The 72089-nt window shown below is 42.8% G+C and overlaps 3 protein-coding genes across 4 annotated transcripts in view; 2 read left to right on the top strand and 1 right to left on the bottom strand.

Annotated features, from left to right (window-relative positions):
• LOC126997599 (echinoderm microtubule-associated protein-like CG42247) overlaps nucleotides 1-13580 on the top strand; it is a 14350-nt gene extending 770 nt beyond the window's left edge. The window contains exons 2-4 of the mRNA XM_050858778.1: nucleotides 8445-8636; nucleotides 11568-11684; nucleotides 13245-13580. Coding sequence (XP_050714735.1) covers nucleotides 8487-8636; nucleotides 11568-11684; nucleotides 13245-13454 — 477 coding nt within the window. The 5' untranslated portion in view covers nucleotides 8445-8486 and the 3' untranslated portion in view covers nucleotides 13455-13580. The remainder of the gene's footprint in view (nucleotides 1-8444; nucleotides 8637-11567; nucleotides 11685-13244) is intronic.
• A 20446-nt stretch (nucleotides 13581-34026) lies between these two features.
• On the top strand, nucleotides 34027-63943 carry LOC126997598 (echinoderm microtubule-associated protein-like CG42247). The gene is made up of 14 exons (XM_050858777.1): nucleotides 34027-34290; nucleotides 40420-40569; nucleotides 43496-43667; nucleotides 44091-44186; nucleotides 45107-45241; nucleotides 50060-50194; nucleotides 52453-52581; nucleotides 54595-54723; nucleotides 57167-57295; nucleotides 60132-60294; nucleotides 60982-61164; nucleotides 62193-62288; nucleotides 62865-62973; nucleotides 63366-63943. The coding sequence occupies exons 2-14, from the start codon at nucleotides 40511-40513 to the stop codon at nucleotides 63511-63513; spliced, it is 1683 nt and encodes a 560-aa protein (XP_050714734.1). The 5' UTR covers nucleotides 34027-34290; nucleotides 40420-40510; the 3' UTR covers nucleotides 63514-63943.
• Nucleotides 63944-69109: 5166 nt separating this feature from the next.
• LOC126997594 (pneumococcal serine-rich repeat protein-like) overlaps nucleotides 69110-72089 on the bottom strand; it is a 75390-nt gene continuing 72410 nt past the window's right edge. The window contains exons 11-12 of one of the 2 annotated variants that reach the window (XM_050858768.1): nucleotides 71226-71335; nucleotides 69110-70735 (exon numbers count right to left, since the gene is read on the bottom strand). In XM_050858768.1, the coding sequence (XP_050714725.1) occupies nucleotides 70322-70735; nucleotides 71226-71335 (524 nt within the window). In that variant the 3' untranslated portion in view covers nucleotides 69110-70321. The remainder of the gene's footprint in view (nucleotides 70736-71225; nucleotides 71336-72089) is intronic. The other variant, XM_050858769.1, reaches the window with a different exon arrangement.

Below are 72089 nucleotides of genomic sequence, written 5' to 3'. Positions count from 1 at the left end.
CCCTCTCCATCGCCCTTCCCTGCCCTCGCCAACAGCTAGTATTATCCTTCTATTCATCCACGTTCATCAGTTTTCATCCTTGTTTTGCCTCATTTTTCTAACAACTTCGATCAGCTACTGCTTTGCACTCTCCCACTGCTTCCCTTCCCTTCCCTTCACCTCCTGCAGTACCCATATCTCTCCATCTCCCTCTTTCTCTCTGCCTCATCGCCCGGGTGACCCCATAAGTTACACCATTATTCACCCACTAACAAGAACCTCCATCAAAGGCTTTATGTAAATTCGGGTAACGTGTGTCCCCTTCTGCTGCTACTTCTTGCTACACCAGTTTTTCCTTGCGCCAGTGTCTAGTGCGAGGGTTCACTACCGTCCACCCTGCTTGCTGCCGCCGGTCCTGCTGACGCCCACACGATCGGGTGAACGATGCCGAAGACTCAACACTGAGGCCAGGGTATCAGAGTCTAAAGCACATGAAACGCAACCTGCCAGCTAGACGCGACCAGTGGAGTTATCAGTCGGCCAAATCCTCAGCTAAATTTCTTGCCCAGGACCAGTAACGAGACTCACTATCGCTGCTGCTGCAAACATCACCCGCTCTGCTGATAAACTGTTCAGTCCACGTCGAATAAGACAAAAAACAAACAAGAAAATCCTTTGCAAGAATCGTAACTTGAATTTAGATATTGGTTTACTGAATGGTGATGCGAAATTATCTTGTTCTTTTTCCTGAAGGCAGACGAGCCCAACCACCGCCAGACTCAGCATCTCGCAGCCTCGCTGACGCACAACTGAAACTTGACGACTTAACAGACCAGCAATGTCTAGAGACGCAGCAACAAAAGCCGTTGGAATGTTGCAAGCAAGTGTGCACCTGACAAGGATATCCTTCATCGTTTGTATGAACACACTGCTGGGCACAGAGGGCGTGCTGACGTGTGTACGCTAATATAAGTGTCACTGTCACCTCGTCAAGATTCGCATTGTCGCTCAGTTCCGATAAACTTTTATTGATGCGGGACACCAAGTTCGCCTCGTCCGTCACACTTTTTTTGTGATTATCGCCGGGTATCTTCATTTCCAAGATGAATATTTATTTTTCATCACAAAACAAGTTTTATGCTGGATTACATAAACAAATATTACATTTCAAATAAACAGCAATACGGATGGAAAGCATTTTTTCTGCTTTGTTTGGTAGATAATTCCGTCCACTGGACTGCATGTCTGTGCACAGCTGCGGCTGAATGCCGATAACATGCCAAGTGGAGGGGCTGACGAGCGCTTGAAGGCTGTGGACGCCCGGACTCTTAGTAGCCTTGCTTGTGTAGAGCCAGCTATGTGTAGTACCTGTTGTTCCTTTGGTCCGCTAGTGGTTATCCATAGTTAATAATTTATCTCGGCTTTTAGTATTAGTGCTGCATCCTGCTAGCCTTGGTGGCACGTGTCAGTGTTGCCTGCCGCTGCAGACTAATGCTCCCTGACTGCTTGCTGTTACCACGAACATATCAAGTTACAGACCTTGCGGATTACTGTCACTGAATTCCTTTATCAAAAAGTCCTTCGCAGTTCTTTTAAGAACCCTTTCCTGCTAATGCCACTACCTACCACTACCACCTCCTTTCCCTGACACTCCCCTGCTATTACCTACGTACAGAATCCTAAACCCTTCTTCTCTCATCTGCTGCCTCTGTCTTCTACTGTTCACATAATACTCTTTGATCCTTCCGTCTTGACTTCTATTCTTTCTCCCGCTGCACACTACTATGCCTTTCCCTGAAGCTCTCCTAATGTACCCTTCCTTCTTTCTCCTGACATTTCCTTCTTCATATTCTCTACACACTGTCCTATAACTTTACCTCCTTGTCTTCACTTCCTCCTCCTCCTCCTCCTCCTTCTCCTCCTGCTCCTGCTGCTCACCCTGCTGTTCCCCTTCCCTGCCAGACCCTGCCCTACGGTCTGCTCTCAAAGAAGCCAGGCAGGTGGGGCTCGACGGACAGTTCCTCTCAGGCTGCTAACCAGGACGCTGAGGCATTGACGGTACTGTGGCTTGCTAGTGTGGCTTGTTCTGTTAGTGTGGCACGTTGGGTATTATTTTGTGCAAGGTCACCCCCACAAAAAAAAAAAAAAAATAAATAAAATAAAAAAAACGTTATATTTTTACGCTAACCGGCTCAAAAAAAAAAAAAGTGTATCCTAAGCTAATGAACGTGGGAAATACCCGTTACAAGCTTAGAGTAAAGGATATTAGACTGAAATTGATTGCAGGTTATTTAAAACACACACAAAAAAATATAAAAAAATAAAAAATGCTTCCAGGAAATTCGTGGGTGATCTTTGTTAAAAATATATATCGCTTTGTGTTTTAGTCATGTGGCTGATTAATGATGTGGCTTTTTGCTGATGTGGCTTTTTTGTGTTAATGTGGCTTTTGTTAGTGTGGCTGTGTGTGTTAGTGTGGCTGTTTGTGTTAGTGTGGCTGTTTGCGTTAGTGTGGCTGTTTGTGTTAGTGTGGCTGTTTGTGTTAGTGTGGCTGTCTGTGTTAGTGTGGCTGTGTGTGTGTTAGTGTGGATGTCTGTGTTAGTGTGGCTTGTTTGTGTTAGTGTGGCTGTCTGTGTTAGTGTGGCTGTGTGTGTTAGTGTGGCATGTTTGTGTTAGTGTGGCTTATTTGTTTTAGTGTGGCTTATTGGTGCGACCTTTGCTATAAAAAAAAACAGTGTGGCTTTTTGTGTTAGTGTAGCTTCTTGCTGATGTGGCTTTAAAGTGTGGCTTGTGAGCGTCTCTGTTTGAGTCTCAGAGTGGCTGCAATCACGACTTCTTGGTATTAGTATGGCTTGATGATGTGGCTTGGCTATGTGTGGCTGCTTGTATGGCCTAATAGTGTGGCTGGCCAAATTTGGGACTGTAGTTAGTTGGTATGGCTTCTTTGTGTGGCTTCATAAAGTATGTGGCTTCTGTGGGTTACTAATGTGACTCTATGGCTTTTATGGCTTACAAATATGTGGTTATTTGGCTTCATGGCTTACTAATATGTGGCTTTATGTGGTTTTATGGCTACTGATATGTGGCTGGCTGAGTGTGACAGTAGCCTTCAATCAATATAAGACCTATAGCTTTTTTTTTCATTTTTTTTACGTCTCCGCCTATTGCACCGGTAAGCTTGCTTGAAGGGCCTGGATGGTATTCGGCCCCAGCCCGTCACGGCGCAGGCAAGTGTTTACAGTGGCGCCATCTTCTCTTGAATACCTCTGCTTCTCACTCCCAAAAAAAGACAAAACGTTTCTCTTCTTCATTAATCAGATGTCAAAATAAAAGTTTCCACCATTAACAGCACCTCCTTAACTTCTTCCTCTTACCTTTCCTCAGCAATCTCTACTTTCCTCAACAGTCTCTTTCTCTTTCGTTATTGAGTGTATATTAGAAGCCAGTCCACAGCAAGCCACCCTCATCCTCTCTACTTCAGGCAACACGTGATTGGTGGATGCGGGGAAAACGCTAAATCTTGTTCGTGATTGGTAGCCTACGTGTGGGCGGGGCTAACTTACGATGTTAGTGTGGACGTCTCCCCAAAAAATGCTTCCCTTCCTTCCTCATTGTGGTAAAGAAGACTGATGGGGAGGTAGAGAGAGAGAAAAGGAGGTGAACAGAGAGAAGAGAGGAGAAATGGTTATGTGGAACAGTGAGGGAGGCAAGTGGAGGAAAGATGGAGAGCTTCACGTGGTTGGTGGATGCAGGAAAAAGCTACATCTTGCTCGTAATTGCTGGTCTAGATGTGGGCGGGGCTTGTTTACGGGGTTAGTGTGGGCAGTGTACACAGCTGCAATGTCTTACTTCCATCCTCCTCCTCCTCCTTATCACCATCTCTTCTCCTATGCTATACTATTACGCCTCATAGCAGAGCATCAAAACGTCCTCGTCTTCATAACTCTCCCTAACTATTATTATCTAAGTCTCAGGGAATATGATTTGATTCAACACAATACGGATATTTTTCAACTTTTTGTTTTGTTTTTTGTTTTCTCATCCTAATCGATATTCGCATCTCTCTTGATCTCCTTATTTCTTCTATCCACATTTATCTTTTTTCTACTATTACATCTTCCTCTTCTTCTACTACAATTACTACTATTACTACTACTACTACTGCTACTACTACTGCTCCTTAGTCTCCTTCCTTTCTTTCCTTCTCTTCAATCTTCTCTTTCCTCTTCTGTTTTCCCTTTTATCTCTTTCTTCTGGTTCCTTTTTCTCTCTTTCGTACTCGGTTTTTCCTTTATTTTTTTTATCCACAAACTCTTTTAGGATCTTTCTTTCCTACACTATTTTCCCACCTATAGTACTTTCTCTCACAACCTTATGCCACAACTCTGCTCTCTGCTCTCTCTCTCTCTCTTCATTAAAAAACAAGCTCGACCGCCACCTCCTTCAACTTGATATTCACTGAAGTCGAAAAGCAAGGTCCTGGTGGCATCAAACATTAAATTTAATAGGATTAGGACCACCTAGTCTGAACCGTGGGGTCTGTGTGGTCTGAATATCTATGTAAATCTATGTAAATCTCTCTCTTCCTTCCTACCCCAACGTCTTTCAACATGCAGAGGACTAACGAAACGGCTTGAAGGCAGAGATTGGGATGAATAATGTGTGTGTGTGTGTGTGTGTGAGAGAGAGAGAGAGAGAGAGAGAGAGAGAGAGAGAGAGAGAGAGAGAGAGAGAGAGAGAGAGAGAGAGAGAGAGAGAGAGAGAGAGCAATGTCCTCTCTCTCTCTCTCTCTCTCTCTCTCTTCATCTCTACACTACACAACACTACTTCTCTACACACACACACACACACACACACACACACACACACACACACACACACACACACACACACACACAGGTAGCTCTCTCTAATCACCTGTATCTATCTAGCACCTGCCTTCCCAGATAACGATGACAACACCTGGTCTCTCCACCTTGCCCCCCCCCCTCCCTCCCTCTCGGTCAGCCATCCAGGTAGCTTTTTTTAACCTACCTGTCCGCTCGGCCTTCGTTTGTTCACCTTGATTATCTATCTATCTATCTATCTCTTCTATTTTTTCTTCTTCATTACCTATTTTTGCTTCATTTTATTTACTTGCTTTCTTTTTTTTCTTGGTTTTCTTTTATAATTGTTTTTTGTTTGTCATTTTTTGCGTCTTTTTCTATTTTCTTCTCGTTAATTTTCTCTTCTTTTTTTTCTTTCTCATTTTCTTCCTGTTTTTCTTTCCCCTTTCCTCTCAATCCTCCTCCTCTTCCATGCCTCTCTTAACCCTCTTCCTCTAACCACCAACCATCTTTTTCTCTACCTCACTCTCTCGTGTCGCCTCGTCTTCTTTCTCCTCATCCTTCTCCTCCCCTTCTCTGCTTATCCTTCTTTTCTCTCTCTACCTTTCCTCCTCTCGTCATCGCACTCCACGCCCATCCACACACACGCACACGCCTCGCTCAACTAACAGCTCACGTCACCTAGACACCTGCGACCCTGCCAATGCTCGCCTGCCTATGCTCCTCTGCCTATCAACATCGCTTTGTAGTTCCTTGATCCGCTCTGCTCCTCGCCTCGTCATCTGGCCTTCTCTTCCTTCTCTCTCACTGTATTTCCCTTTCCTTCCCTTAACCTAACCTCCCTAACTCATATTTTTCATTATAGTTTACCATCGAATGCTTTCTTTCTCTCTGTCCATTGTCTGCTCTGCTTCTTTCCCTTTCCTTAACGTAACCTCCCTAACTCATATTTTTCATTATAGTTTACCATCGAATGCTTTCTTTCTCTCTGTCCATTGTCTGCTCTCCTCCCTTCCCTCTCCTTAACCTAACCTCACTAACTCACATTCTTCATCATTGCTTCCAACCATACGCTTCCTTTCTCACCCTCCTTCTCCGGCCTGCTTTTTTTTATTTACAACAAAGGAGACAGCTCAAGGGCACAAAAAAAAGGAAACAATAATAAAAAAAAAGCCCGCTACTCGCTGCTCCTACAAAAAATAATCAAAAGAGGTGGCCGAAAGAGAGGTCAATTTCGGGAGGAGAGGTGCTCACTAGGAAACGCTTCAACCTACCCTCTATTTAATGTACTCTCTACGTCTACCTAATCGACTCTCTACCTCTACTTAATCTACTCTAACCACCTTTTTCATTATAGCTTCCAAACGAACGCTTCCTCTCCCCCCGCTCTCCTTCCCTGCCCTACTCCCTCCTGTACACCTGAACTTGTTCTCTTGACTTAATTATTGCTCCTGACCTAATAATAAACGAGAGAGTGGGTCAAGGTGCCGCGTTCCCTGTGATATGTCTAGGATGGTACTCCGGCACGCACACATACATACATACATACGCGCATACACGCACACCCACCCACACACGCGAATTTTGTATCGACACGCGAATGGCAATCATGTGTGACCACCACTGCCCCTTCGTCTCTGTCTCTCTCTCTCTCTCTCTCTCTCACACACACACACACATTCCTATACGCCTTCCACGTCTCAATCTTCTCACCATGACCAAAACAAGACCAAAACACGACAATAACAAGACCACAACAACGAGTTTTTTTACGAGTCTGTCCACGAACGAGCATTATTAGGGTCAGTTTCTTCAACCTTTCGCCGCCCAAGTCCACACGTATGACAAGGCTTTCGTAGGGTTTGTGAGGCTTTCCATGGGTAGTTTTATGGCCCCGGTGGTATTTAGGAGCAGTAAGTATCGGGCTTTTCTTTTTCATTATTGTTTTTGTTTTTTTTACGCTCTTGAACTGTCTCCTCTGGTGTAAAAAAAAAAAAAGTGCGACCCTTCTTCTGTATAATGGACGTAAAGGAACTCTCATGGGGATCCGTTTAATCTCTCTTTTGGCTTTTAGAAATGATTGACTTTTTATATCTTGCTTTCCCTTCTGTCTCTCCCACTGCACTTCCCTTCCCTTCCCTTCCTACCCTTCTGTAACATCCCTTCTCGTCCCTTCCTTCCTTCTCTTCCGTGCGCCAGAGTGGAATTATAATCATCTTCATTTTTTACTTCTTCCTCCTTCTCTTCAAATGCAATCCCCTTTCCTCCTTTCGCCCCTTCCCTTTCCTTCCCTTCCCTTCCCTTCCCTTCCCTCCTTTCTCCTCTTCCGTGCACCAGAATGGAATAATAATCATCTTAATTTTTTACTTCTTTCTCCTTCTCTTCAAATGCAATCCCCTTTCCTCCTCTTCCCTTCCCTTCCCTTCCGTTATTTCCTCCTTTCCCTACCCCTCCCTTCCCCTCCTTCTCTCTCCTCTTCCGTGCGCCAGAGATGAACAGTAATCAACTTCATTTTAACCTCTCCTTCCTCCTTCTCTTCTATTCCGATCCATTCCTCTTTCCTCATGTCCATCCCTTACCTTCCTTGTCCTCCCTCTCCTTCCCACCCTCCTTCTACATCCACCCCCCTTCCCTTTGTCCTCCCTTACGCATTCTCTTCTTGCCTTCCCTTCCTTCTCTCCCATTGCAATCCCCTCTCTCCTCCTCTTCTCCCCTTCCTCTCCCACCCCCCCCGTTAACTCCCCCTTCCCTCTCCCCTTCGCGTGCGCCAGAGTGGAATTTTAATCGTTTTGTTCCGCTCACTCCCAGCTTGAACCGGTAATATGGCTGCTTCGTGTACCCATTCTATCCATCCATGGCAAGACGTACCCACCTTAGAAGTGACCCCCTATAATGAATTCCTCCCTTCAGTACTTAGATAACAGACACTTGAATTACACTCCAAAGCCCTTCCACCTCCTTAGCAGATCTCCACTTACTTCCTCTCCTTCAGAACTTGGACATGAGACTCTAAAATTACAATCTATAGCAATTTCATCTTTTAACAAACTTCAAATGACTTCCTCCCTTCAGAACCTGGATAAAAGACAGACACTATAATTACAATCTATAGCAATTTCATCTCTTAACAAACTTTAAATGACTTTCTATCTTTCAGAACTTGGATAACAGACACCACAATTACAATCTATAGCAATTTCATCTCTTTTAACAAACTTCAAATGACTTCCTCTCTTCCAGAACTTGGATAACAGACACCACAATTACAATCTAAAGCAATTTTATCTCTTTTAACAAACTTCAAATGACTTCCTCTCTTTCAGAACTTGGACAACAGACACTAAAATTACAATCTATACCAATTTTATCTCTTTTAACAAACTTCTAATAACTTCTTCCCTTCAGAACTGGATATACAGACACTATATTTACCCTCCATCTCCTTAGCAGACTCCCACTGACTTCCTCCCTTCAGAACTTGGATAACAGAGACTTAGATTACACTCCAAAGCCCTTCCACCTCTTAAACAGACCACCAGTGACTCCCTTCCCTTCAGAACACGGTGTTGAGACGCTCTAATGCACAGTTCACAGCCATCCTAACTCCTCAACAGACCCCCACTAACCTCCCCCCTTCAGAACCTGGCATACGGGCGACAGCGGCCAGACTGGAACCCCAACATGAGCGAGGGTGGGCGCGCGGGGTCGCCGGTGGTGCGTGAGGTGACGAAGAAGAGTTCGGCGGAGAGCAACAAGTCGGCCAGCAGCAAACCCGGCTCGAGGGAGGGGCGCACCATCAAGGTCATCAACAACCTCGACCACTCCCAGGAGGTGAGTAGAGGATGAATGGAGGGTACGAGGGCGAGAGGGAGGGAGGAAGGGAAGGGTGGACAGAGGGTAAGGTAGGGAAGTAGAGCTAGATGGAGGGAGAGAAAGGGAGGAAAGGAGGAAAAAATGGGAGAGAAAGAGGGAGGGAGAGAGGGAGGGAGGAAAGGATGAAGGGAAGAAGAAAGGGAGGAAAGGAGGAAAAAATGTGAGAAAGGAAGCAGAGAGGGAGAACTATATTGAGGGAGGGAGAGAAAATGAGGAAAGGAGGAGAAAATGAGTAGGAAAGAGGGAGGGAGGGAAGGAGGAGGAGGCAGAGCTAGATGGAGAGAGGAAGAGAAAGGGAAGAGAGGATGAAGGGAAAATGGGAGAAAGAGAAAGAAGGGAGGGAGGAAGAAAAGGAGGAAAAGCTAGATGAAGGGAAGAAAGGATGAAGGGAAAATGGGAGAGAGAGAGAAAAGGGAGGGAGGAAGGAAAGGAGGAAAAGCTAAATGGAGAGAGGAAGAGAAAGGGAAGAAAGAATGAAGGGAAAATGGGAGAGAGATAAAGAAGGGAGGGAGGAAGGAAGAGAAAGATGGAGGGTGGGAGGAAGGGAGAGAGAGGGAGTCGCGGATGAAAGGGAGAAGAGAGGAACGAAATATAAAGAAAGAGAATAAAGCAGAACAGTAAACAACGAATGGAGGAAACAGAGAGAAAGAAAGAAAGAAAGGGAGAGAAAGACAGACAAGGGAGAGCTATCACACAAAGTAATCTCATCATTCTTTCTATATATCAAATTAAGGACAACAATTACAAGAACATACCAAAAGGGAAAACAACAAACCGGGAAAACTGACGAACCAGGAAAGGGAAAGATGACTGAGTAGAAACATGATTAAAAAAAGACTAAGAAAAAAAGGCTTATAACAGCGATGACGAGGAGGAATAAGCGAGGGAGAGGAAAGAGTGACAAGAGAGGATAATAAAGCATAATTAGAAGGATGAAGAAAGGGGGAAGAAGATGACTAGAAGAATAACAACGAAAGAAGAAGTGAAGAAAAGGAAGAGAAGAGAAGAAGAAGAAATTTTGGAGAATAAGAAAAACTTGAGTAAAAGAAGGAAGAAGAAAGAAGAGTCACTAGAGAACGGAAGGAAGAGAGGACACTAAAGGAGGGAAGGAAGAGAGGAAGAGAAGAGAATAAAGAAGAAATTTAGGAGAATGAGGAACACCTGAGTAAAGGAAGGAAGGAGGAAGGAGAGTCACTAAAGGAGAGAAGGAAGAGAGGAAGAAAATATATACGAGAAGAAAAATGAAGGAAAGGAAAATGAGAAAGGAAAACAAAACATGAAAAGGAGGAAAGGAAAAACAGTAATTGATAAAGTTGATGACAAGACACACATGAGGATAAAGAAAGAGACATAGAGATAGAAAGATAGATAGACAAAGAGAGAGGGAGAGAGGGAGAAACGAAGAAAGGGAAAGAGGAAAAAAAAGAATGAAAATACGAAAATCAAATAATAAAACAAATATAATAGCGAAAAAAAGAAACAGAGGATGAAAATAATGAAAGAAAACGAGGAGCAGAAAAAGATAGGATACAATAACAAAGAAATCAAGAAAGAAGAGGAAGGAAAAGAATGCGAAAAAGAGAGATACGAATGAACAGAGAGAGAGAGAGAGAGAGAGAGAGAGAGAGAGAGAGAGAGAGAGAGAGAGAGAGAGAGAGAGAGAGAGAGAGAGAGAGCAAACCAGTAAGAAGGGTAATAAAACTAAATATATAAGTAGAACCTGTTTTTGCCAAGTGACGTGGATGTAGTAATTGAAATAAGAATCTGTAGTTTATCGATAGTTTGTTTAGCTAAATGGGAGACTTCAAGAAATAATCATCCCACCAATGTTTACTTTAGACGAGAGACAATTGAAAGGTATGTCAGTAGCTAGAAGGATAAATGAGAGGAGGAGGAAGAGGAAAAGGAGGAGGAGGAGGAGGAGGAGGAGGAAGAGGAGAAGGAGGAGAAAAAGAGAAGAAAGAAATTCGGATGCAGTAATGAGTTTAGTAACGAAAGAAGGAAGGAAGGAGGAAGATAGAAGAGTAGAAGAGGAAGGAAGGAAGGAAGGAAGGAAAAGAGGAAGTAAGGAAGCAAAAAGGGAAGGAAGGAAGGAAGGAAGGAAGGAAGGAAAATGGGAAGAAAAAAAGAGGGAAGCAAGAAGGGAAGGAAGGAGTAGAAAGGAAGAAAGAGTTGAGAAATGAATGAAAGAAGAAAGAAAAAAAAAGGAAAAGAGGAAGAGGATAAAAAAATAAGGGAAAAAAGCAAGCAAGAAAGAGAGAAAGAAAGGAAAGGAAGGAAAGGACGAAGGGACGAAAGGAAGGAAGTGACGGAAAAAATAAAGAAAGAAAGAAAGAAAAGAAAGAAGGAAACGAAGGAGGCAAAGAGGCAAAACGAAGTGGAGGAGGAAAAACAAAAAACAAAGAAAAAAAGAGTAGCAGAGAAGTCTACATTTGGAGCAAGAAAAAAAGAAAAAAAAAGAAAAATTACAAGGGAAGGAAATACCAACGAGAGAGAGAGAGAGAGAGAGAGAGAGGTTCAATTTCGCGACACGAGAATTTAGGTTAACACTAGAATATAAAAAAAGCTGCTCTCTCTCTCTCTCTCTCTCTCTCTCTCTTTTTTTTCCCCTATTTCTCTGTTTCTCTCTCTATTTCTCTCTCTCTCTCTCTCTCTCTCTCTCTCTCTCTCTCTCTCTCTCTCTCTTTCCTCCCTCTCTCCCTCCCTCTTTACCTACCTACCTTTCTATTTATCTAAGTAACTATCTATCTATACATGCATTTCTTTACATACTCCATCTACTTATTTCTCTACCTATCTATCAATCCACTTCCCTAACCATCCATCCAACCGTCCATCTATCTATCCATTATCTACCTTATCATCATCTATCTCATCTCACCCCTGCAGAGGACGGTGCTGGTGAACATGAAAACAATTAACCTGTGGGAGGAGGTGGTGAAGGACCTCGGGCGCATGTTCAAGCTTACTGGACAGCTACATCTCTTTACTACCTGGGGACAAGAGGTGAGTTGTTGGGTATTGTGATTCGCGTGAGTTGGAAGGTTGTGATTCGCGGGAGTTGAATGGTTGTGATTCGCGTGAGTTGAAAGGTTGTGATTCGCGTGAGTTGAAAGGTTGTGATTCGCGTGAGTTGAAAGGTTGTGATTCGCGTGAGTTGAATGGTTGTGATTCGCGTGAGTTGAAAGGTTGTGATTCGCGTGAGTTGAAAGGTTGTGATTCGCGTGAGTCTCTCTCTCTCTCTCTCTCTCTCTCTCTCTTGTTTAGCTCATTGTTAGGCGCTAGTATATATGGTATGATGATTTGTATGGTGGTAATATATATGTGATGTATGGTACCTGTATATATTAGTGTCTTACGTCATTTAGTTGTGTTGATATTTGTCTGTTATATTTGTCTTTTTTTATTTCTTCTATCGCCCGTTTTGTGTGTTTTTGTTTTGATTCGTTGCATTTCGTTTTTTATTCAACTTTCCTATTTCATTTTTTTTTTGTTTCTTTTTCTTTCACTGTTAGTACTCTTCCTCTTCCTCCTCCTCCTCCTCTGTCTTTATTTTTCTTTCACGTCTTCTTTTTCTTCTTTCTTTCTTCTTCTTCTTCTTCCGCCCGATTTTTTTTGTCGCACTTTACTTTTATTCAACTTTCCATTTTTCTCTTTTCTTTTCCCCTCCTCTGTCTTTTTTTTCTTCCACATCTTCTTTTTCTTCTTCCTTCTACTTCTTCTTTCGCCTGTTTTACTTTGTCACACCTTTCTTTTCTTCCTTTTCCTCTTTTTTTTTCTCCTTCTCCTCCTCCTTTGTCATTTTCTTCCACATCTTCTTTTTCTTCTTTCTTCTTCTTCTTCCGACTGTTTATCTTTGTCGCATCTTTCTTTTATTCAACATCCTTTTTCTCTCTTTTTCTTTTTCTCCTCCTCCTCCTCCACCTTCCCCCTCCCTCCCTCCCTACCCATCTCCATTAGAATCACACCGGCGTACCCATCATATAAATCATCGACCCTTTTAGCGGATCAAGCGGCTGGTCCAGGAGGGGATCATTTTTTTAGAGGCGCGGATAATGAGTCGTTTAGGGACGTAATTGCTATAGTAGGCAGGTAGGCCGGGGCGAGATGGATAGGGCCCAAAAAAATTAAGAGCCGGGTCCTGACGATATAGTTTAGCGGGTCGTGAAGGAATGCAAGGAGGTCCTCAGCGGGTCTATTAGGTATCATCTAGGTTAAGTGAGTAAGTAAGTTTTGTGGCTCGCTTATGGAAAGTGGCTGAGAGAGAGAGACCGCCAAAAGAGAGGGAGAGAGAGAGTTCCAAAATACAGGCCCATGTTGTTCCGAGAAGTCCAGTTAAGTGAGATTTCCTGATAAGGTGACGTCTCAATGAGAAGCGCGCACCCACACACACACACACCACTACAGCCAGTCATCTACACCACAGCCAAAACCATCACCTCAACCAGAACAGTCTCAAGGGTCAATGCAACGGAGGAGAGCACTGAGGCCACGCGCATCTACACCATATACTCCACTCCCAGCTAATACTATAACCACACTCCTCCTCCTTCCTTTCTTCCCCAGGTCAAGAGTTTCTCGCAATTCAAGAACGACTTCGCCAACGTGGACACCTTCTACGTGAGCCTCAACGACTCTGGCATGCCTCTCCGCCCGCCGCTTCCCATCCCCAACGGCGGCTCGGTCACCCCACGCGCCCCTGAGCCATCGGCAGGAGGGGGAGGAGTCAGGCGGCGCTCGCTCTCAGAGGAGGACGACAAGCGGGGACTAAGGTGAGGACATAGAAAGGTGCACTGCGCTAACCTGATACTTTTGACTCCCAGGGTGAAAGAGGATACTTTGGACTGGACTAATGGGAACTAAGGAGAAAGAAAAAGAGAGAGGACTATTGAGAAATATGAAGGAAAAAGAGAGGACAAGTGGGAAAATAAAGAAAAAAGAAAAACTAGTAGGAAATAAGAAGGGAAAAGCAAGGTAAAAGGGACAATAAGGTAAAAGAGGAAGAAATAGTCAGAAATATGAAGGAAAATGAGGGAGGACTAATTTGGATTACGAAGGATGGACGTCAATTTGGGGGGAAAAAAACATGGGGTAAAAAGTTAATTTCCTCTGGTTTTGTCGAAGTTGTCTGTCCAAATTCATAGAGTAGTGCGGGGTATGATAAAAACTGTCTGTCTGCATTTCAAACCATGGTATTGGGTTGTCACTATTAACTAGCTATATTAACGCTATAGGAGTAACGATGGGGACAGCAATCTTCTCTTCTCTCTCTCTCTCTCTCTCTCTCTCTCTCTCTCTCTCTCTCTCTCTCTCTCTCTCTCTCTCTCTCTCTCTCTCTCTCTCTCCATGTCGCAGGTATTATGTAATCCAATACAGGTTGGCGTTTTCACCTACCCGAAGCCTTATGTCTATACCCCTAAAAAGCAACGCCATCCGTTCTAACCTTGCTGGGGCGGTGTTGTGGCCTGTTAGCGGTTTGAGTTGTGGTTATCAAGGCGTGTTGGGGCGGGGCGGGGCGGGGCGGAGTGGGGCGGGGTGGAGCGCGTAACCTGGTTGAGAGCGAGACGTTTTTCAAGTGGCGTAGTGTGTCGTGTCGTGGAGTAGCGGGATTTCGTGTTACGGGATTTCGTGGCGTGCGATTTCGTGTGGCGCGGCGCTGACTGGCAATTTGTAAGCGTGCGTGATTGTCTTGTTCGTGTAACCTTTGTGCCCTGACTCATTGCCACTTGACAGGGAAAGGAGGAGAGGGCGAGGGTACGAAGGGGAGGAGAGTATAGAAGGGAGGGGAACATGTGAATGGAGAGGGAAGAGGAGAAGGAGGGATGTGGGAGGAAGGGAGAATGGGGGAGTTGGGGGAGAAAGGATGGCAAGTAAGGACAGGTGAAAGAGAAAGTGAGGGAATGAGAAAGGGAAAGGAGAGAGAATGACTAAGGAGGAAGAAACAGAAGATTGAGACAGGTATGGAAAGGGAAGGATATAAAAAGGGAGAGAAAAAGAGAAAAAAAGCGGAGGAGTAATAGAAAGAAAGGGTGGAAAGGGTAGGCGAGAAAGTAGGGGAAGAAAGAGGAAGAAACAGAAGGTTGAGAGATGTGTAGAAAGGAAAGAATAAAGTAAAGGGAGAGAAAAAGAGATAAAAAGAGGAGGGGAAATAGAAAGAAAGGGTTGAGAGGGTAGACGAGAAAGAAGGGGGCAAGAATAGAAGAAGGGAAGGAGAAGAAAAGGAAAGAAACAGAAGGTTGAAAGATGTGTGATAGAGGAAGGATAAAGAAAAGGGAGAGAAAAAGAGATAAAAAGAGGAGGGGAAATAGAAAGAAAGGGTGGAGAGGGTAGACGTGAAAGAAGGGGGCAAGAATAGAAGAAGGGAAGGGGGAGAAAGGGGAAAACACAGAAGGTAGAGAGATGTGTGGAAAGGGCGGGATAAAGAAAAGGGAGAGAAAAAGAAAGTGGAGGGGTATTTGAAAGAAAGGGTTGAGAGGGTAGGCGAGGAAGAAGGGGGGAAGAATAGAAGGAGACAAGAGGAAGAAAGGGAAAGACAGAGGAAAGAGAAAGGAGAAGGAAAATACAGGGTTAGGCAGGGGATTAAAAAAAATAAGAAAACTGCATTATATATTCTACGAAGCCAAACCATTCCCTCACTACTGTATGTGCGGAAGACGTGTTGACATAGCCATTATAGCGAAACTTTTACCGGCGAATATTACGAAAGCAGACCCTGAAAAAGAGCCTTACGTGTTCGGTGTATTTGCTCAGACGACGCACCAATTACCGAATGGAATATTGTAACAAAGGCAAACAGTTACACGACAAAGAAAAGAACGCAAAGAACGAAAAGAACAACGTAGGAGGGACGGAGTATAACAGACAATGCAGGTGTGTCCTTGTGTTGCTGTCAATTACGAACACACACACACACACACACACACACACACACACACACACACACACACACACACACACACACATACAAACACACACACACACACTCGGGGCCGCATCCCACGTGTAGTTGCTAGGTGATGACGGTGTTTTTGTTGTTGTTATTGTGAATCGACCCCCTGAGAGAGAGAGAGAGAGAGAGAGAGAGAGAGAGAGAGAGAGAATGCGTACTGACTTTTTTTCTACTACTATGACTTGGCTTCCTCCTCCTCCCCCTCACGCAGCTGACACGCATCATCGCTTGCTCAAGGTCATCTCTCTCTCTCTCTCTCTCTCTCTCTCTCTCTCTCTCTCTCTCTCTCTCTCTCTCTCTGTTATGCTTTGAGTCTGGCGGTTAAGGGGACAAACAGAGCACCATCTTACTATATAGTGTGTCTGTCTGTCTCTTCCTATAGGGCCACACTGTCCTCACCAATCTATAAGCACCATTCCTAAGCGACAGGTAGATATGGCTGATAGGTGGACAATAAATGATCAGTTAGGGAATGTGCGTTAAGACAAGGATCAAGGGATTAGATACACTGACCCAATCCTCATACTAATTCGCACTGCTTATTCAGGGGCGGCCAACCATAGAGAGAGAGAGAGAGAGAGAGAGAGAGAGAGAGAAAAAAAAGGAATATCGCAGAGCCAAGACTCATACTAATACGACTTGATCATATATACGAAACTCGATCAACCTTGTATAGGGACACACACACACACACACACACACACACACACACACACACATACACCCCCCCCCTCCCCATCCCCACACACTATACCTACCACCTCCCACACCAAAATCGATCACTGACGTAGATTAAAAAAAAAAAAATACACTTGACCTTCTTGACGAGGCCACGCCATTAACTTAACCTGTCATCACCTGTATAGATGGTTAATGAGATTGCTCGATGAATATAGAGGTATGTACATGTATACTCTGTCAATTCCTCGTGTGTGGGTGAGGGAAGGGGGGGGGAGAGGGATACAGATTTGATCAAAGGGCACACACACACACACACACACACACACACACACACACACACACACACACACACACACACACACAATACGCCCGCTCATTAATCACTATTCCTAAAGACAGACCCACAAATTACAGACGATAAATCAAGTACTCTACCTTTTTTTTCTTTTTTTTTCTTCTTATTTTCTTCCTCCTATCTCTTCTTTTCTCTCCTCTTCTCTCTTGCATCATCTATCTATCTATCTATCTATCTATCTATCTATCTATCTAATATGTCTACTCCTATACTTCAGAACGGAGAGTTTAGAGAGAGAGAGAGAGAGAGAGAGAGAGAGAGAGAGAGAGAGAGAGAGAGAGAGAGAGAGAGAGAGAGAGAGAGAGAGAGAGAGAGAGAGAGAGAGAGTGTGTGTGTGTGTGTGTGTGTTAATTATGTTTCTACCTATTTGTATTTCCACAGAATTGAGATAACCTCGTCATGTTTCGTATTTTCTCACATTTTATGCATTTATTATTCATATTTATACTCTAACTCAGTGGTTCCCAAACTTTTCTGGATGTGGCTCTAAACACACACAGTCTTGACCTGGCCTGGCGACCATAAACTAAGTGTATGAACATGTAGTATTTATTTCCAGTTATTTTAATGTTGCAAAAATTAAAAATGTTAAATCTTGAGTCGCTAGCATGATTTGGGATTGCCTGGGAATACGTCTTGTGGTCTCTTCAACGATTAGTAACTTCACGCCTTGGATGTATCGTGTGAGACTAAGATATTGAACAAAGGCACGAACGGTATTTATTTCCAGTTATTCTAATGTTGCAGAAGTTAAAGTCTCAGATCTTGAGTCGCTAGCATGATTTGGGATTGCCTGGGAATACGTCTTGTGGTCTCTTCAACGATTAGTAACTCCGCGCCTTGGATATATCGTGCAGGACTAAGATATTGAACAAAGGCACGAACGGTATTTATTTCCAGTTATTCTAATGTTACAGAAGTTAAAAGTCTAATATCTTGAGTCGCTAGCATGATTTGGGATTGCCTGGGAACGTCTTGTGGTCTCTTCGACGATTAGTAACTCCACGCCTTGGATGTATCGTGTAAGACTAAGATATTGAACAAAGGCACGAACGGTATTTATTTCCAGTTATTCTAATGTTACAGAAGTTAATAAATCCGCCTTGGTTATTATATTGAGTAGGACTAAGATACTAAACAAAGGTATTGCCTGGGAACGTCTTGTGGTCTCTTCAACGATTAGTAACTCCGCGCCTTGGTTATATTGTGTAGGATTAAGATACTGAACAAAGGTACGAAGAGTATTTGTTTTGAAGTGCCCTCCGGTAATAACTCTGTGCCTTGGTTATTATATTGTGTAGGACTAAGATACTAAACAAAGGTACGAACAGCTTATATTTTGAAGACCCTCCGGTAATGAATGAAGACGACATGTAGAAGAGGTTCAGATTCTTCGTCATTACTAAACACACATTTCGGGTGTTTTTTTTTTCACTAGACTATTTTTTTCTCATTTTCCTTTTACTTTAACTCTTAACTTGAGTACATTTTTTTTCTTTTTATGCATCATTGTACTTTTTCCTTTACTTCGCCCTTGCCTTATTTTTTTTAGTGGTATCATTTGGCCTCTTGCAGTCTCCCTATGTTATTATGTTCTTATGTTCTTATTTGCTAACACTAACTACCTTTTATTATTATTATTATTATTATTATTATTATTATTTGTTGCTGAGCTCTCAATGTCCTACGGCTATTTACACGTTCCTCGGAGTGCATTAACCCCTACGCCCAGGTATATCGCTGGGTACACCTGCCCGTACATTTCACAGCACATGTTTGATAACTGATTTTTCGGTTTTCTTCTAAAGTTCAAATATTTGGCGTTGTTTGATTTAAGTGGCATATTCTATTCCCGCGTCTAATTCTTCGAGAGCGAGAGCGAAATGATCACACACACACACACACACACACACACACACACACACACACACACACACAACCCGCTCTCCCTTGCCAGGCTTAATCAGTTGGTCGCTCACACACACACACACACACACACAAACAACATTTTCTTCATTTAATTAACACATCATCGCTCAACGGACCTAAGACAATTGATCTCCTTCACCTATTACGACACTCTCCCCGCCCCCCCCCTCCCCTCGCCGTGACGTCATCAAGCGGTCGACCTATGAGAGAGGAGAATGGGGATGACGTCACTGATTGTCCGTTTCTAGGCTACGGGTGTCTGTTTGGTCTTATTTTTTTATTGATATGGTCTCTCTCTCTCTCTCTCTCTCTCTCTCTGTTATTAATTACGTTTTTTTTTCCGTAATACTTTTTGTCGTTTCTTGCTATTAACTTTTTTTTCAGCGCTCCAGTTTATTTCCTCTTATTTTTCATTCATAGATATTTTTTTACCAGTAGACGCATCATCCTTTTTTCCATTAATTTTGTTACGGGATTTTTTTTTTCTATTTTTTTCATTCATAAATATTGTTCTTGTTTTTGTTTTCACTAGATGCATCATTATATTGTTTTTTTTCTCGTTTTTTTTTCTTTAATTATGCTAAATGATCATATATATTTTATTGGACGCATCATCTACCTTTTCATTTACTTCGTTCAATCTTTTTTTTCAGAGGTATCATTTATTTGCTAAAACTGCCTATTACCATTCACAATTATCTTACCGTCACTGTAGTCCTTTTTTTTTATTTCATCCTCTCGCCAATACCACAATAATAATCCTTTATAACCAATCGCTTTTAATTCCTTCCACATGCGATTGATTTTAATTTTAATTCGTTCATTTTTCATTTTCATTTTAATTCCTTTATTTTTCACTTTCATTTCAATTCCTTCATTTCCTTTCAGTTCATATTACTTCATTTTAAATCCTTCACTTTTCGATTGACTTTGCATTTTATTTTAATTCCTTCATTCTAATTCCTTCATTTTTCAGTTCATTTTTCATTTTAATTCCATCCACATGCGATTCCTTCCACATTACCTAATTCCTTTTACATTCAATTCCTTCCACATTCAATTCCTTCCACATTCAAATCCTTCCACATTCAACCCTTCCCTCATTAAATTCCTTCCACATTGAAATCCTTCCACATTCAATCCTTCCCTCATTAAATTCCTTCCACATTCAAATCCGTCCACATTAATTTCCTTCCACATTCAATCCTTACCTCATTCAATTCCTTCCATATTCAATTCCTTCCACATTCAAATCCGTCCACATGCAATCACTTCCACATTCAATTATTTTCCCCCTCATTGGTTTCTGGGTTTCGGGTAAAGGCGTCAATTTAAGATAATAAGCTCTCTCCCATAATCGATAACCTTGCCCACAGCTACAGTTTCTAATTAACTCTTCATTAATTACGTAACAAACCTCCGTCACACTTATAAGGCAATGGAAATTAACTAACCTTCGTGCTATGTGATCGTTTCCTACAGTTCTACCTTTTAATTATCCGGTCACGTTTTCTGTCATTTAATCAGGAGCAGAAATAATAGTACCCCTTTTTTTCTATTTAGGGGGTTATTACATTCCGTTTTCTTTCATAATTCACTTCCACGGTACTCCAAGATTGCTTTTTTTTTTTTTTCAATAATTGAGCAATAGCAAGAAGAGGAGAAATAAGAGTAATACTTTTTTTTCTTGTTTTTGGTCATTAATTAACTTTTTCTTCTTCTGTTTTAGTTTCTACACTCCGTTTTCTTTCATAATTCACTTCCACGGTACTCCAAGATTGCTTTATTTTTTTTTTCTACAACTGAGCAATGGCAGTAATACCTTTTTTTCTCGTTTTTGTTCATTAATTAACTTGTTCTTCTTCTGTTTTAGTTTCTACATTCCGTTTTCGCTCATAATTCACTGATTGCTTTATTTTTTTTTTCTACAACTGAGCAATGGCAGTAATACCTTTTTTTCTCGTTTTTGTTCATTAATTAACTTGTTCTTCTTCTGTTTTAGTTTCTACATTCCGTTTTCGCTCATAATTTACTAATACATAACTCTAAGATGTTCATTTTCTACAACCGAGAACCACAAGAAAAGGCAACAGAAATAACGTCCTTCTTCTTGTTTTATTGCTTATTACTCCTTTTCCAACGATAATTCACGCCCACATTGCTGTAAGATTGTATTTATTTTCTTTTTATTTTCTACAACCGAATAACAAAGGGAAGAAAACCAAAAGTAATACCATTTCTCTCTTGTTTTCTGGTTATTACACTCCATTATTTATTGCAATCCACGCCCACATTACTCTAAGATTGTTTTTATTTTATTTTTAATTTTATACACCCGAGGAACAGCAAGAGGAAAGAGCAACAGCAACACTTATTTTCTTGTTTTTCTTCTTGTTTTGGTTATTACAGTCCATTTCCTACTACAATTCACTCCCACATTGCTCTATGATTGACTTTTTTTCTATCTTTTTAATTTTAAGTACCCGAGAAACACAAGGCGAACCAGGAGCGACACTTTTTTTTTCTTTGTTTTCTTTTTGTTTTTGGTTATTACAGTCCATTTCCTACCATAATTCACTACCACATTACTCTATGATTATTTTATTTATTTATTTATTTATTTATTTGTTTATTCATTTTTTTTAAGCGGTGGGCCTTCTTGAGGGGCCTCTTAGACGACCCCAGCCCGGTAGTGACGCAGGCGAATTTTTTTTTTATAGTAGCTGCCGTGATGGATGACTTGCCTATCCCTATCTTCTTATTTCCTATACCCGAGTAACAGAGGGAAGAGGAATAGCAGGAATACCTTTTTTTTTATATTTTCTCTGGTTATTACATTCCACTTCCTACCATAATTCACTGCTACATTCCTCTAAGATTGCTTTTTTTCATTATTTCCGGTCTTATTTTCTCCACCCGAGCAATATATGGAAGAGGAGAAGCAGAAACGATACTTTTTTTTCTGTTTTTGGTCATTACATCTCGTTTTTCATCATATTTCACCGGCACATTGTTCTAAGAGTCTGTTTTTTATCATTTTCGGTTCTATTTTTTTTTCCACCCGAGCAATATATGGAAGAGGAGAAGCAGAAACGATACTTTTTTTCCTGTTTTTGGTCATTACATCTCGTTTTCCATCATATTTCACCGGCACATTGTTCTAAGAGTCATTTTTTACCATTTTCGTTCTTATTTCCTACACCCCGTTTGCTGCTTTACGCTATTAACGGGAGGCCGGAAGACAAGGCAAGGTTACGTGACTGAGGAGCATAAATATATCTGGTATTACGGTTTAATCCAGTTCGTGAAATTATTCGCTGCCGTTGTAAACTATACGTTCTGCTTTCTTCTTCGTGTTTTCCGTTCGAGGAAGATATAATTCACTGTCTTTATCTATTACTACTGTCTGTCACATCGGCGCCATAAGCTACACGGAAAAATAATATATATAAATTGTGTTTCCTCAGTAATGTGACTTTTTGCTATTAGAAAGCTTCACATCAGACGAGTAATCCCTGTTGAATCATATACATTTAGTTTCATTTTAAAGTCGTATTCCGTACAGAAACGTTTGATATTAGATTCATATTCCGCACTGGAACGTTTCGTACTAAACTTGGATTCTCTTCTTTAAAAGTTTCATGCCACACTCGTTTCATCCTCGATACTTGCAGGTAAAAACGTAATTAATCTCTCTCTCTCTCTCTCTCTCTCTCTCTCTCTCTCTCTCTCTCTCTCTCTCTCTCTCTCTCTCTCTCTCTCTCTCTCTCTCTCTCTCTCTTCCAGATTAGTTCTCTTTCGTTTTTTTTCATATTTTTGACTAGTTCTTCCTCTTTTGTTCTTATTTTCCCACTTCTCTTCACTATATCCATCATATTTCTCGATAGTCCTCTCTCTCTCTCTCTCTCTCTCTCTCTCTCTCTCTCTCTCTCTCTCTCTCTCTCTCATTATCGTCCAAGTTCACTATGAGTCACGCTGTTTGCTCGCACGATAATTAAAAGGGTAAACAGTGGGAGAAATGGAAGGAATTAACGCGTCAGACTGGAGACAATAATGAGTTGATGGAAATATTCTGATGGGTCCGATGCACGCCGCCCTCCGCCCGCCACCGCCGCCGCTCCCTATTTCTAACGCCATCTGGTGGAGCCGCGCGCGTCTGAGTTTTGTTTTCTTCCTCTTGCTATATTTCCTTTTTTTCGTATTTTGTTTTTTGTTTTGGTTTCTCTGTTGTAGTTGTTGTTGTTTTGGTTCAATTTCATCGTGTTCTTTTTTTTCTTTTGTTCTTTTCTTTTATTAGTTTTCATATTTCATCTTCTCGTTTTCTTTTTGTTTTGTTATTTTCTCCTCTTCCGCCTCCTTCCTTTTTGCTTTTATCTCTTTCTTCCGGACAGTTTTTCTTCTTCCTCCTCCTCTTATATATGCTGCTCCTCGTCTTTTCATCTTTTTCTTCAAATTCTTCTTCAGGCTCTTCCTCTTGGTCTTCCCTCTCACTCCCTCTCCACCTTCTCTTCTTTTCCTTTCCCTCCCATTCCTTCTTTTCTTGAGGCAAATTCTTCAATCAAATTTATATTCCTTCCGTCAGTCAAGGATCTTATCAATACTTTTACGTCTTCGGGAAAAAAAAAAAAATCTTACTTGGTCTTTCCTTGACACGCACACACGGACACACGCACCACCACCACCAACAACAACAAAAACAACAACAACAACAACAACCTCTATTGACCCACTCTCTTCTCTCCATTATTTTCACTACCTCCTCAGTATTTCTTTTTTATTATTCCCGAGAGAACACGAACACTACAATCTGCGTCACGTCGTATACATGTCACGTTCCTGTTGTCCTTCCCTTTCGTACCTTATTTCACTTTCCTTCTCTTTCATCGCCTGGCATGAATGACTTTGTTTATTTGTTTTGTTTTGTGTCTTGGATTTGAGAAACGTGGATCAGATTATTTCCTTGTTATGTATCGTTTTATTTCCTCTATTATCATCATCTTGCTATTGTTATTATTGTTCTTCTTTTTCCTTTTCTTATTTCTATTCTTGTTTTTGTTCATATTATTAGTTTTATTTTTAGGTTTTTGAGTGTATGTTTTTTTGATTTTCCCTCCTCCTCCTCCTCCTCCTCCTCCTCCTTCCCCCCTCTCTCCCTCCTTCCACGAATTCATCAAGAGAGTACACCCACACCCACCCACATACACACACGCACACCAAAACAAACTAAATGAATCAACAACACAAAAACTACATCGTGAAATCTTCCTCCTCCTCCTCCTCCTCTTTAATTTCCCTTCCTTTCTTCCTTTACTCTCATCCCTCACTCTATCTTATCGCCAAACTTCCCCTGAGATACCACTCGTCACGTACAGGAATTTCCATGTCTGCGTTGTGTTACTGATCTGCACCTCTTGACCTCCGCCCCTCCCCCCGCAGAGTTCCCCGTCATCCCAGGTGAGTGTCCACATCTCCATCATGCCCCCGATCACCCCCTCCATCGGTACCAGGTGATCCTTTTCAGGTGTGACCGCTTCGCCCTCCTCACCTGCCCCTTATCTCAGCCTCACCTCTCCTTCCCTATCTCTCCTGTTCCTTCGTCTTCCTCCCAATTCGCGGTGTTTGATTTTAAATACTTTCTGTCTATCCTATTTCCTCTTCGTCCTTTCTTCCTCGTCCTCTTCCTCGTCCTTCTCCTCGTCCTTCTTCGCCCTCCTATGTCTTCCACCCCAATAGCGGGCATATGGTTTTAAATACTTTCTGTCTATCCCATTTCCTCTTCGTCCTTTCTTCCTCGTCCTCTTCCTCGTCCTTCTCCTCGTCCTTCTTCGCCCTCATTTGTCTTCCATCCCCAATAGCGAGCATATGGTTGTCAGCACTTTCTGTCTATCCTACTTCGTCTTCATCCTTTCTTTCTCGTCCTTGTCCACATTCTCCTCGTCTTCTTCCTTCTCCTTCTCCTCTTCCTCCTCCTCTAGTTCTCAATCTTCAACACTACACCTTCCCACATCCTGCGGTCTTCTACCTCTTCTCTCTTATCTATGAGCCCGCAAATGCCCAATCAAATACCCTTTCTGCCCCTTCCCTCTCCCCTTCGCATCCTGACCCTCTCTCCACTTACCCAAGCCTTGTAAATACCCCTCTCTACTCTACTCTCCATTTCCCCCATCCTCATCCTCCCTGCCTCCCTGTCTACACCATTACGCCGGGGAGACACAGAGGCACTTTTTCCAGGAAGTTTTATATATCACTCTCTCTCTCTCTCTCTCTCTCTCTCCCTCTCCTTAGTCGATGTCCCTATTTGGAAAGTCATTTGTAGCTTGGATTTATACCTCCTCCCCATCCGGTTTTTCTGCGACTTTTTTCTCTAGCGTTGCATAATTTTTCCCTCCAACTTTTCTCCCTTGATTATTTTAGCGGTAAATTCCACTTTGATTGCCCGCTTAATTTGTGGTCACGACTTTTTTTGTTGTCTTCATCCCGTGTGGTACAGTGCATAGATAAGAACCTTTTCTGATTTTCTTGAGTACACATTTAAAGATATCAAGAAAGATTTACCCATATTTATTTTATGTCCCTCTTAATGGTCCACACATGATCTTGAGTCTCTTATGCCATTCAATTCCCTTTTATAAATGTTTAAACTCTTCCCAAACTCGTAAGTCAACCCACACACCTCCTCCCTTATACCTGCACACCTTCAAGTCATCCCCCAACTCTTAAATCCTTCCTCGGTGATACACAAGCACAACAAAAAAATAATTATCTTACCTGAGAGTACTTTTAAATCACTGGCCCCTTCATTCCTTACCACCCCAACGCTGGTATTAAAGAGGAACAGTACAAATAGGGGTGAAGTAAATATACGGAGCCTTACCTGGGACTACCTGTGAATTACTTGCCACTCTCCTCAAACACCGTAAGAGGGAGAGCGGAAGAGGGAAAGTGAATAGGAGGTATGATGAAGGAGGTAACAGAGGGAAAGTGAATGGGAGGGATGATGAAGGAGGTAACAGAGGGAAAGTGAATGGGAGGGATGATGAAGGAGGTAACAGAGGGAAAGTGAATGGGAGGTATGATGATGGAGGTAACATTAGTAAACTTAACTGAAGGTATACATATCGCTAACTGACCTCCTCTATACTCAAACACACTCACGATTATAGAAGAATGTAAGGAAGGCGTGCAACGGGATAGGTTACAGCATCGATAAGTTACTAAGGAGGTGTTATTTGCAAACCTAACTGGCAATACCTATCAACCACTCCACTCCTCCTCCTCCTTCTCCACTCCTCTGCAATACCTATCAACCACTCCACTCCTCGTCCTCCTTCTCCACTCCTCTGCAATACCTATCAACCACTCCACTCCTCCTCTGCAATACCTATCAACCACTCCACTCCTCCTCCTCCTTCTCCACTCCTATAACTCTTTTTAGGAGCAGTGACTAGCGGACTTTTTTTCATATTTGTTTCCTTTTTTTTATGCCCTTGAACTGACTCCTTTGCTGTAAATAAAAGACAATGTTTTCTTCTGTACCTAAACACACGAATGATTATAATTGGAAGTAAGAGAGATAGGCAAGAAGGTGAAGTACAGCAAAGATAAGTTAGTAAGGACCATCGACCAAGTTAAACAAAGGAGGTAACATATATAAAACTAGACTAGAAAAAGGACTACTAATCACTGACTCCTTCCATACCCAAACACACTAAAGGTTATAATGGAAAGTAAAGGAGAAAAAAAACATCTATCAACGGGTCAAGAAAGTCAAATCACCCACATTATTGATAGTGAAGACTTATACGACGTTAAAAAGAAAGGAGCCGTAAGAGGGATGTTGTGGATTAACTGCCTGAGTGTGTTTCCCCGGCGTTCTTGCACCTGTCCTTTTCTCCTCTACCTGGACTAATGGGACGTTATCTGCTGTATTACCCCTGCCCTTCCATCCATCCATTGTACAGTGTGACGCAGCTTAGAGTACCAGCCCTTATTATTAGAAGTGTGCTCTATTATGTAAGCTGTATAGTACCTCATTTTCATTTGACGTTCTACCATACATAGTGACTAACGTGAGGTGTTGTGTTGTCATTTTTTATTCTTTCCTTCAAACCCAAATGTAAATACAGAGGCACGTATTCTCAAATGCTCTCCCCTCTTACAACAACTATTTTCAAAGGCCGCAAAGGAGATTAGTCGGGTCCTCATGAGTGATTTTCAGATTCACGGTGCAGAAGCCTTGTCAGTCTATCACTAGGCTCATATAACAACCCATGGAAGTACCCAAAACTAACAGAAAAGCCTTATCAAATGAATGCGTATAACTCCCTCATATGTTTGGGCCTCAGAGCAAAGCAGTTTAGTGGATTCGCCAAGATGTCAACTCTGTACCTCATTTTTCTTCCTTTTGTGAACATTATATCAAGGCTTTTTATGAATAATGTACTCTATGACGTAATCTATGTACTAATTTGTTGTGGGAAGTTTACTGCATGCCGTGTAAGTTATGGATGCGAGTTTATTTTAGTTTTATCTTTGTATATTTTCATCGCTTTTTAGACACTGGGCAAGAACAATTTAAGGAAGGTAACAGGTATTTTCAAACGCAGTGCAAAACATTAATAGATTTCGTGAACTTACAGGAAGATACAAACAACAAAATATACACTTTGTTCATTGTATACTTTCATGGACTTTTAAACATTAGGTAAAAAAAAAAAAGAAAGGAACGTAACAAGTGTTTTTAAATGAATCGTGAAATATCAATAGACTTTGCGAACGTCCACAGGAAGGACACAAACCACAAGATAGCTACATTTCCTTCACTCATGCCAATAATACAATACAAAACGCGGGAACATCAAAACGTCTTACTATACAAAAACAAACACACGCACACACACACGCGTCATTATCTCCCTCCCTTTACGAATTTACCGCGCTGGGGTGTAAGAAGTAAGTTATTTTCGCCATAAATTTAACTTCTACAACGCGGGCTTCACTAACGACACCACACACCCACCCACACACACACACACACGCACACAGGGACCATAACTTTTTTCTCCCCCTTTGAAACAATAAATAAACAATAGCGAGGCACATAAGAAACGACGTCTGTGTATCATGGACTTGAGGTTAAAGGAAACAAAACACAAACGAAATGGCTGCTCGTCTCCTCCTCCTCTTCGTAAACCACTCGTCCCTTCTCCTCCTTCCCCTTCTTCCCTCCTTCCTCCCTTTATTTTTTTTTTACTAATCACAGCATTCTTGTTTACTTTCGTTCTTCTGTCTTTTCTTTCCTTTCTTCTTCATTTTCTTCTTCTACGTCCCTTCTTTTTATCTTTATTTCCTTCTTCTTTCCATTTTTTTCTTTCAATTATACTTCTTTTTTATTGTTATCCTTCATTATCCTTCTGTATCGTGTTTCTTTCTCATCTTCTTCATTATCTTCTTCTTCTACGTCTCTTCCCTTCTTCTTCTTCCCTTTTTTTCTTTTAACTAAACCTCCTTTTTTTGCCATCTTTCTTAATATCCTTCTTCTGTTTCTTCTCTCTTTTCCTTTTCCTTTTTTTCTTCTTCTGTGTCTCTTTCGTCTCCCTTTATTCCCTTCTTCTTTTTCCCTTTTTTTAATACTGACTGTACCTCGTTTTTATCATTCTTCTTACTATCCTTCTTCTGTTTCTTCTTTCTTTTCTTCTTCATCATCGGCATTTTCTTCTTCTTTTACGTCCCTTCTCCTTCCTTTTATTATCTTATTCTTCCTTCTTTTTTTAATATTCACTTTGCCTCCTTTTTTTGCCATTCTTCTTACTATCCTTCTTCTGTTTCGTCTTTCTTTTCTTTCTTCATCATCGTCATTATTTTTCTTCCTTCTTCGTCTCTTTCGTCTCCCTTTATTCCCTTCTTCTTCTTCTCTTTTTTTCTGTTAACTATATCTCCTTCTTTATTCTTCTTCTTACTATCCTTTTCTTTTTCATTATGGTCAATTTCTTTTCTTCTTCTACGTCTCCTTCGTCTCCCTTCTTCCCTCCTTCTTCCCTCTTTCTGTTAACTATACCTCATTCTTTATTCTTATTATTATTATCCTTCTTTTCTTTTTCATTTTCGTCAATTTCTTTTCTTCTTCTACGTCATTATCGTCAATTTCTTTTCTTCTTCTACGTCTCCTTCGTCTCCCTTCTTCCCTCCATCTTCCCTTTTTCTATTAATCACACCCCTCCCTCCTCCCTTCCTTTCCCCTCCATCTCTCTTCACCAACTCACCAACCAAGACTAACTGGTAGGCCTTGCACCAACACACCGAGTCTCCCTTCTTCTACCCCGCCCCCCCACCCCCCAACAGCCTCATCACGCACCCTAAGCATGTCAGAGGAATGAGGAAGAACAAGGTTGTAAATTGGACTGAGAAACAAGGCGAGTAACCAATACGGGCAGGGAGTATAATGAGGCTTGTAACTATCCCTCCGTCCTATGCTTTATATGGGTGACGGGAGCTGGACTGAACAGAGAGAGAGAGAGAGGAAGGAGGGTGATGGTGGCAGGTAGGTGACGGAAAAAGTGCAAATGAGACGGTTGTGAGCGCCACTGATTGATGACTCCGCATTGATAAGAGGGATGTTTTGTGCTCCTAAAAATGAGGATGTTAGGAAATAGAAATCTGATATAAGGATGATACTGAAGATGAGATTGATGTTAATGGAAAGTAATAATATGGTAAAATGCGTAAGTTTCAAGGTATATAGTCTACGCATACAACATAATGGTTTGAGTGGCTAAAAAACAATAAATAAATAAAATAAGAAACATAGAAAAGTGAAAATTGAAAGATAGGTTTGTAAGTGAATCAGGAAAGAGAGATAAACAGAAGAAATAAGGCGAATGATAAGGGAAGTAAATGGAAGATTGATATGGAAGAGAAGAGAATAGAAAGGAAAAGATAATTGAGAGAAGAGAAGGAAATGAAAGAGAAGCACAGGGCAAGGCAGGGCAGAGGAGATAAAGAGAAGTAAAGAGAGGAGAAAAGAAGAGACGAAAAAGGATGGAAAGAAAAGAAAAGGAAAGAGAAGGGAATGAAATGGTAAGACTCAGAACGGAAGAATACGAATCGGATTGAAAAAGAAAAAAGAAAAGAAATGAAAAGGGAAAAAATAAAAAGAGGAGAAGAGAAGAATGAAATGAAAAGGGCAAGAGATGGAAAGAAGGAAAAGGAACAAATGGAAAGTCAAAAAAGGGAAAGGAAGAGAGAAAAATAGGAGAATGAAATGAAAAGGACGGGAGATGCAGAGAAGGAAAAGGAACAAGCGGAAAGTCAAAATTTGATATCCATTCGAAATACCCAAAAAAGTTCAGCATTTTGTACCCAACCAGATCCTTATCACATTGCTTATTCCTGTTGTCCATCACCTAATCTGACAGCCCGCCTAATCCTTCTCTCTCTCTCTCTCTCTCTCTCTCTCTCTCTCTCTCTCTCTCTCTCTCTCCTCTTCTCTCCTCTCCTCTCCTCTCCTCTCTTGTCTTGTCTTGTCTTCTTTTCTCTTCTCTTCTCTTCTCTTCTCTTCTCTACTCTTATCTTCTCTTTCTAATTCTCAGGGGGGGGGCGACTCACCCATCTACATAGTCATCAAAACTTCACTGTATACTTGACTCGCTCCTAACTTCACTGTTACATGGTATCTTCGACTCTGTGCGTAGTGTTTATGTTGGTCTAATTCGCTATATACACTAATTTACTTTTTACATATTGTTGTTTCCATTATTATAAACGTTTACATAAATTTCCGATAATCTAAAACTCACACCTGCACGTTAATGAGTTTCACAAAGGCATGAGAGTAATTGCTCGCTACTCTATTTAAATATGTTTACTCTTATCAATAAACGCACTCACCACCTGTTGAATTCATTAAAAACTGTTCTTTTATTTGATTTGACTCGTTTTCTGTACCCTTCTTTTTTTTTTGGGGGGAGCAGTGGTTTGTGTTTTAATATCTAGTTTAGTTTGCCCTTGGTCTATTTTCCCTATCTCCACTCACAGGCAAAAGAGAAAGAAAAAAGAAAAACGCTCACACACAGACACTTCACAGCACGAATCACACACTCATACACTTTTTCAATCACTCTTCTCTCACACACACACATACATACACAATTCACACTTTTCAATCACTCTTCGCACAACACAGATACACACACATCACATGCACGATTCACACTCAAAACACATTTCCTATCATTCTTCGCCTACATACAAATACACATCACAGCACTACCCACCCTTTAACTCCTTTACAATAACTTTTTCACCCTCACACACTGGTACACGCACACATCACAGACACGAATCAAACTTTTCCAATTAGTTTTTGCACACACACACACACACACACAAATACTCACACATCTAAGCTCCATTCACTAACTAAACCCTTGATCAACTATTCTTCACACACACCCACACCCACGCACACACACACAGATGCCCACATTTCACAACCCGATTCAACGTTAAACTCCTCTTCAACAATTATTTTCGCGCCACACAAACGTTCCTCCTTGATGTCAACCCCACGCTGACTCCTCGCTGATGGCTCTGCACGCAACACCTTTTCGGGCTATCCACGTGTCCAGTTAATTCGTACTCACTTTCTTGTTCCTATCCTCTAAAACTCCACTCAACGTCTGCCTTGCCTTCAGAGTGACATACATATCCACCTCTTAAGTATTTTTCTTGATATTTGATTTTGTGATATTTGGTTCAGTTTCTCTCTGTCTCTCTCTCTCTCTGTCTATCTCTCTCTGTCTATCTATCTCATGGACATAATCGTTAACTCACTTACTCATTCCCTAGGTCACTCACTTGTATGTTTGCTTGCTTCCTCATTTACTCACTCACTCACTAACCCAGTCACTCATTCACTAGTCTGCTTACTCACGGAATAGCTATCTTACTCACTCCCTCCCTAATGCACTTGCTTGGTAACGCATTCACTCATTCGCTAGCTTACTCACTTCCTCAGCCTCTTGCTTGGTTACTCATACACTCACCCACTCACTCACTCGCTTGCTTGGTTACTTACTCACTCACTCACTCACTCACGCACTCACCCCAATTGCTTGTCACTTGCTTGGTTACTCATATATTCACTCACTCTCTCACTCCACTTGCTTGTCACTCGCTTGGTTCCTCACTCACTCACTCACGCACTCCCTCACACTCGGTACACCTGGCTTGCTAATCGTCACACCTGCACGTTCACTCTGTTAATTAGTCTTGACGCACCTTGATGTACACACCTGAGTTTTGCACCTGTATGTAAAAAACTAACCCGTAGAAAAGTAAAGACAGAGATACATAAATAAGTAGACAAATATATATAGTCAGTTATTTAATCAGTCAATAAATAATCTACGCCCTCTAATTTATTGGCACCTGTATGTAGAAGAATTAACAGGTAGATAAAGTAAAGATAACTAAAGATAGGGAGATAAATAGATAGATAAATAAGATGATAAATAGATAAATAAATAAAGTTAGTAATGCAATAAACTTCACTTTATTACGTTGCCTTACCAAGTTTGTTAAGGTAATTTTTTTTATATATATTTTTGTAGTTTGTGAAGGAGTTAAAAAGTGAACGATACAAAATGCCTCCTCTCCTTTCTCCTTCTAGTCCTCCTCTTCCTCCTCCTTCTCCTTCTTCTTCTCTTCCTCCTCCTCTTCCTCCAGCTCCTCCCTCTTCCCCTACACTGACCTTGCCCCTTCATATGACCCCAAAACACTCATAAATATAGTGAGTCGCGTTTCCCTGATAAGACTCGACCCTACCTCACCACCACCACCACCACCACCACCTTCACCATCACCACAACCACCACCACCATCACCACCACCAGACACTCATAACGACACCCCATAATCAGGTTTCATATTCCGTACTTCCTGAATACGTCTAGTTCTTATTTCTTCTATATTAGTCACTGTTTTTTGTTTTGTTTTTTTGTTTAAGGGTATAGTGAGGATGTGGGTTAGTTGGGATGGTATAGTGAAAGGGAAATGGTGGTATGGTGAATTATGGTGAATGGTATAGGGATGTTGTTTTTCCTTCTTCTAATATTTTTCTTCATTTTTTCTCTTTTATTTTTATTTTTCTGTTCCATCTTTTCTCTTCTTTTTTTTTCTCTTTCTACTTCTTTCATCTCGTATTTCTCTCTATTTTCTTTTTCTTACTTCCTGTACACTATTTTTTTTCTTGTCTCTTCTTTCTCTTTCCTTCCTTTTCTTTCTCTATATTTTTTTTTCGCTTCCTTCTTTAATTTTAGGTGGTATGTCTCTTCTTCGTTCTCCTTCATCTTCATAATAATATTCGTCATTTCGTAATCATTATATTTCTTCATCTTCTTTATGGGATTTTTCTCATTCCTCTCATTTTCATATTTATCTCTCTTCTTCCTCTTCTTCTTCTCCCTTTTCTTCTTCTTCTCCCTTTTCTTCTTCTTCTTCTTCTTCAACTTCTTCTTCTTCTTCTTCTTTTCTTTCTATATTCATTCATCTTTCTCCTCCTCCGCGTTATCGTGATTCATTCTCTGTTGTCTTTTATTTTATCCTTTTCTTGCCCTCTCAGAAACCCCAAATCCACATATCCATCTCTCTCTCTCTCTCTCTCTCTCTCTCTCTCTCTCTCTCTCTCTCTCTCTCTCTCTCTCTCTCTCTCTCTCTCTCTCTCTCTCTCTCTCTCTCTCTCTCTCTCTCTCTCTCTCTCTCTCTCTCTCTCTCTCTCTCTCTCTCTCTCTTCCTCCTCCTCCGTCAACCACAGTGACTCGGTTCTTACCCTATCCGGCCCACGTGACCCCTCCCCCCCTCCTTCCCCCCTCCCCCTTCCTTTCCCCCCTTCATCTTACCCACGAAGAACACCCATTCCTCTGTAACCTTCAAGAGACTTCCATATAGGCTTCTTTTTTTCTGTTTTTAGACCTATGCTTTTCTTCTCTTTCTTTCTCTTCACATGTAGCCCACTTGCTCTTTTTTTTCAGCCCAAAACTTATTTTTATATGATTACAATTTTATTCTTTTCCTAAATCCATCCACGTTCCCTTTTTTTCCCGTTTCTTACTTCTCTTCATATTCCTCACAACCCTTCTGGCCCACTTGCAATTTCAACTGGGTTTCTCTTACTAAATATATACTCGTCGAACTTACTTTCTTTCTTTCTGTACTCTTGTAAATCCGTCTAAGTTAAATTGGTTTCCAACTTGCACTTTTCTTTCTTTTCCCATACCACTGTAAACACACACACACACACACACACACACACACACACACACACACACACACACACACACACACACACACACACACTTCTTCCCATTCGCTCGTCAACCACACACATTTCACACCCACTTCACAGCACTTTTACGCTCCTCATCCCTTCTCCCACCTTCTTAACGCACCCTTCACTCATTCATTCCTGCCCTTCTTACCCCCTCCCCCCACACCGGCACCCTTTACCCACTTAAAAACCCTTCACCCTTCGTCTTCCCGTACCCAGAAGCGGCCGAGGAGAGTGACGACGCGGAGGAGGTGAGCGATGGGCGGGTGGCGGTGGTGACGATCAAAGGACAGCGGCGAACACTCTACGCCCCGAGGAACCCTGTCAGCTACGTGCCCTCGCCGCCCCGCTCAAGACTGACGCTCGACTGGGTGTATCCTTTTACAGCGGGTGGAAATGGTTGTTGTGAGAGTGTATAGGGAGGAGGAGAAGGTTGTTGGGAGGGTGTAGGAGAAACAGAGGGATGAAGAGAGAGCTGTCGGGAGGATGTGCGAAGGAAAAGAAGACTGTTTAGAGGGTGTAGGGAGGTAGAGAGGGGTGTTTAGAGGGTGGGAGGAGAAGGTTCTTGGGAGGGTGGAGGAGGAACAGAGAGATGAAGAGAGAGCTGTCGGGAGGATGTGGAAAGGAAAAGAAGACTGTTTAGAGGGTGTAGGGAGGTAGAAAGGGCTGTTTAGAGGGTGTAAGGAGGAAGAAGGGTAAGTTTGCAGGGTGTAGGGAGGAAAAAGAAGGTTGTTGTGAAAATGTAAAGAAGAAGTAGGTCTGGATGTATATAGAGGGATGTTTAGTGATGTACTGATGCTTATTATCTACTTTGAGGTGTTTCGAGGTGTCCAAAAGAAGTAGGAGGTTCATGGAGGCCTGTGTAGAAATTTGAAGATGTGATTATGCATAAATCTGCTTAGTAAAGAGAAAAGGTACTTGATTCGAGCTCAGATAAGGTCCCCAAGGAAAACTATCGTATGCCTAACGATGTATGTAAGTTCTTAGAGACATTAAACTATCCTAAGGTATTTGATTCGATTTTAGACAAGGTGCCCAAGGAAAACTATCGTATGCCTAGCGATGTATGTAAGTTCTTAGAGACATTAAACTATCCTAAGGTATTTAATCCGAGCTTCGATAAGGTGCCTGAGTAAAACTATCGTATGTCTAGCTGTGTCTGCAAGTTCTTGGAGCCATCAAACTATCCTCACAGCACGGAAAGACCTGTTCGTCCCTAAAAGTTCATGCATACGTATGATAAGACTTCTAAGCTTACCAAGAGGGGAGGGTGATCAGCCGTGCGCGTGTCAGTGTGGTATGTCAAGGTCTCACACCCTTACCGCGATCCACACTACACCTCAAAGGTTTATTCTTAGCCTGGCTCCTTCACGGCCTTGCTCGCCCTTGTGTAATGGTGGGCAGGTGCGTGTGTGTGTGTGTGTGTGTGTGTGTGTGTGTGTGTGTGTGTGTGTGTGTGTGTGTGTGTGTGTGTGTGTGTGAGGTGTTTGCGTGGATGGAAAGTACATGAGGAGCTGCTAATACCACTTCAAAGGACACTGCTTGGAGGTTATGAGGTAGTGTGTATAAGGGAGTGCTAATTAAACCTAACCTAACCTATCCTACCGTTACCTTACCTTACCTTACCTAACATAATATCAACCTAACCTATCCTACCCTTACCTTACCTTGCCTTACCTGACATAATAACAACCTAACCTATCCTACCCTTACCTTACCTTACCTTACCTAACATAATATCAACCTAACCTATCCTACCCTTACCTTACCTTACCTGACATAATAACAACCTAACCTATCCTACCCTTACCTTACCTTACCTTACCTGACATAATAACAACCTAACCTATCCTACCCTTACCTTACCTTGCCTTACCTGACATAATAACAACCTAACCTATCCTACCTTTACCTTGCCTAACTTAACCTAACCTAACCTATCCTACCCTTACCTTACCTTGCCTTACCTAACATAATAACAACCTAACCTATCCTACCCTTACCTTACCTTACCTTACCTGACATAATAACAACCTAACCTATCCTACCCTTACCTTACCTTACCTTACCTAACATAATATCAACCTAACCTATCCTACCCTTACCTTACCTTACCTTACCTAACATAATAACAACCTAACCTATCCTACCCTTACCTTACCTTACCTTACCTGACATAATAACAACCTAACCTATCCTACCCTTACCTTACCTTACCTTACCTAACATAATAACAACCTAACCTATCCTACCTTTACCTTGCCTAACTTAACCTAACCTAACCTATCCTACCCTTACCTTACCTTAACTTACCTTACCTGACATAATAACAACCTAACCTATCCTACCTTTACCTTACCTTACCTTACCTAACATAATAACAACCTAACCTATCCTACCCTTACCTTACCTTACCTTACCTAACATAATAACAACCTAACCTATCCTACCCTTACCTTACCTTACCTTACCTAACATAATAACAACCTAACCTATCCTACCTTTACCTTGCCTAACTTAACCTAACCTAACCTATCCTACCCTTACCTTACCTTACCTTACCTGACATAATAACAACCTAACCTATCCTACCCTTACCTTACCTTACCTTACCTGACATAATAACAACCTAACCTATCCTATCCTTACCTTACCTTACCTGACATAATAACAACCTAACCTGTCCTACCCTTACCTTACCTTGCCTTACCTAACATAATAACAACCTAACCTATCCTACCCTTACCTTACCTTGCCTTACCTAACATAATAACAACCTAACCTATCCTACCCTTACCTTACCTTACCTTACCTTACCTGACATAATAACAACCTAACCTATCCTACCCTTACCTTACCTTACCTTACCTAACATAATATCAACCTAACCTATCCTACCTTTACCTTGCCTAACTTAACCTAACCTAACCTATCCTACCCTTACCTTACCTTACCTTACCTTACCTGACATAATAACAACCTAACCTATCCTACCCTTACCTTACCTTACCTTACCTGACATAATATCAACCTAACCTATCCTACCCTTACCTTGCCTTATCTTACCTGACATAATAACAACCTAACCTATCCTACCCTTACCTTACCTTACCTTACCTAACATAATAACAACCTAACCTATCCTACCTTTACCTTACCTTACCTTACCTAACATAATAACAACCTAACCTGTCCTACCCTTACCTTACCTGACCTTACCTGACATAATAACAACCTAACCTATCCTACCTTTACCATGCCTAACTTAACCTAACCTAACCTATCCTACCCTTACCTTACCTTACCTTACCTAACATAATATCAACCTAGCCTATCCTACCCTTACCTTACCTTACCTTACCTAACATAATATCAACCTAACCTCTCCTACCCTTACCTTACCTTACCTTACCTGACATAATAACAACCTAACCTATCCTACCCTTACCTTACCTTACCTTACCTGACATAATATCAACCTAACCTATCCTACCCTTACCTTACCTTACCTTGCCTTACCTGACATAATAACAACCTAACCTATCCTACCCTTACCTTACCTTACCTTACCTGACATAATAACAACCTAACCTATCCTACCCTTACCTTACCTTACCTTACCTGACATAATAACAACCTAACCTATCCTACCCTTACCTTACCTTACCTTACCTGACATAATAACAACCTAACCTGTCCTACCCTTACCTTACCTTACCTTACCTGACATAATATCAACCTAACCTATCCTACCCTTACCTTACCTTACCTTACCTAACATAATATCAACCTAACCTAACCTAGCCTAACCTTACATACCCTTACCTGACCTAATAAACTAACCCTACCTAACAACCTAATTTAACCTTACCTAACATTACTTACCCTAACCTAACCTATCCTAACAGCTAACCAGACCTAACCTAGCCGAAATCAAAGAGTGCCTAAGACCACAAGAGTATGAGAGACAGACTGATAGATAGAAAGATAGTACTTATCAACCTAACCCTAACCTTACCTAACCTATCCTACCCTTACCTTACCTTACCTAACATAATAAGTTAACCTGACCTCACCTAACCTAACCTTACATACCCTTACCTGACCTAATGTCCTAACTTAACCAAACAACCTAATTTAACCTTACCTAACATTACCCTAACTTAACCTAACCTTGCCTAACCTTACCTTACCTTACCTTACCTAACATAATAAGTTAACCTAATCTCACCTAACCTAACCTTACATACCCTTACCTGACCTAATAACCTAGCCCAACCCAACAACCTAATTTAAACTTACCTAACATAACCCTAACTTAACCTAACCTTGCCTAACCTTACCTTACCTTACCTAACATAATAAGTTAACCTAACTTCACCTAACCTAACCTTACATACCCTTACCTGACCTAATAACCTAACCCAACCTAACAACCTAATTCAACCTTACCTAACCTAACCTAACCTAACCTAACCTACCCTAACCTAACCTACCCTAACTTAACCTAACATAACCAATATATAAAAGAACCTAAGACCACAGAGCATGAGAGATAGACTGATAGATAGATAGATATGGAGATAGACTGATAGATAGAGAGAGAAAGAAGAGGGGGGTAAGGGCAAATACCAAATACCGGAAATAGTTGTCATCAATAAGGTAGAAAAGTTAACAGGTCGGTACAACGCCATGATCTAATTACCTGACCTTGTGATAGTGTTAGTTGGGGGAAGGGGGGGCGGGGGAGAGAGGGACGTGCGTGACAGTGACTCATTGTGTGCGTGTGAGTGTGTCTGTGCGAGGGGGGGACTGAGTAAGACCACTAAATAAAAAAAGTCCGTCCTGAGGTTGAAGGGATTACGTGAAGAAGCGATGCAGTGACTTAATCCAATTTCCCCAAAGGCCCTTACTCAGAGGACTGGCGCCGCATGGGTTCGAGAGGGTGAGAGTGCCTTTTCTTCCCTTCGTGGCTTGAGATAATCCGTGAGAGTGCGGCGGCGGGGAGTGTTTTCCATAATACCGCCGGGCGTCACGTATGGGGGTCAAGGCTGCAGCGCTATATCTATTTCTGCATCTGAACGCTAAAATTTTGTGTTCTTAGACGCTTCCACTTCTCATATCAACTATTTCCAAAGGCCAAAACAGGGGTCAGTCGGGTTCTAATGAGTGTTTTTTTAGGCTCAAGTTACAGAAGAAGCGTTAAACTACTACCAGGGTCTCAAGACTACCCCTGGAAATGCTCAAAACACATCCAAATGCCTTGTCAAATATGAGCTTAAGAAACGCCAAGTTCTTCTGAAGGCAAAAACAGGGTTCAGTCGGGTTCTAGTGAGTGTTATTTTAAGCTCAAGGTGCAGAGGAAGGGTTAAACTACCAGAAGGGTCATAAAACTACCCTCGGAAATGCTCAAAACACAAACGAATGCCTTGTCAAATGTGTGAACTTGGGAGCCTAAGAAACATCAACTATTTCTAATGTTCAAAACGGAGCTCCATTGTTATAATGAGTGTTTTCTAGATTCAAGTTACAGAAGAAGCGTTAAACTACCAGAAGAGTCACAAAACTACCCCAGGAAACGCTCAAAACGCACACGAATACCTTGCCAAAAATGTGAGCTTCGACGCCGATAGGTTTATGAGCCTAAGAAACGCCATCGTCCTCGCCTCTCAGCCCGCCTGGACGTTATGCAAGGCTCTGCGGCCCCTCGGGAGGTTGTCACGCGTTACACAGACACCCGCCGCCACGCAGGAGCTCGTCACTGGCGCATTAGGGCGGTCTGATTTATGGCATTCCCAAGGGCCTCGACTTATGAGAGTGTGACACGATTTCGTTTTTCTTAATTCCAACTTCTTTTTTCCTATCTCTCTCTCTCTCTCTCTCTCTCTCTCTCTCTCTCTCTCTCTCTCTCTCTCTCTCTCTCTCTCTCTCTCTCTCTCTCTCTCTCTCTCTCTCTCTCTGTATCTATCTGTTAATCTTGTTCATTCTTGTTATTTTCTCCTGTTTTCCGTTCATTTCCTCTTATTCATTTTCTATTTCTCCCTTTGTCTGTCTCTTTATCTGTTACTTTGTTCCTCGCTTCAGATAATCTTCTTCCTAACTGATCCAATCCTTCTTATCCTCACACCCTGATACTGTAATTGCTGGCTGTTTCTGTAGCTTGTCCTTCCCTTCAAACAACCTTCCAAAGTGATCCAATCCTTCTCACCCTCGCGTCAGACAATCTTCTTCCTAACTGACCCAATCCTTCTCATCCTCACACCTTGATACTGTTATTACTGCTATTACTGTTGCTCTTCCTTCCCTTCAAGCAATCCTTCTAACTGACCCAATCCTCATCCTTACACCCTGATACTGATATCCCCCCTCTCTCTGGTAGCTTGTCCTCCTCTTCAAACAATATTCTTCCGTACTGATCCAATTCTTCTCCTTCTTACTCCTTATTACTGTTCTTGGTACAATCATTATATCCTCGCGCTGCTTTCCTTAGCCTCCCCTTCAGCTACGGGTACCGAGGCAGCGACACCCGGCGGAACCTGTGGGTGCTGCCGTCGGGGGAGCTGCTGTACTACGTGGCCGCCGTGGCTATCATTATGGACCGCGAGGACGATGTTCAGCGCCACTACACCGAGCACACGGAGGACATCCAGTGGTAAGACGCAGCGGGGGAGACAGGGCGGGGAGGGGCGAAGGTTATGAGGTAGTGTGTGTAAGGGGTGCAAATCTAACCTAACCTAACCTAACCTAACCTAACCTAACCTAACCTAACCTAACCTAACCTAACTTTACCTAACCTAACCTAACCTAACCTAACCTAACCTAACCTAACTTTACCTAACCTAACCTAACCTAACCTAACCTAACCTAACCTAACCTAACTTTACCTAACCTAACCTAACCTAACCTAACCTAACCTACCCCAACTTTACCTAACCTAACCTAACCTAAGTAAGTCAGGTGTGTTTTATATCAAGGGAAGGATGAGATAATGAGTGGGTTGAAAGGTGTGTGGGTTTGTGTATTAGAGGTTAGATGCCGTATAAAGGGGGCAGGTGAGGTAAGGTAGGAGTAGAAGGAAGAAAAACACATAGTAACTCAGGTGTGTTTTATATCAAAGGAAAGGATGATATAATAGGTGGGCTGAAAGGTGTGCGGGTTTGGGTACTAGAGGATAGATGCCGTATAAAGGGGGCAGGTAAGGTAAGGTAAGAAGGCAGGTAAGATAAGGGAAGAAAAAAAAAAGCATAGTACGTGAGGTGTGTTTTATATTAAGGGCAAGGGATGAAAAAATAGGTGGGCTGTAAGATGTGTGGGTTCGGACATTACAGGTTGTCGAAGGCGTGAACAGGTAGCTGGAGGCGAGGATATGAGGGATGGAGAGGGAGGGGCTGTTGATTGAGGGAGGGGAGAGACAATAAGTATGGGACTAATTGAAAGAATAAATAAAAATGAAAAAAAGACATGTAGTTAGTAGAGCAGTGGGATCCGTGTATGTGTGTGTGTGTGTATGTGTGGGTGGGTGGGTATGTATATATGTGTGTACGTGTGAAGGAAGGTGTGTGTTGTTTTGAAGATATACGCAGCAAACAACAAGAATTTCACATACCTCGGGTCATCTTAATAGTAAAGAATGCAGAGAAAAAAATGAATAAAGATAATGAAAAATAAAATGAATAAAATAAATAAGTAAAAAAAAAATAAAAAGCTAAAAAGAGAGTGAAGACGTAGAATACCAAAAGAATGATTGATCGCATACTTCCCTGAGCGCTGGAATTCCCTTTTTGGCTTCTGGAATGAGACTCAGAATATATGATACTTCTCCTGAAATTGACCTCTCTTTTTGGCCACTCCTCTGTACTCTATTCAGGAGCAGTAAGTAGCGGGCTTTTTTTCTTTAATATTGTTTTTTTTACGCCCTTGAACTGTCTCCTTTGCTGTAAAAAAAAATATGAAGTGAAGGAATGCACTCTGATCCCAATATAATTTTACAGACCTCTACGTTCTCTCTCTCCTTTTCCACCTCTCTCTATATCTATCTACGTATCTATCTGTTAATCTGGTTTACTCTCGTTATTTTTTCCTACTGTTTTCCGTTCATTTCCTCTTATTTACTCCTTACTTGCATTTACCGTCATTTTTACTCGTTATATATATACTTAAATTCTCAAACGCCTTTACGTCATTCAGTTTCATAATATAGTAAGCAAAAAATAAGTCAAATTAACGAAAGAAAACGAATGAAAAAAGTATACATTTAAGATCTTTAAAATTATTTCGCTATTCTTTTTTTCTTTATCGTGTGTGAATGTGTGTGTGTGTGTGTGTGTGTGTGTGTGTGTGTGTGTGTGTGTGTGTGTGTGTGTGTGTGTGTGTGCTAGTAGTAGTAGCAGTAGTAGTAGTAGTAGTAGACGTGAGTGGATGGGAAGGTAGGTAGCTAGGTAGGTATTAAAACAAGCAGAAAGCCTCACAGAACAAAGGAAATCACTCGACAGGGAAGCAGGAAAACAGAAAGGCAGAGCAAAAGACATACAGCATAGACAGGGAAGAATGTAGGTCAATATATAGTTAAGGTAAGGCAAGGTAAGGTAAGGTAAGGTACATAGGTAGCGGTTTAATTAATACGCAGGTAACACTAAATACACTCCTGCCAGCAACCGAATACAAATAGACAATGAAAACAACAGACCACAAGAATATAGACTAGTATGCATTTGTCCGTATAGGTAAGTACAGGTGGAGATTGTAGAGTATGCAGGAGGTACTGAATATAGTCCTGTCCATAGTGATTAATCCAGGTGACCAAAAGAAGAGAAGAAATTAATGATGTAGTGGAAGAAGGTGTTTATCCCTGATAGTTAGTGTTAGAATCCTAGTCATTGGGTCTCTTGCGATTGATCATTGGCACGTTATCGCTAATCTCAACTCCAAAGTCTATAGTTTTTTTTAGTTTTCTTAATGTTGTTTGGATGTTGATAGAGTGGAGAACCTGAACACACATACACACACAAACACACACACACAAGCCCCCCCCCCTCTCCCCCCCCCCCCCACAAACACATACACACATACATACATACATACATACCTCGTTTTAAGTGGTAGAAAATATACTAACAAATCAAAGCCCAGCACAGACACACGCACGAATTTGTAAAACGGAGCATTGTCTTAATTTCTCAACTTTTACCTTTCTACTCATTTTTTTCCACTCGTCAAAGCTCCTCTCCCATTCGTCTGATGCTGTCATAACTAATACCTTATAACAGTTTCATATTCCTTCTACTTCCACTGCGAACCAAACTTTTTTTTTTTTTACAGCGGAGGAGACAGGCAAGGGCGTAAAAAAAAACAATGATGAAAAAAAAAAAGCCCGCTACTTACTGCTCCTAAAGCCCGCTACTTACTGCTCCTAAAGCCCGCTACTTACTGCTCCTATAATCCCTTCTTATTCATTAAAGTTCCTCTCATTCGTAATTCATTCACATAATCCATAACTCTTTATAACCTAACATTCATTCTATTCCCATTACGACATATACTCACTTCAACTTCCTTTCCCCCCCTTCCCCCCCTCCCAGCATGGCCCTCCACCCGTCACGTGACCTTGTGGCGTCTGGTCAGCGTGCCTCCAGGGGCCGCCGCGCCACCGCCCACGTGAGGGTGTGGCACGCGCGCTCCCTCACGACCCTACACGTGCTGGGCCGCAAGGAGCTGGGTGCGGGCATCCTGGCGGTGGCTTTCTCGCTGAGGGTAAGTGTGTGTGTGGGAAGGAGCGGGGGAGGAGGGGTTGTGTGGGATCAACACCGGGCCTAAGTTGACATTTGCCTCCTCTTAAGTCTTAACACCTCATCCCTACCATAGCTGCCTCCTCTATCCCTTTTCTCTCCCTTCCTTCTTTCCCTTCTTTCCTACCCCTGCCCAGTGTTAACCCCTTCCCTCCTCCCGAAACTCACCCCATCTATCAATGCTTCACCCCTGACCTCCTCACCACCTGCCTCACCCGTATCTCTTCCCACCCCTAACATTCACTACATAAGATTACCTACATATTTTGACCCTTGCCTCTAAAACCTCACCTCTACCTTCTTTGCCCTTTGCTGACCTATCTATCAGTGTTACATCCCCGACCTCTTGACCCCTGCCTCACCCCTGTCTCTTACCGCTCCTGCACAGAACAACGGGGACTTCCTACTGGCGGTGGACGCGGACAAGGAGCATCTTCTATCAGTGTGGACGTGGAATAACGATAAGGTGTTCGGTAAAGTGGCGGTAAGTCGAGATAGCGGGTGAATGAAGAGTTGTAGTCTATCTCTCTGTCTGTCTGTCTGTGTCTATCTCTGTGTGTCTCTGTGTATGCCTTTCTGTGTCTGTCTCTCTGTGTCTCTCTCTCTCTCTCTCTCTCTCTCTCTCTCTCTCTCTCTCTCTCTCTCTCTCTCTCTCTCTCTCAGGTAGGCCGTGTTGAGAGATGGCCGCTCAGGTGTGTCCGTAGGTGTGACTGATCGGGGCGAGTGTCGGAGGGAGAATGGGCAAGAAATATATGGCTCGTAAATGTCCGTTTTTTCAGCCTGACGATCCACGGGGTTTGGGATTTAATGGTTGTGGTTTTTGGATGGTCCTGATGTTAGTCGCGGTTTGAATAGGGATTTGTTGTTTGTTATTGCGCTACTGTAGTTTTATTGTTATTCTTTTTTTATGTAGAGAAGTGTTTGGTTTTCACTTTAACCCATCGACTGGTTTGTGTGTGTGTGTGTGTGTGTGTGTGTGTGTGTGTGTGTGTGTGTGTGTGTGTGTGTGTCCCCGGTAACGTAGAACTTCACACCACTTTAATCTGAGTTCGAGTAATAAAAATAAAATGTATCTATTGAGGAAGGTATATACAAGAATGCTTACTACTAACTGCTCAATAAGACACCCACACCTATATTTTCCTTTCCTCTTTTCCTTTAATGTTTTCCTTTTCGTTTTCCTTCACTTCACTTGTTTTCCACCACTGTTCCCAATCCAATCCCTGATACACCCGCTCCACTTACCATTCCCTGTTTTTTTCCCACATTACACCCCCCCAACCCCCACCCACACCCACTCCGCTTCCCACTCCCCATTTCTTCCACCCAAGTCATCAACGACCCCAAGACCCAATCCAATAACTAACACACCCACTCCAATCCCCTCTTCCTCTCCCTTCACAGACCCATCAGGACCACGTGTACGGTGCCGCCTTCCACCCCCTCGACAACAACCTGATCATCACTTACGGCAAGGGCCTCCTCTCGCTCTGGGCCCGCAGGAAGGACGGCATCTTCACCCGGTCCGATCTCATACAGGTGAGGGAGGTGGCGGGATGATAGGGAATGGGAGGGCGGGAAGACGGGAAGGAGGGAGAGAGGGAGGGAGGGAGGAGGAAGGGAGAAAATGAAGGAGATAAGGAGGAGAAGGAAAACGGAGGAGAGAACAGAAGAGAGGAGAAAGTATGGGAGGAGGGAGGAAAAGAGGAGAAAGGGAGAAAGGAAAGGAGAAAATGAGGGAGATAAGTAAGACGGGAAGGAGGGAGAGAGGGAGGGAGGGAGGAGGAAGGGAGAAAATGAAGGAGATAAGGAGGAGAAGGAAAACGGAGGAGAGAACAGAAGAGAGGAGAAAGTAGGGGAGGAGGGAGGAAAAGAGGAGAAAGGGAGAGAGGAAAGGAGGAAATGAGGGAGATAAGTAAGACGGGAAAGAGGGAGAGAGGGATGGAGGGAGGAGGAAAGAAGAAAATGAAGGAGATAAGGAGGAGAAGGAAAACGGAGGAGAGAACAGAAGAGAGGAGGCAGTAGGGCAGAAGGGAGGAAAAGAGGAGAAAGGGAGAGAGGAAAGGAGGAAATGAGGGAGATAAGTAAGTGGGGGAGATGAAGGGAAGGACAGGAGAGGGAGAGAGAGCGAGGGAAACACACCCATCTCAACCCTGACACCTTTTGGGGAGGCTGAGGACCAGTTCCACCCAATCAGGCTCAACAAACAGGAACCGCCCACATCGAGTAAGCCGGGTAGCCTCACACACAACGGGTCGGGTCGCAGCGAGGGGTGAATACAAATAAGTCTGCCAGGGGTAACTCCAAGGCTCCCAACACACCAGGGATTACGGAGGTCCAGCGGTGGAAGGCTCAATGTATAACCTCCACCGCCTCAGTGACTCCTACAAGACTTTTCCATATCCTCGGCAGCACGGCAAAAAATAGCACTAGTTTCAGCGATGCGGATCCCCGGATGGCAAAAAATGGCCGTCAGGAAAGAGGGGGATAACTAGGCCGGTTGAGATGCCCTCTTGAGCCCCGCCACAGAGGTGAGGTAATACCGTCAGAGGACTTCAAAGGGCGGCACAGACCCAGACAGCATGATGGAAGGCAGGAGACCGGAGGAAGAAGGAGAAGAAAGGAGACCGGGAAGAGAAGGAAAGAGGAGAAGGAAGAAGAAGGAAGGAAGATCGGAAAGAGAAGGAAGGAGAAGGAAGGGGACCAAAAAGAAAGGAAGAAGAAGGTGGAAGGAGGACCGAAGGACAGGCCAATTAAGTAAAAAGGGGTAAAACTAAGTAAAAGAAGATAGAAAAGGTATTATGAAGGGAGGAAAGAAGAAAGGGAGGTAGAAGCGGAGGGAAGGATTGAGGGGAAAAAAACGGGAGGGAGGGATGAAAGGAACAGAACAAATAAAACACGAAAAAAAAAAGCAAATAAGGGATAAAACAAGGGAAGAAAAACACTCAAGATTATCAAAAGTGGAAAAGAGGAACATAAAAAAAACAACAAAGAAAGAAAAACGAAAAGAAGCAAGATAGGATAAAACAAGGAATAGGAAGGACGAAGACACTCAAGATCATCAAGAACCAATCAAGAAATACCGTTATCACACGTTCCTCGACCTTACGAAGAAACAGACCCAGACAGACAAACAGAACAGGCAAGAATAGAAGAGGCAGGGTACACGGCAGAGGTGCAGGAACTAACGAAAGACTGTTATTAGCATCATGTAAATCACCAATGGTTATCTAAGAAACAAAAAGGTATGCGTGTGTTTGCGAAGGAGTGGATGAGAGGTTACGTGATTTCTACTTATGGGAGTCGTGTATAAGAAACGCCCCAAACTGTACCGTCCTTACTAATGTTAAGTTGGGTTCTAATGGGTTGTTTAGGTTCAAGGTACAGTAGGTCGTGTATCAGAGACGCCCGAACTGTACCTTTCCCTATTAATCCACTTCCTCATCTCCCCTTCACCCATGATTTGAAAGCCTTGAACTGTACATTCCTTACTAACGCTCATTCGGGTTCTAATGAGGTTTTAAGGTTCAAGGTACAGTAGGTCGTGTATCAGAGACGCCCGAACTGTACCTTTCCCTATTAATCCACTTCCTCATCTCCCCTTCACCCATGATTTGAAAGCCTTGAACTGTACATTCCTTACTAACGCTCATTCGGGTTCTAATGAGGTTTTAAGGTTCAAGGTACAGTAGGTCGTGTATCAGAGACGCCCCAATCTGTACCTTTCCCTACAAATGCACTTCCTCATCTCCCTTCACCCATGATTAAAAACACACCTAGGCAATATAAGCAATGACCGTGCAATCAAGAACCTGACAGGCTATTTAGTATGACATGTAGCAGGTAAACACGAAGGTAAAATTCAGGTTCAGGAGGATGGGTAAAAAATAGCTCATGATTAGGGTATTGTAGGATTGGAACAAATAGACCAGACACTTGTGTAGTTGATTTTAACGCGATTGCGAGTAGATAGGTCAAAATGGGTAAATAAGTAATAGATCACGATAAATTCAGGTTAAAGGAGATGGGTAAAAATAGTTAATGAATGAAATAGAAGGAGTTAAAGGAAAAGAAAGACAGAAAAGATATTGTGAAGGGAGGAAGAAAGGAAGGCAGAAACGAAGGGAGAGATTGAGGGAAAACGAGAGAGAGGAAGGGAAATAAGAGAAAGGGGTAGAAACGAAGGAAGGGATTGAGGGAAAACGAGAGAGAGGAAGGGAAATAAGAGAAAGGGGTAGAAACGAAGGGAGGGATTGAGGGAAAAAGAGAGAGAGGAAGGGAAAAAAGAGAAAGGGGTAGAAACGAAGGGAGGGATTGAGGGAAAAAGAGAGAGAGGAAGGGAAAAAAAAGGGAAAGGGGTAGAAACGAAGGGAGAGATTGAGGGAAAAAGAGAGAGGAAGGGAAAAAAAGAGAAAAGGGTAAAAACGGAGGGAGAGATTGAGGGAAAAAGAACGAGAGGGAGGGAAAAAAAAGGGAAAGAACAAAGAAAAGAACGAACAGAAGTAAAAAAATGGAAAAAAAGGTAAAAACAGGATAAAATGAGGTTCAAGGAGATGGATAAAAAAAACTACGTTACGAATTGGGTAGAAGAGGATCGATACCAAGTAAACCAAACACGTGTATAGAGGATCCAAACCCACCCGAAATTGACCTCTCTTTGGGCCACTCCTTACTTTTGTCTGTTGTGGGAGCGGTGACTAGCGGGCTTTTTTTCTACACTCTTTTGGTTGGCCCTTGAGCTGTCTCCTTTGTTGTAAAAAAAGAAACACACACACACACACACACACACACACACACACACACACACACACACACACACACACACACACACACATACGCGATTGAAACCCTTAAATGTAGGTTCGATAGATTTATGGATGTGAAGGAAATTTTGGATACATAACTCATTCAGACCTGCCATGTGTCTCGCCTCTCGTGGTCTCCCTGTATCCTTATGTGTCCTTATGTGTTGTAGGTTCAGCGAATGTGTAATTATGAACCATCAATTAAGTCTTCTCTTCTGTACCTGTCAATGATTCACACCTTTTTTTTTTTCATCTCTCTCTCTCTCTCTCTGATTAGTTTTCTTTCATTTTCCTTCATATTTCTGACTAAATTTTCCTCTTTTTCCATATTTTCCAGCTTATTTTCTCCTTTTCCTTCATATTTCACTATAGTCTCTCTCTCTTTCTCTCTATCTATCTAACCATTTATCTATTTATTTAACTATTTATTTAACTATTTATCTATTTATTTAACTATTTATCTATTTATATAACTATTTATTTAACTATTTATCTATTTATTTAACTATTTATTTAACTATTTATCTATTCATTTAACTATTTATCTATTTATTTAACTATTTATTTAACTATTTATCTATTTATTTAACTATTTATCTATTTATTTAACTATTTATCTATTTATTTATCTATTTATTTAATTATTTATCTATTTATTTATCTATTTATTTAACTATTTATCTATCTAATTTATTTATCTAACTATCTATCTATTTATCGGTAAGGTAATTCTGTCTTCGTTTTCCTTGTTTTTACGTCGCTTCCCTCACAAAGAAACATCCTTCAGAACTCGCTCTTTTTTCCCCTCAAACGAAATCATTAAGCCACATTCCGGAGGGGCCAGTGTCTCTCTGTTCCATTGACCCCCTTCATTATTTATTTTTTTGTCACACTATTCGTCTCAGTTTGCTCCTTTTCTTCCATTCAGCTCCTTTTATTAACTCTCTTTATTAACTCTTTTTATTGACCTCTCTTTCGGCCACCTCTTTTGATTCTTTTTTTTAGGAGCAGCGAGTAGCGGGCTTTTTTTTATTATTGTTTCCTTTTTTGTGTGTCCTTGAGCTGTCTCCTTTGTTGTAAAAAAAAACAAAATAAAAACGTATGCTCATTTTTCCTCTACTCAGCTACTCTATTTTATTCTACCAATCTTCGTATGTTACTTTTCCTCCAACAAGTTACTCTGTTTCACTACTTCATCCCTTCCTACAACGTTTTCTTTCCCTCCATCCAAAAGAGATACCCGTTTTCCTTATCATCCTTTTCACTCTATTTCTTTTTTTACAACAAAGGAGACAGCTCAAGGGCACACAAAAAGGAAACAATAATAAAAAAAAGCCCGCTACTCACTGCTCCTAAAAAGAATCCAAAGAGGTGGCCGAAAGAGGGGTCAATTTTGGGAGGAGAGGTGTCCTGATACCCTCCTCCTCCTCCTCCTCCTCCTCCTCCTCCTCCCTCATGCATATCCTCCCTCATACCACATACCTAATCATCCCTCTCAGCACTATATACTCTTCTCTTCCTTCTGTTCAACCATGTTCTCTCATCCCTTCAGGAGAGCACCGGCCGCACCATCACCGCCCTAGAGTTCACGCAAGACGGGGACCTCATCACGGGGGACATGGAGGGCGTGGTGACCGTGTGGAGCGTGGACGAGGACGGAGAGTACTACGTCAAGAAGGAGTTCCAGGTGAGAGTGTGGCGGCGAAGGTAAACAAACGGACAGGTAGACTCAGGTGACCAACGCGGTTTGAAGTAAAATGACCCACCGTGAGAAATTGGAGATGCAAAAGCAATTCGAGATACCTACAATAACGCAAGCTTAAGGAAAGACAAACGCGGTAGGAAGAGAAATAAGGCACCTCCGGAAAATAAGAAAATAAAAGCAATTCGAGACACCTACTATAACGCAAGCTTAAAAATAGACAAACGCGCTAGTTAACAAAATAAGGCACTAAAAGAAAATACGAAAAACAAAAGCAATTCAAAATACGTACACTAACGCAAGCTGAAAATAACTCATACAATGCACAAGAAACACATACAACAAAACATGTATATAAAGAAAAAATAACAGCAACACTCACGGTCCGACGAAGGAGCTAGTAATGTCTTCAGGAGGTCATAGAGGTCGAGGGAGCCTGTGTTGAGAGAGAGAGGAAAAAGAGGACGTTTTATTGATATACACAAATACATTGACAGATATACATAAATACAGTGTTATTATGATTGCCTTTCCTTACTTAAAATTCTTCTCTAATCGATATATATTTACTGGTTATTCAAATTTAACACCGATACATTTAAGACCGAGAGAATTAAGAACAAATGTAACCCTTTTCAGCTTTGTTTTTTATCAGTGAAAGGAATTAGATTTTTTGTTTCCTTTCCTCGTTATCTTTTATTATCTTTCACGTTGACAGCATGAACCACAAACCTATGATTCTGTAAGTAAAAGAATATGTTTAAAACCCGACCGTTCTCTATTTTTTTAGTCACATTTCTACTCACTCTTATTCTTTTCCATATTTTTCACTCTTTCGACCCAAATGCTTTTTTTCCAGTTTCTACCATCCTCCATTAACCTCCTTTTCCTCCAAATTGGACTGTCACCTTATTCCCAGCCTCTTCCTATTCCTCCTACACCCATCTCTCTATCTCCCCTATCTCCAGCATCAACACCCTATTCTCACACAATCTCCCTTTCTTCAACGGTAACACCCCAATCTCACACCATAACATTCGATACACCTCCTTCACCTCCTCTTAAATTACTAGCTTTCTCTCCTCCTTTTACGGACACCTCTTTGTATATTATCACTTTCTCCATCAATAACGTGTCTTTTTCTCATTTACTTCCCTTCATCCTGCACTAACCGCCTCCTGATCCCTTTGCCTCCGACTTTCTCTCATTCGTCCGTCACGCTCTACTTATTTTTACCACGCTCTCTGTCTCTCTCTCCCCTATAAACTTACCCTATTCTACCCTTCCTTTTCTTCCTCCCTTTTACTCCCTATCACCACCTGGTCTTCCCCTTCCTCCCTCTACTATTACTATCCTCTATCTTCCCGTATCCTCTTTTATAACGCCCATCATATACGGTCCCTTTCCCCTTCCCTTTCTTTTCCATCCCATTCTTTTCTTTCAATCTTTTACTTCCCCATCCCAACCTCCTATTACTATCTATCTTTCTTTAGCCTCTCTTATACCTCCCATCACATACGGTCCCTTCCCCCTTCCCTTTTCTTTTTCCTCCTCGTTACGGAAGACTTGCACTGACATTTTATAGTCACAAACGTTTCGGAGCTTTCACACACCCACGTTTGATAAGGCTTTCGTGGAGGTGGTTGCAGGTGTTTCTCTGTGTGGTTTTATGAGCCTGGTGATGGTCTGATAAGGCTTCTGCAGCCCCGTATTCCCTTTAACTTTTCTACTATATACCTTGTACTCATCCTTTCCTTTATTAAACTCTCTTCCTTGTCCTCCTTAAGCACATTCACTACCCAATTCCTCCTCCTTCTCCTCCTCGTTCATCATATTCACTACTGTCGCTTCTTCTCCTTTTTATTCATTCACTCCTTCACTCCGCCTTCCTTTCCCTCAACTCGTCTGTTTCTCTTCCTCCTCCTCTTTCACATCCATCCTATTCACTGCTCTCCCTCATCTTTATTCTTTTAGCTACACACTCCCTTATTTCACCTTCCCTTTTCTCCACCTAACCTTCCCTATATTCACTACATGTTGTCCCTCCCTCCCATTATTCCTTCAACTACACTCCTTCATTTCGCCTTCCTTTCTTTCTCTCATTACTCAAACTCTCCTTCTAATCCTCCTCCTCCTTAACCCCATTGTCAGCTGTATCTCCTCTTCCTTTTTCCTTCAGCTATAGCAACACATTCCTTCTCATCGCTCCTCTCTCTACTAATCCTCCTTCTAATCCTTCCCAGGCCCACACGAGCGCCATTAATGCACTGCAGATGCTAAGCGAGGGCACCGTGCTGTCAGGAGGGGACAAGGACCGTAAGGTTATCGCCTGGGACTGTGAGGAAGACTTTGAGAAGATCACGGAGACTCGGGTAAGTGTGTGTGTGTGTGTGTGTGTGTGTGTGTGTGTGTGTGTGTGTGTGTGTGTGTGTGTGTGTGTGTGTGTGTGTGTGTGTGTAAAAAGTAGCATCATTTTTCTCTTCAATACATTCTTATCGTATCATCAAGGTCACAAACTCGTTATGTTCTCTCTCTCTCTCTCTCTCTCTCTCTCTCTCTCTCTCTCTCTCTCTCTCTCTCTCTCTCTCTCTCTCTCTCTCTCTCTCTCTCTCTTCACCCTACAGTAATTCAAGGTAAAGAAAAATATGGCATTAAAGAAAAAAAAAAAAAACTTCACCTCCATCTTTTTTTCCCGGACCACAGGCGATGAAGGGTTTTGTGTCCTGAGTCTTTACCGAGTGGCTTTGCGAGGTCCTAATACGGTCAAGACTAGTCCTTTAGGGGTCCATGTGTCGCCTGTTACCTGCTACCTGTTACCTGTTACCTGTGTTCCAGTTCGTCTCTCTCCTTCCTTTATTGAAGAATGGGAACAATAGACTGTGACCTGCGAATTTTGGGGGCATTTACGAACTGACTCTCTCTCTCTCTCTCTCTCTCTCTCTCTCTCTCTCTCTCTCTCTCTCTCTCTCTCTCTCTCTCTCTCTCTCTCTCTCTCTCTCAAACCCCATATTCACGAGCTTTTAGGACTATAGGCACCATTTTTTTTTTTTTTGAGAGAGAGAGAGAGAGAGATCCGTGTGCTTGTGTTTTGGTCCGCCGCGTTTATGGACCGTCGACTTTGTAGTAAATATAAACTTATTGACCATAAAGTCCGTCAGGCCACCCACCCCCCTCTCTCTCTCTCTCTCTCTCTCTCTCTCTCTCTCTCTCTCTCTCTCTCTCTCTCTCTCTCTCTCTTTTTGTAGTGACTTCTTATCTAGTCTTCTTCTTTTTTTTCTTTTTTTTCCTACTTTCTCTTCCCTTTCTCTTTTTTTTCCTTTTTCCCTTTACCTGTTCTCCTCTTTTTCCTCCTCGTCCTCTTCCTCCTTCTCCTCTTCCTCTTCCTCTTTCTTTTCCACTTCTTCTTTCTGTTTCTTCTCCTTCTCTTTCTCTTTCTTTTCCACTTCCTCTCTCTCTTTCTCTTCCTCTTCCTCCTCCTCCTCGTCCGCCTCCTGAATCAGACCTTTCTTTCCTCTTGTATACAATTCCTCTACCCCTGACCTCTATAAACCTCTTCCTCTCTATCTTCGTCCTCTTAAACTGTCTCCTTCTCCTCCTCACTCCCCAGGCCTCAAAGTTATCGATTTTTATCTCTTCCTTTAGGCCTACCCTCATTTTATATCCTTTTCGTTTTTCTTTTATCTTTCAGTAAATGTCCAATATTTCCTTTTTATTTTTTCCTTTCCCGTATATCATTTCTTCATTTCCTTCTCTTCACTCTCTTGTAACTCTTTTTCCTCTCTCATCAATCTTCCATATATTTTTTTTTCACATCTATTCTCTCTTCCTTTCATCCCACCATCCCTTCTTTCAGCAAATGTCCAATATTTCCTTTTTATTTTTTCCTTTTCCGTTTATCATTTCTTCATTTCCTTCTCTTCACTCTCCTGTATCTCTTTTTCCTCTCTCATCAATCTTCCATATATTTTTTTTCACATCTATTCTCTCTTCCTTTCATCCCACCTTCCCTTCCTTCAGCAAACGTCTAATATTTCCTTTTATGTTTCCTTTCCTGTTTTTTTTATTTTTTTATTTCTTCATTTCCTTCTCTTCCCTCTCTTGTAACTCTTTTTCGTCTCTCATCAATCTTCCATATATTTTTTTTCACATCTATTCTCTCTTCCTTTAATCCCACCTTCTCTTCTGTAACACCCATTCCTCCTTCCCTTTAGTTCTCCTCTCCTCCTCTTATTATTTTTTTTGCAACAAAGGAGACTGCTCAAGGCACACAAAAAAGGAAACAATAATAAAAAAAAGCCCGCTACTCGCTGCTCCTGTATTTAACACCTCACAGCCTCCCATCACTCCTCCACTAACTCCTATCCCGTTCCCCGCGCCCCCCACAGCTTCCGGAGCAGGCTGGGGGCGTGCGGTCCATCTACCCACAACGACCGGGGCACAACGACGGGAATGTCTACGTTGGAACCACCAGGAACATGATACTCGAAGGCTCCCTACAGCGACGATTCAACCAGGTGAGGAAGGGAGCAGGTGAGGGAACAACTAGATGAGGAAGGGAGAAGATGAGGAAGGGTGGGGAAGGACGGGAGAGGGAAGAGGCAGGTCGAGGGGATGTTACTGGCCTGCTATGGGGTTGTAGCAAGGTGAAGGGAGGCAGGTAGAGGAAGAGGAATGGTACTTAAGAGGAGGTAAAGGAGACGTTACTGGATGTTTAGTGTCTCTCTCATAGATGGAAGTAGGGCGCGGGGATGTTACTGGCCTGGTGATGGGTTGTTGCAAGGTGAAGGAAGGCAGGTAGAGGTAGAGGAATGGTACTTAAGAGGAGTTAAAGGAGACACTACTGGATGTTTAGTGTCTCTCTGATAGATGGAGATAGGACACGCATGAGATTCTGGTAGGCGGTGGCTCAGTGGTTAGCGTGCTGGGCTAACATTCACCACGCCATGGACAACGTCGGCTCGAATCCCCACGCTACCACCTGGGATTTTTCAGTCACCGCCGAGTGGCCTAAGACTACCATGCTGTCCAGAAGACCACCCATCAACCCGGACTCTAGAAGAAACCGTCCAGTGAATCAAGAAAGAGTTCCGGGGGCAGCATGAGCCAAGCATAACTGGCGCCATTATAAAAAAATCGCCTGCGCCATGACGGGTTAGGGCTGACCATCTGGCCCCTGAAGAAAGCCTACAGGCGCTATAGGCGGCGACGCTACCCAGCATTCCAATTTGCACTCTTACCTAAAACAATGATTACTCTGGGGATCTGAGACTTGGGTATGAACATAAACTATTGCCGGAGTACTGTTCAATATTCTTCCGTAGACAACGTTTAATTTTCACATCTCTTACCCAAAACAATGATTACTCTGGGGATCTGAGACTTGGGTATGAACTTAAACTATTGCCGAGGTATACTGTTCAATATTCTTCTGTAGACAACGTTTAATTTTCACATCTCTTACCCAAAACAATGATTACTCTGGGGATCTGAGACTTGGGTATGAACATAAACTATTGCCGAAGTACTGTTCAATATTCTTCCGTAGACAACGTTTAATTTTCACATCTCTTACCCAAAACAATGATTACTCTGGAGGACTGAGACTGGGGTATGAACATAAACTATTGCCGAGGTATACTGTTCAACATTCTCCCTTAGACAACGTATCATTTTCACATCTCTGTATGATTGTTCACAGCATCAGCAAACCAACTAGAGTATTGTTTAATTAGTTAGCCTCACACTAAATACATTACCAAAAATTAAAGATATATCGAAAATTAGTTAAAAATCCACTTCGTTTTTTTCTCTCCCGGTGAAGCTTTAAATAGTTTTCGTATTCTTGATGTGAGTATTAATTAGAATAGTACGTAAGAACTGGCGACCGTACCGTAACATTGTACACCAGAAAATCACCCTGCGTCTTATAAGGTGAAGGTTCAATTTTTGTTTATTGGCTCTCATGCAAGTTCCCAATTCTGTGTCCTTGTCGCATTGAGGTGTTCGTGTACAGTGAGAAGCTCAGGGCCAGAGTACAAATTTTTCAGGGTATCATATTTTTTTCTGATATGAAGACTGGACTTATTGGAGAGATTCATTTGGCCCATTTCAGAAACATCGACTTTTCGCCGTCATCTGTGGACGATACGACGTTGTTCATTCTAGAGATCGCGTCGGTATGTTCGATTTTTCCCGTGAATATTTTTTTCTGATATGAAGACTGGACTTATTGGAGAGATTCATTAGGCCCTTTTCAGAAACATCGACTTTTCGCCGTTATCTGTGGACGGTACGACGTTGTTCATTCTAGAGATCGCGTCGGTATGTACGATTTTTCCCGTGAATAACAAGACACGACCCTCAGTTGGCTCTGGGTAGTCTTCATGGAAACTAACGCTCATTTTACTGTCGATTTCGTCCTCACACACTTTCCATTCCCGATCTCAAATCCTGATTCGCTTACCTATCAATATATGCTATTCTATTTTCACGGTTGACGGCATATTTTCTGTACAATATTTTACCCTTCTACCTTATTTTCCGCGCTTTCACTTCGCTGTCTCACTGCTTATTTCGGGAGGTTTATATAATGTTTGGGACTTAGAATTTCTTTACCCCATAGTATACTGTCTTCCTATTTTTATTTTTACAACAAAGGAGACAGCTCAAGGGCACAAAAAAAGGAAACAATAATAAAAAAAAAGCCCACTGCTCGCTGCTCCTAAAAAAAAAAGAATCAAAAGAGGTGGCCGAAAGAGGTCCCAATCAATCAAAAAAAACTCTCAAACAAAAAAAATCGAACACCATTGAAATAAACAGACAAGAAACTGATCGACAACGGTAGAGCGCACACCTGTCTGTATGTATGAATGACCAACGTTTCCATCCTTTGAGGGTAGGAAAGGGAGAGAAACTGTTACCTAACCTGACCTACATCTTCGTTCCCTCGTCCCTCAGGTGGTGTTCGGGCACAGTAAGCAGCTCTGGGGCCTCTCTGTCAACCACACGGACGGGTCGGTGTCCACGGCGGGGTACGACAAGCACATAGTCAAGTGGCGTGACACACACCTGGAGTGGCGCGTGCAGGTATGTGGAGGGGGAGGGGCGGGAGGGGGGACGGGATGCGGGAGTAAGGGGGTGGGAGGTGGGAAAGAGAGAGAGAGAGAGAGAGAGAGAGAGAGAGAGAGAGAGAGGGGGGGGTAGCACTTTTGGCCCACTTTATGAACGAGAATGTAGAGAAAGGGAACAAAAATTAAATTATGGACGGTGTTAATTCTAAATGGGTGCACGGGGAGGATACTGATATTGATAGTGATACATTTATTGGTCTCTTGTTGTACATTTATAAATTGAGTAGTTACATATTTCTTGAACACCCCAGGTCCATTGAGCCGATGAGGGATACAGGTGTGACGAGGGGGAAGGAGGGGTGGGGAAAGATAGCATGCTTGCCCTACTTAAAGGACGAGAAACTAAAGAATGACCCCGGACTGTTAACACTGAATTGGTATACGTTTTAGGACCCCAAACTGTTAACTCTTAAATTGGTGTATGTTTTAGGTCATCTTTATATCACTTCAAGTTCCGAGTTATCTATAATAATTCGACTTTCTTGGGTGACATTGTACGTGAAGAGGAAGTAGCTAACGAGACAGGAAATGGTAAGGAAAATGAAGCAAAAACAGATAGATAAATAGATAGAAAGCGAGAGTGAGTGTCTGTGTGCGTGTGAGGAGGGGGGGGGGGTTAAGATTATGGTCTCCTGATAAATAAGGGAGGGTAGAGACGGTATATGGTACGAGTAGCTAGGAAGACAAGAGGAAGGGGAGTGATAGTGTTACATGACTAATACCTGTTATGGGAGGGAAGAGGAAAGGGGCGAGTGTAGTGGGGACGAGGTGGTACGAGAGGGAGAGGAAGAGGAGGAGAGAGAAGAGGAAGAACAAGAGGAGGTATACATCGGGAAGGAGGAGAAGGTGGGGATAGAGTGTGGCAGCCAATGACACTCAAGTGGAAAGAGTCCTCGAAGGTAGAGTTACATTATTTTAAATTCGTTACGAGGAAGATAAGAAAGAGCAGAAAGATTGTGGCAAAGGAATAGCCTACGAGAAAGACCAGGAAGAAAGGAATGGAAAAGAAGACAAAGAAGAAGAGGAAAGGAATGGTTGAGAAATGACGCAATGTAGAAGGTATAGTTACTTAGCTCAAAAGAACAGGATAAGAGAAAAAGGTGGAAAGAAAAGAAAGGTAGAGAAAAAAAGAACGCAATGATATAGAGCAGAAGACATAGATAGCTAGTTAGTTAGTTCAAGGTGTTACATGAACTTAAAACATCCCCAAAACTATAAAAAAAACTAACAAAACTGATGAAAGCAGAGACACTGATACAAGGTGAGAGGTGTGCGTAGGTAGGGTGCAGCCAGGTAATTAAAAGGGCGTTAGACAGGTGTGCAGTACAATAGGTGGGATAGCCTGAAGGGACAAGGAGAGGTGTAAGAAGTAAAATTGATGTTAAGGGAGGGAGGGAAGGAGAGAGGGAGGGTGGGATGGAGGGGGGGGAGGAGATTTCAATGACTAAACAGAAGTGAGAGAAGAGGAGAAGGACGAGGAGGAGAAGGAGGGGGAGATAGAAGGAGGCTGATCAGGTTATGTAAGGGGAGAATACAATGGAGAGAGGAGGAGGTAGAGGTAGAGGAGGTAGAGGGAGGTAAAGGACGATTAATGAAGTGAGTTAAGGTATGGAGGAGTGAGGCAGGTCAGGAGAGGAGAGAAGAAGAGAAGACGAAGATGGAAAGTAGAGGAGGAGGAAGGGAGGAGGAAGGGAGGCATATCAGAGGAGGAGTATATATGATGAGGTTAGTGAAAGGGGATACGATGAGAAGAGGAAAATAAGGTCACAAGAGAGGGCTGGTTTTAGGTCATCATAACATTACTTTATAGTCTGAACCACATTAACTTAACTTTACAATGAAGGAAGAGGATGTTACGCGGAAGATTAAAAGGAACATGCCAGAAGAGGAGGAGTAGGAGGAAGAGGGAATAAAAACGGAAGGAAGAGATGAGGGAAGTTGAAAATGAGAGAGAAATGAGATCGAGCAGAAGGAGAGTGAATGGAGGAAGAAGAGGAAAGATAGAAAGATAAAGAAAAGGTAGGTAAAGGAATGGGAGAAAGAAAGGGAAGAAAAGAGGAGGAGAAAAATAGATAGATAGATAGATAGGCAGGGGTGGTGAGGGGTGAGGGAACAGGTGACAAAAAAGGTGTGAACATAGAGAGGCAGGCACGAGGTAGGGACAGCGGTAAGGTATTGTAGAGAGACAAGGAAGGAGGAGGAGGAGGAGGAGGAGGAGGAGAAGGAAGTAATACAAGGAGATATAATTGGATAAGGATGACCAAGAATTTTCACACACACACACACACACACACACACACACACACACACACACACACACACACACACACACACACACACACACTGAGAGGGAGATAACAAATAAACAGCCTTGACTCCTCTTTCCAACCAAGGCCACAAATCAACCAAAACTCAACCAAACAACTCACCAACCAATTACCTACCGAACCTACCAATTAAACAGTCAACCAATTACTTAACCAATCAAATAATCAACCAACCAATAAGCACACTAATCAGGATATGTGAACCTAACCTAACCTAACCTAACCTAACCGAACTAACCAATCAGTCACCTATTCACCTATTCAACCAAATACCTGACCAATCAATTACCTAACGAACCTACCAATTAAACAGTCAACCAATTACTTAACCAGTCAACTAATCAACCAACCAGGATATGTGAACCTAACCTAACCTAACTTAATCTAACCTAACCTAACCTAACCTAACCTAACCAACCAGCCAATAAGTCACCCCTTCACCCAATCACTCTACCCCGTCATCAGGCCCAGAGTGAGTGTGTGAGCGTGGCGGTGCACCCTCAAGGAGCCAGGATAGCGGCGGGCACCATCGACGGGCATCTGGTGGTGGTGAACGGTCTGACGGGGCAGCGAGTTACTACACTACGGGTCTGCGGGTCACCACTCTCCTGCCTGGCCTACAATCCTGGTGCGTGGGTGAAGAAGGAGAAGGGAGGAAAAGGAGGAGGAGGAGGGAGAGGAATAGGAAAGAATCACAAGAAATATGTCAGAAGATGAGGTGTAGGAGAAGGGGAAGAAGCAAGGGGGAAAGAAAAGAAGAGTAAAAGATGAGGAGGAAATGGGAAAATGGAGAAGGGAGAGGAGAAGGAAGAGGAGAGGAGGAGGAGGAAGAGGGAGAGGAATAGGAAAAATCAAAAGAAATATGTCAGAAGATGAGGTGTAGGAGAAGGGAACAAAGCAAGGGAATGAAAAGGATAAGAAAAGATAAGGAGATGAGACAATGGAAGAGGGAGAGGAGAAGGAATGGAGGAGGAAGAGGAACGATCAAAAGGAATATGGTAAAAGTTGAGGAATAGGAGAGAAAAAAGATAGGAAAAAAAGGAGGAAGGAATGAGATGGAGGGAGAGGAGGAAGAGGAGGAGGAACAGAGGATAAAAATAAACATGCCACAAGATAAAGACTAGAAGAATAAGGAGGAGGAGGGAAAAAACAAGAGAAAGAAAAAGAGAAATATAAAAAAGAGGAAAAGAAAATGAACTAAATCCCTAATCCACTCTCACTTTCCACCCTTCAAACAGCCCCTTAACCCCTTCCACCCACAACCAAAAAGCCTAAACAACGACCAATCCTTCACCGCCTACATCTATACCTTCAGGAGGGGAACTACTTGCCGTGGGGTCTCAGAACGGCTCCGTGTACCTTTACCGGAGCACCAAGGACGGTTATGTTTACACCAGGAGTGGCAAGATGTCTGGGGGTCAGCCTCTCTCGACCATCGACTGGAGTACCTCGGGGCGTTACCTGCAGACCCTCACCGCCGACTACGATGTGGTCTACTGTGAGTGTCGGGTTCCTACTGCTCGTGGTTGGCTCAATGGCTGGCTGGTTAGATGATATGGACGTGCATTTTGACTTTATTCTGTATCGTTTAATGTTTGTTTTGATTCTTTCTCTCTTCCTGTGTTTCTCTCCACTCTCTTCTCTCTCCTCCGTTTTCTGTTTGCCTGTCTCTCTCTCTCTCTCTCTCTCTCTCTCTCTCTCTCTCTCTCATATCACGCTCGTAATCTATACTTTAAACTATCTTTTATGTTCCTCGACTTTCTCTCCTCCCTATCCGACCCTTCCCTCCATACCTACCTCCCTCTCTCCGTTCTCATTTTTCTCTCCTCTTTTACCCATACTTCTCATTCTTCCATTCCCTCCTCCACCTACCCCTACGCTCCACCTTCCCATCAAATACAGATACACTGAGTGGCCTAATTCATCTTGTTACTACACGGATATTTTTCAAGTCTACCTTTGTTTCTTCGCTTTTGTCCGTTTTCTTTTCCCTCTTTTTCTTTCTTGTTTTTTCCATCTCGTTCTATTCATCCGCTCTAATTTCTTCATCCCTCTTCCTTTCTCCCTTTCTTTCCTCCTATGCGATCTTGCTTTTCCTTCTTTTCCTCTTCTTTCTCCTCCATTACTTCCATCTTCTTAAATATTATTCTTGCATATGAACATTAAATCGATTTCCTATACGTGTTGATGCAAAGGAATGAATGATGTCGAAATGCTTATAAAAAAACGCAATGCTATATCTTTTTACCACACGAGTATTTCTGAAGTAAACACCTTTTTTAATATGATTCTTGCATATGAACATCAAATCGAGTTCCTATACCTGTTAATGCAAAGGTGTGAATGATGTCGAAATGCTTGAAAACAAAACAAAACAAGTCAGTGATCAGAACAAACCGTGTGTCGTATATCCACGCACAACAACCATTAGCAAGAACTCATTTGTATTATCTTCGTCTCCATACCACAACCACCACGGCCCCACCCACGCCCTACACCCACGCCACCACCACACACCCACGCCAGGGAGCCTCGTGGACTTAGCGAAGGTCAAGAACCACCAGGATGTGCGCAACGAGACCTGGGCGACCCACACCTCGCCGCTGGGCTTCATGGTGCACGGTAAGGCTTGTCTCCTCGCGTGTGATCCACCTTGCTCGGCCCAGAGGTGCACATGGGCTGCCTTTGTCCTTCTAGTGAGATGGGTATTATTCCTCTAACTGGTGTGGGGGGAGATGGGGGAGTGTGTGGGGGGAAAGGGGGAGGGAGGAGAGACTGTGTGTGGGTTGGGGAGGGGGAAGGGAGAGTAGGGAGGGGAGAGTGTGTAAGGTGGGAGGAGTGGGGGTGAGTATGTGTGCGGGGGAGGAGTGTGTGTGTGTGTGTGTGTGTGTGTGTGTGTGTGTGTGTTCTCATGTAACCCTTTCGATAATATTACGCTAAACTATCATTATTCAGACCTTCAAATTTTCTTTTTATCTATCTATCTTATTATTATTATTATTATTATTATTATTATTATTATTATTATCATTATCATTACTTCACCAGTATTAAGACGAATGCAGCAGGCAGGGAAGGAAGATACATTAGAACCAGTTTAAGCTGCTGTTGTTATGAAGAGATAAGAAAATACCTAAGTTGAAAAATCCGGTATTATCTAATGTTCCTTTTTTTTTCTTTTTTATTCAACCCGCCCAGGTATATGGAGCGGCGGGAGGGACGCGCCGGTGCAGGTGACGGTGGACCGGGGCCCACGCGGGGACGTGCTGGTGGCGGGCGACACCGAGGGCTTCATAAGACTGTACAGGTAAGGAGTGTATGGGTGAGGCCTCCCACATTAAACTTCCCCGCCGACGAGATAACGAGTGTTCTGACTGATTTATGCCTGACACGGAGATCTCTTACACGACGCTACACTATCGTTGTAAAATCTGCCGTTGCCGAGTCTATAGCCGCCCAATAAACGCTACGAACTCACGCTGGACGCGATGCTAAAAGAACTGTGAGCGTGACTTCGTTTGCATATCCTCCCATTCACGTGCTAGTCATGGGCCAAAGTCTAGTGTGTGTCCCTTCCTTTAGGCTGTGGGTCTATATTGTGTACAGGGTTTGATCTTCTAATAATTATGAATGAAAATGTTAAAACCTACCGCAGCGATCATCACCTCATATGTTCCCTTCCCCCTCCTTCCTCTGCAGATACCCGGTGTTGAGTGCCACGTCTGGCTACCACGAGTACAAGGTCTACACCTCGTACGTGTCATCGCTGCGCTTCTCCCACACCGACAACTACTTATACAGCATCGGGGGCACGGACGCCGCCCTCATGCGATGGCGGGTCTCCTAGTCGCCGTCTCTCCTGCCATCCCTTCACGTACTCTTGTGACTCGGGTTGTTGCTGTTGCTGAGAAGACTAGCGGTCGGCAGCAGTTTGGGGTCCTGTGGGTCTCAGAACTAGCGTTCCTGCCCCGCTATAAGCACCGCCTCGCAGCCGGCTGTGTGGCGTCTCCTCTGCGGCTCATGGGTGGCGTATGGTAGTACAGCGGCTCCAGGCCGTGTTCCCGCCGCCCCCTCACACACCCGCTTGGGCAGTGACTCTAATGCTGATAATTTAGACCAAGATTTAGACAGCCACGGCGCGGCCCAAACTTCTGCCGTGTTCATTTAGTGGACGTTACCTTCAGCGCAGCCTGACGCCTTTGACGCAATAACTGCCGGCAACCACTGCTATAGAGTTAATTGTTATCATCAGCCATGATTGTTTTTTGGAGAGAGAGAGAGAGCATTTTTTTTTTTTTTTTTTTTGCCTATTGCGCCGGTAGGCTTCTTCCCGGTGGATCCTGATGGTCGGTCCAAGGCTTCTTCCCGGTGGGGCCTGATGGTCGGCCCAGCCCGTTCCGGCGCAGGCGAGTGTTTATAGTGGCGCCATCTTGCATTGGCTCATGCTGCCCTCCCGGAGCTCATCTTTAATCCTAGAATCTAGAGTCCGGGTTGACAGGTGGTCTTCTGGACAGCATGTGGGTAGTTTTAAGCCACTCAGCGGCGGCTGAAAAATCCCAGCTTGGTGGCACCGGTCGGGGATTGAACTTGCGTCCTCCTGAACGCGGGGCCGTCTCGCTATCTGTTCAGCCACCGCATGCCCCTTACTTAGTAGGTAACGACCAACTTGTCCCTGGTAGCTGGGCACCCAGGTGGTCAGTGAGGCCCACCTTGCCGTCAAAACCTTCACGTCACACGGAGCTGCGAGCATCTTTACATAAATGCTAGTGCACACTGCCTAAAGATTACCTTGTCAATTACCAAACAATTGTATCCACAGTGATGTGGCTCCGCGCCTTTATAAAACAAGAATATCGGTATTAAAGCAATACTGGCATCATCCTGCCAATGTATGTACATATATTATGCATCCGATAGCGTAGGTCTCTTTAGCATACATTAGGTCTTCACCATCAGTACCAATATCACACACGCGGTAGATATTAGTTGCTGACTCGTAAAGGGAATCATAATTGTCTTACTAGTTCAACCCGCTACGCGCCGCACCGGACGGCTCGCTGGCAGAGCTGTCGTTGGGTACGTTTAGCCTAGCAGCGCTCCCTTACACCAAGGCTTTACACATTACGCTTCACCAGGGTCATCACCTCCACCGCCTCTCCCAACAGCCTTACCAGTTTATCCTACACAGCACATTGCATTTTCCCGCCTTCTGACCCATAACCTTTCGTACGTCAATGAAACTACTAAAGGGCATGACAAACGGAAAAACAAAAGCCCGCCGAGTGCAAAAAACATCAATAATTAGCTCTTAACAACACCTTTAATAGAATACCGACAATTTTGGGTCTGAAATCGACAAAATACAATCTGCTGAGTACTTTAACCTGGCAACCTTAGCTCCCACACGTAGCACCACCCGCCACACCGCCTTGCAGCCACTCCACACAAAAAAGTGGACGCATGAATAACCGCCGTCCACTTATCCAGTAGTTAGGAGTAGCAATTTTCTCTTCCCGTTTTGCCTATGATTATAATCCTTCCGTGGACGCTAAAGCACAAGACCTACGTTGTTTCTATACGTCAAACGGCAATATGATGTTACGGTTCGTTCTGGTACAAGCCAATAATAAGCGACACTGAACTACTGAACGGGGTCATTTAGTGGAATTGGCAACTACGAAAATATCAGTCACATGGAAACGAGTCTAACACACACACACACACACACACACGTATATACACACACACACTCCTCCCTTCTCCACGCCAAGCCCGCCATAACTCCCCGTTCTTACATGTTCCTCCCGCACAGAGAATAGGGAAGGGAGGAAGAATGAGGGGAGAGGAAGAAACCTACAAATAGAGGACAAAAACAAGGCCTCGGCGGCGTCTGGACGACCAAAATCTATTAAAAATCAGCCATCTCAAAAAAAACAAAAAAAATCATCCATTTTGACCCATTTCGAACAAACTCCTACTTATTCATCCTCGTCTATACCATCAAACCATCCATCACATCAAACACAAAATGCACAACACAATATAGCATGAAAAAGTCTGGGCACACTCACCTTGTTCCTGTCCGGCCGTGAAGCAGACGACACACACAAATTCGAACCTTCAAGTCTCCTCCTGGCGCTGTATTTCCCGTTTGGAGGAGGGAATATCTGATCTAACACCACTCACACACTTCTCTTGACTGTTTTTTCCTGACCTCAAGAACACAGGTCATGCCGCAAGTACTTAGAAAACTGAGGAGCAGGTTTGACCAGTGACCAGCCCCCATCACGAGTCAGAGGAGGCTGGCTTTGTTTACACTCAGGAGAAGCTGTTGCCGCCTTTTCAACGGGGTAACATAACCACTTTTGAGTCACGGTGTATGGTGTGGAAAAACTACAATATTAAATGGCTACTTTGGAATCCCGATGTACTTGATATGGAAAAACTACAATATCATATGAATTCAACGTGTTTCATATTGTTTTTACAAATGATATACAGTTTACTCGAGACTTTTAGCGGAAATATTTCTTTCACGATGTCCTTTGCAATATTATATGGCTACTTTTGAATCCCGATGTACTTTATATGGAAAAACAAACAATATCATATGAATTCAACGTATTTTATATTGTTTTTTCATGTGATTTACAGTTTACTTGAGACTTTTAGCGAAACTATATCTCTCACGATGTACTCTATGTCGAAAAACCACAATCATATATGAATTCAAAGTGTTTTATATAGTTTTTTTCAAGTGATTTAGAGTTTACTTGATTCTTTTTGAGGAAATATATATATCTCGAACGAACGCTTGTGCTGTTGCCATCTCGTAGGGTAGCTATTTATTTTCCTAGTTAGAGATCGGATAGGCTATTATTAGGATGCCTTTACTGCACATTCTATGCCTTATAAAAATGTACGGTTGTTAATTAAATCGTCATCGTATAGCTATCATAATATATAAACACATCTAATAGAGTTTAAGGTTTTATTATAAATCTAATGTATATATTTTATAATACACGTAACATTGTATACCTGTGTTTTATTACCTCCATTGAAAACTAATGTGATTCTAAGTGCAGGGAAGATTCAGACACGTAAAAAGCCAGATTTCTATATTAAACAGTCTGCTATGCTATCTTTTTTTTTTCTTTAGTCAATATTAAAATCTCCAGAATTTGCTAGGCTATTTGTGAAGTCATTAAATATTTCGCACCCATCTTTCTTCATATTTTCCTTTATTTCTCTCTTTGCTATTGGAGTTTGAGTGACACACCTTTATTAAACAGTCTACTATGCCTTTTACCCCTTTAGCTAATGTCAAGGAGTATTTGCTAGGCTATTTGAAAGGTCATGAAATATCTGCCTTCCATCTATCTTCCTAATTTCTATGGAGGTTCGGGTGAGGCAACATCGTATATATCTTTTTTAACCTTCATTCTTCATTAGCTCTTAAAAAAAACTATGGTGATTCTTAGAGCAGACAGCTTTCAGACAGGTAAAGAGCAGATCATGTATTTCTTTTCAAGTCTGACACGCTGTTCTTCTGTTTGTCTCGTTCTTGATCCAGCGGCAAGATGATCAAGAGGCGTTGCTAAGCTATCTGAAGAGTCACAGAATATTTCACTCCAAGACAATCATCCTTTTTTCTACCCTCCTTTCTTTGCTATGGAGGGTTGGGGTGACGCAACATGCTTTTTTATCTTCTTTTTTACATTCTTTGCCCAGTCCTTCACCTTTCCTGCAGGCTCGTTACGTAAGAGAAGACAAAGAAAACGAGAAGAACGAATTTGACCGCAATTGTCCTCGGTAATTACTGACGATGACGATGAGGACGACGATGACAAAAAGCCGTGAAAACATACATCTCACTCTACATAACTGGGTCTACACTGCACGCCCTACGCACAACCCCGAGGTGTGTTATGCAACCCACCTGCAGTTATCGCCTCCATTTTAGGGGTCACTCTATTAAACCTTTCCTCGCCCAAGCTCTAATATTTGACAAGGCATTCGTTTGAGTCTTAGGTATTTCCAGGTGTAGTTAATGACCCTGGTGGTAGATTGACCCTCCCACTGTACCAAGAACCTTAAAAACTTTCATAAAAATCCGATTGATACCATTTTTTGGCATTTGAAAGTATTATTAAACATCTCTTCGCTCAAGCTCACACATTTGACAAGGCTTTCGTATGAATCTTAGGTATTTCCAGGGGTAGTTTAATGACCCTGGTGTAGGTCTGATGATCTCTCTGCACCTCTGCAAAAAAAAAACAAAAAAAAACTGATTTTTTTTTTTTTTTTTGAAAGTATTATTAAACATTTCATAGCTCAGGCTCACACATTTGACAAGACTTTCGTATGAGTCTTAGGTATTTCCAGGGATAGTTTGATGACCCTGGTGGTAGTCTGACCCATCCTCTGCACCATGAATCTTAAAAACTCTCATAAGAATCCTATTGATATCATTTTTGGCCTTTGAAATTAGTTGATGTGAGAGAAGAACGCTTTTGGGGGCCTGGCTAACCCCCACTATGCACCCAGAACACAGGTAATCAGTGTGCGAAGGTGTGGGATGTGTGTAGGGAGGCGGAGGAGGGAGGCGGGGAGGGAGAACATAAAAAAGGGTGAGGAAAAAATGGTGGTGATAGTGGACTTACTGTTTGACTTTGAGGTTTTGTACCCATTACGTGTGTGTTAATGGAGGGAGGAAAAGGGTAAAGGACGTGAAGATAAAAACCACCACTGCCAAAGAAAGTAAAGCTGTAAAAAGGGAAGGTTAGAAGAGGGTGTTAAGTGGAAGTGTGACTACTACGAAATAATGAAGAGGAAGACGAGGAGGAGAGGAAAGGAAAACTAAAAATAAGGAGACAAAAACCAAAGCTGCCCCCCCCTCCAAAAAAAAAGGGATTAGAAAACGATATCAATTTAAGGTGTGACTATAATATGTAATGGTAGAGGAAGACAAGGGGAGGAAAGGGGAGGAGGAGGAGAACAGGGGACATGGAGGAGGGAAAAGTGTAGCTAATATGAGTATAATGAACCTGTTACCCGGTCTTACTGTGGGTTGATTATCACACATCAAGATCAAGTTTGAGGCAAGAGATTTTGATTAAGGGTTAAGGGGAGGGTTTGGAGGTAAAAAGTGAGGGTGCAAGAGAGAGAGAGAGAGAGAGAGAGAGAGAGAGAGAGAGAGCACAGTGCGACGAGTCCAATCACGTCTGAGGGAAGCAATATTAGGATGTGGTAGCCTGCTTGAAACTCTCCTTGTGTGCGTGTGTGTGTGTGTGTGTGTGAGAGCAAAACTTTCACCATATGCTTGCTTTTGAATAATTTGGACAACTCTCTCTCTCTCTCTCTCTCTCTCTCTCTCACACACACACACACTTACCTTTCCCCGTCAATACCACAAACAAACCAGGTAAAATAACACACCATTAGAGAATATCATCTTTACTCACTCTATGTTTTAGTAAAGAATGTGTTGTAACGTATGCAAATCTATATCTCTGTACACATATATAAGTTGCAGTATATAAAAAATCTGGACTGTACAACATCTATCATAACATCGTAAAGCACTCTGCCCCATTAGGAGACAACATGACTGACTGACTGGCTGACTGACTGACCGGATGACTGACCGATTGAAGGTTGACCAGTAGAATAGAATAGGTAGGTAATAGAGTCAGGAATAGTTGGGTAATAGTTGAATGAAGAGGAAGAAAATGAGGAGGAGGAAGAGGAGGAGAAAAAGGAGGCGAAGGAAGATGTTGAGTGTAGGATGAAGGTCTGATGTGGTGTGGCCGAAGAGGAGAAAAGGAGGATGGGGAAGAGGAGGAGAAGGAGGAGGAGGCGAGGGCAGATGTGGAATGTAGGATAAAGGTTTGATGTAGTGTGGCCGAAGAGGAGGAAAAGGACGATGGGGAAGAGGAGGAGAAGGAGGAGGAGGAGGAGGAGTGAATATGGAGTGTGAAGAAGGATGACCTGGTGTGATGTGATGTGGACGCAGAGGAAAGGAAAGACAGCAAAGGACGATGACGGAGACGGAGACGAAATCCAACTAGTCAGTCCAAGGGCCGAGCCGAGAGTGTCCATGAGGCGAGTGACAATAGTCTATATACACAGTCGTTAAAGCATGGTTCAACACCGGTCAACTGCACCCCATCTGACACACTTCACAGCCTCACCTCCTCTCCCTCGCCCCGCCTCTCCCCAGCCGGCCAGACAGGCAACGTTTCCAGGCAGGTAAAGTCTCTCATGGCACATTAGACAGAGCGCGAGTCCTGTTTCGCGGTAAAAAAAAAAGAGGTTCACACGTTTATATAAGATTAAGTCCACTTTTTTTGGGCACTGATATTGTGTTCCTCAGTCTGGTTTCACTTTTGCCTTTGAGTATAAACGCTCAGGTATGCACCAAACGCGAAACATACGCTCGCACTTCACACACTCACACAGCTATTTGCAAAGCTGACTTTAAATGTTCAGTCACTTATATGTACAAACGGGTCTTTCACTGAAGTCCACGGGGCGCCTGACGAGAACATCCCAACATGGCTTTGAGTGATGCCTTGTGCTCCTTCATGCCTCAAGGGACGTTACGGCAGACAGAACGAGGCGCCGCATCGGAGCCCCCGCAGCCCCATCCGTCACGTCTGCAGGTAGCGGCGCCCCATCACCGCCGCCGTGCCGGGCAGCAGGAAGTTGGGGGACGTGGGGCGTGAGCGAGGACGCTTCAGTTCGCGTCGAAGGGTATCTTTCTCTATGAAGTTGTACTGCAGGAAGGCGTCCTGGAAGTTGTTGTTCAGGAAGGGCGTGTTGGGCGTGGTCGTGGTGAGCTTGGGTGTGAGCGTACAACCGTTCTGGGGACGAACTAGCGGCACCGAGCCATTCCGCGGCGGCTCGATCAGCACAGACTCGTCCTGGAGCGAGTAGGTGTCCAGCGGCTCCATGTTGAGGGACGGGCACAGCGAACTCAGCTCCATGGAGTCCACGGAGGCGTGAGGGGCCCGCCGCGTGTTGAGGAAGTTCGGCGTCTCAGGGACCTCCAGAGAAATGCTTCCCTGTGGACGGAGACACCACAACTCAGCGGGGCGCGACTCAGGCACCGACGCTCGCCGCGGGTGACGAAGAAACACGAACATTGTGGCACAGATAGCAGAGTGTGTAAGTGAGGAAGGGTGACTAGACATGTAACTGGTATAAGACAGAAAGGCCTAGACTGAGAAGAGGTTGGATACATCTGTGGGTGAGGACCTCCCTTAGAACAAAAAGTAGTATGTATGATTACTATGTATTACTGCAGCTTCCTTGCAGTCTTTAAGTAAATACTGATGTCATAATTCCCTCCTAGCACAAAAAAATATCATAAAGGTAAGTTATACAGAAGTCTGCTGATCAAAATGGAACCTAAAGCAAGAAAATCTGAAAAGAAAAACATTGAGGCATTTAAGAAGCATGAAACAACACATCACACAACTCATTAGGCCTTGCACGGGCGCCCTCAAACACACACAAGAGCGACAAAACTCAGCCCAAGCGCCTCCCTCCTACCTTCCTGCTGCAGACGGGCGTGACGGGGGCGGACGCCGGCGGGGGGGAGATGGTGATGGTTGGCAGCTGCAGCGGCGGCTCCGACATGCGGTGGACCCTGATGAGCTCCCCTGGAAGAGGCTCGGGGGTGAGGATTGAAGGGAGGGTGGCCATGCGAGGTGCTTTGCTGTCTTGGGGCTATACGCTAACTCTCCTATGGGAACTGTAAACACACACACACGCACACACACACACACACACACACACACACATGCTTAATCTCTCTTTCTCTTTATCAGCTTCGCCTTGTATACTGGAGTGTGTTGCAGGAAGAAAAACGAGAAGGTTGTATATTGTTTAGTGTTGATAGAAAGGTAGTTAGATCTATACTTCGGTGGAGAAAGAAATAACAGAAACACTGAATAAAAGAAAAAAAGAAAAAAATTAGGACAAACAGATATTAGATAAGTATAGAAAGGTAGATTTCGATAGATTAGCATTATAGATTTACAGATGGTTGATTGACAGGCTAACTTAATATTTGATAGAGAGAGGTAGATAATTGAATATATATAAAAGTGTAAATAGGCCTTTGCATAAGAAGACGGATGAATGGAATGACAGCTCAGTATATACACTTATTTACAGTACGGTAGCGGGTGGTTAAGATGGATGAAGGCATTGCTCATTGGCGCCCATGCTACAGGTAATGCCAACCTCTTAACCACCGCTACACACATAAAGAGATATATAGGATGAAACAGGAGGATAAATCAGTATACAAAAATATACACGGAAACAGAAAATAAATATAGTGAAGTGCAGACAACAGTGAAAATAGACCAGACATAAAACTCAATTAGATAGACAGACAAAAACACAGAC

This window comes from Eriocheir sinensis, chromosome 12 (genome assembly GCF_024679095.1).
Source record: "Eriocheir sinensis breed Jianghai 21 chromosome 12, ASM2467909v1, whole genome shotgun sequence".
Classification (NCBI taxonomy): domain Eukaryota; kingdom Metazoa; phylum Arthropoda; class Malacostraca; order Decapoda; family Varunidae; genus Eriocheir; species Eriocheir sinensis.
Note: the sequence above shows the minus strand (reverse complement) of the source record. Positions and strands in the feature narration are given on the sequence as shown.

Bases quoted from the DNA above. Each gene is read 5' to 3' on its own strand.
- LOC126997598 (XM_050858777.1), top strand. From the start codon at position 40,511: ATGGACCGCGAGGACGATGTTCAGCGCCACTACACCGAGCACACGGAG. The intron at 40,570-43,495 runs GTAAGACGCAGC...CCCCCCTCCCAG, and splicing joins CACACGGAGGACATCCAGTG to CATGGCCCTCCACCCGTCAC. The intron at 57,296-60,131 runs GTATGTGGAGGG...CCCCGTCATCAG, and splicing joins ACCTGGAGTGGCGCGTGCAG to GCCCAGAGTGAGTGTGTGAG.